Consider the following 71,178-nt stretch of genomic DNA (forward strand, 5'->3'; position numbering starts at 1 on the left):
TCGTGAAAATGTTCAAGATGGAGACATAGATATTTGTAAAGTACACACGGACCTGAATGTAGCAGATCCGTTGACTAAACCTCTCCCTAGGGCAAAACATGATCAACACCAGAACTCTATGGGTGTTCGATTCATCACAATGTAACTAGATCATTGACTCTAGTGCAAGTGGGAGACTGTTGGAAATATGCCCTAGAGGCAATAATAAAATGGTTATTATTATATTTCTTTATTCGTGATAATAGTCTATTATTCATGCTATAGTTGTGTTATCCGAAAATCGTAATACACGTGTGAATACATAGACCACAACGTGTCCCTAGTGAGCCTCTAGTTGACTAGCTCGTTGATCAACAAATAGTCATGGTTTCCTGACTATGGGCATTGGATGTCATTGATAACGGGATCACATCATTGGGAGAATGATGTGATGGACAAGACCCAATCCTAAGCATAGCTCAAAGATCGTGTAGTTCGTTTAGCTAGAGCTTTTCCAAATGTCAAGTATCATTTCCTTAGACCATGAGGTTGTGCAACTCCTAGATACCGTAAGAGTGCTTTGGGTGTGCCAAACGTCACAACGTAACTGGGTTACTATAAAGGTGCACTACGGACATCTCCAAAAGTGTCTGTTGGGTTGGCACGAATCGAGACTGGGATTTGTCACTCCGTATGACGGAGAGGTATCTCTGGGCCCACTCGGTAATGCATCATCATAATGAGCTCAATGTGACCAAGTCTGGTCACGGGATCATGCATTACGGTACGAGTAAAGTGACTTGCCGGTAACGAGATTAAACGAGGTATTGGGATACCGACGATCGAATCTCGGGCAAGTAACGTACCGATTGACAAAGGGAATTGTATACGGGGTTGCTTGAATCCTCGACATCGTGGTTCATTCGATGAGATCATCGAGGAGCATGTGGGAGCCAACATGGGTATCCAGATCCCGCTGTTGGTTATTGACCAGAGAGGCGTCTCAGTCATGTCTGCATGTCTCCCGAACCCGTAGGGTCTACACACTTAAGGTTCGGTGACGCTAGGGTTGTAGAGATATGAGTATGCAGTAACCCGAAAGTTGTTCGGAGTCCCAGATGATATCCTGGATGTCACGAGGAGTTCCGGAATGGTCCGGAGGTAAAGAATTATATATAGGAAGTCAAGTTTCAGCCATCGGGAAAGTTTCGGGGGTCACCGGTATTGTACCGGGACCATCGGAAGGGTCCTGGGGGTCCACCGGGTGGGGACACCTATCCCGAAGGGCCCCATGGGCTGAAGTGGGAGGGGAACCAGCCCCTGGTGGGCTGGTGCGCCCCCCCTTGGGGCCCCTGCGCCTAGGGTTGGAAACCCTAGGGGTGGGGGCGCCCCCACTTGGCTTGGGGGGTAAGCCACCCCCTTGGCCGCCGCCCCCCTTGGAGATTGCATCTCCTAGGGCCGGCGCCCCCCTAGGGGGCCTATATAAAGAGGGGGAGGGAGGGCAGCCACACCCATGCTCTTGGCGCCTCCCTCTCCCCCTGCTACACCTCTCCCTCTCGCGGAAGCTTGGCGAAGCCGTGTCGAGATCGCGGCTGCATCCATCACCACGCCGTCATGCTGCTGGATCTTCATCAACCTCACCTTCCCCCTTGCTGGATCAAGAAGGAGGAGACGTCTTCCTCAACCGTACGTGTGTTGAACGCGGAGGTGCTGTCCGTTCAACACTAGGATCATCGGTGATTTGAATCACGACGAGTACGACTCCCTCAACCCCGTTCTTTTGAATGCTTCCGCTCGTGATCTACAAGGGTACGTAGATGCACTCCTCTCTCTCGTTGCTAGATGAACTCATAGATTGATCTTGGTGAAGCGTAGAATTTTTTTATTTTCTGCAACGTTCCCCAACAGGTTGTGCTTTCGTTCTTCTGTTCGAGGGGTCGTTCAATGGTGGTTCGCGGGATCGTCATCAATGCTTCGTGGGACTCCAAGTATAATCTACACCGACTCGTCTTCTTCCACTGCACTTCGGAGTCGGTAACGACCGTTGATCCAAACCCTATATGCATCTTCATATTGTTCCTGGGTGTTCATAGGATGATTTTTTCTATTTTCTACTACGTTTCCCAACAAATTCATGACCCTGACCATCGGGAGTGAGTAATTCCTTTGTATGCTTGTTGGACGGTGGTGGAGATGGATGAGATTTGTCATGTAATCGAGTCAATTTATTAGGGCTTGATCCCTAGTATCCACTATATTTTGAGATTGATGATGCTTTAACTTTGCTATGATTAATGCTTGTCACTAGGGTCCGAATGACATGATTTTAGATCTCAAGCATTTATTTTTCATTAATATATTTTAGTTATTGATCCTATCTGCTAGTTATATGCATTTGTTATTATTCTGAATCGTAGAACCCAAGGTGATAATAATTGGGATACTCTCCGGGGATGACTGTAATTCGAGGAGATTCATGTATTCACCATGTATTAATGCTTTGATCCGATTCTCTATTAAAAGGAGATCTTAAGTACCCTTAGATTTTCTTATGGACTCCGCTGCCACGGGAGGGTAGGACAAAAGATATCATACAAGTTCTTTTTATAAGCATGTATGATTATATACAAACGCATGCCTACATTGGATCGATGAATTGGAGCTATTGTGTATCGCTCTAGGTTGTGACTGTTACATGATGAATTCCATAAACACAAATATCAATCGCTAATCGAATGCCTACGCTTTGCTCATATTGTCTTTGCTAAGTTACTACTCTTGCTGCTACTGTCACAATTATCACAAAATTGCTATTGCTACTATTATCGTCACTATTGCTATTGTTACCGCTACTATCAAACTATCAAATTACTGTGGTACGAAACACTTTGCTGCAGAGAAATAAATTTTTAGGTGTGGTTGAATTGACAACTCAGCTGCTAAGGCTCATAAATATTCTTTGGCTCCCCTTATGTCAAATCAATAAACTTGGGTGAAATGCTACTCTCAGAGACTGTTGTGATTCCCTATACTTGTGGGTCATCAATGCCTGGCGAGAGCTTGCCATCAATAAGCTAGAGGCAAGTGTCGCAGTTGAAGGCGGGACGAAAGATGAATGTTCGGGTGCCCGTGCAGGGTGGGCCGCCTATGGCAGAGAAGAAGAATGTATATGCAGATGGTCTCGGAAACACGGCAGGAGAAGGCACCCTGCACAGGCGGACGGCGAGACAACAACATTGAGCACGGGTGGCGAAGGCCGATGATTAGGCCTATGTTGGAGGACAACACATAAGACATCATCGTTGGGCTAGCCGAGAAGGGAAAAGGTGGGGAAAGGAGGAAGGAGGTGTTGCGGCCGTTCCGACGAGATCCAATGGTTGTAGAAACCAAATGAGACCCCCCCCCCCTCTTAAACAGCTGATTATAAGGTACCCCTCTTTGCAGCGAACTCGAAGAAATATGGGAAAGCACCATGTTGGGGACAGAATCACTGTTTTAACCTTTTTGTCAAAGTTTAACATGATTTGAGCCTCTTTTAAAAATTATCATCTGACTTTTTTGATGACTGTCACAAACATGGTGTTTTGGTTGCATGAAAAATGCCATGGTCCATGGCATTTACCTTCACCCCCTCTCCAACGCCATTGTTCTAGGCGTCTCGTCCTCTTGCCAAAGAGGTCAAGTCCCATGAGAGAAATGTCAGGAAGGAAACACCATACACCATGGCGTTTTTCATGCAACCCAAACACCATAAACGTTGGCATCACAAAAAAAAGTTGGATGAGAAATTCTTTCTAAAGGAAGGTTAAATCGTGCCAAACTTTGTTAAAAGATCAAGAGAGTGATTTTAAGCCCCAACTGCACCATCTGGAAGCCGCCCCGCCCCACAGAATGTATCCGCACAAAGGTGCACCGGACCTCCTAGCACATTTTGAAATGTTGAAAAGAAACGAGCACATTCGCACAACATCAATGTTTGTTCTCACTAAATATTGAATCAAAATTTAAAATATTGCTCGAGATGCAAAAATGACAAATTTGACATCAGCGTGATAATGTATCAAATCTAAAGCCAAACTTATATCACTACATACTATTCGATGTTAAATTTGCTATTTTTATCTCGAGCAATATTTCAAATATTAATTTAAAATTTTGCAACAAAAAACATTAATAACATGTGGATGTGCTCATTTTTTGTTTCACATTTTTTTGATTTTTTTAATAAAATATGCTACAGAGGTCTGGTGCACAAGCACCGGTGTATGAGATATTTCCCACGCCGCGCCCACCAAATCTCCAAGCCTTCCTCCCCCGCCTCGAGGCCGTACACCACCCCGGGTCCCCGGCCGTCATCCGCGACGCCACACGTAGCGACGGCCACGCGGCGACCTGCCGTCCGTCCCTCTCCGTCTTCCAATCCCGAACACGTCCGCACATTCCGCACCGTCCCCTCGCCACGCGCCGCCTCCTCCGCGCCCCCACCTCCCTTCCTTCGAGCCGAAGCACGGAAATTCTGTTTTGAATTTCCACGAGCCCCGTCTCCCCGGAATAGACTAATCGCGGGGACACCAACAGCGACATGGCTGATGCCGTTGCGTTTGTGCTCCTGCGGCGCGGGACCGTCGTGCCGGTGCAACAGCGACGGCCGCCTGCCTCGTCACTCCCCGAGCCTCGCTGTCGCGCGCGCACGCGTCGCTGCGAGTTCCCAGGTGTGACTGCGACTGGGACCAGTTACAGCTACAGCTGCTCTGGGCGGCAGAATTTCGTGTTTTGACCCTTTTTGATAGTATTTCAGGATCTGATCCCTGTTTGAATTTTTTTCGAGATTTGACCCTTTTACCTACCGCCAGGGCCTCTGGTGGTAGGTTTAGATAGCCTACCGCCACGGCCCATGGCGGTAGGAAACTTATCCACGTCAGCGCGTGGAGACGGCGTCGTCCCCCTCCGTTGCACCCTACCACCAAGGGCCCTGGCGGTAGGCTGTCTAACCATACCGTCAGGGGCCCTGGCGGTAGGGTCCGGACAGTTATTTGCCCCGAACCCCCCGCGCCCCTGCCCATCTCCCCACCCCTTCCCTCCCCCCCCCCCCCCCCCCCCCGTCGGCAGTTCATCCTTTTCTCCCCCAAGTCGCCCCTCTCTCCCCCTCTCATCTCCTCCACTCCCCCCCTTGGATCTTCACCGTTTTGGCGGATCGAGATGGCCCCGAGGAAAGAACCGTAAGCTCCTCTGATCCCTCCAATTAGTTTTTGCAAACTTGCTACCGATTCGACGCATTATTTGCTTGAAATCCCTCATGTTTTTGAACTTAGATTGATTTTTTTTCACCTAAGATTGATTGTAGTTGTAGTTCTTAGTTCTTTAGTAAGTAGTGGTATTGGATATGTACTCTAATCAATAGTTCATATGTTAGTGTGAAGATGAACCCTAGTTCATAAGTTTTTTTGTTAAAAAAATTATGATGTAATGTTGATAAAGGGATGAACCCTAGTTTGATGATGCATGTGATATGATGATATGATCTAGTGTGAAGATGAACCCTAGTTTGATGATGCATGTTGATATGATGATATGAAGATGTTGTTTGGAAAATTTTGTTTAAAAATATGAAGCTATGATGTATGTTGGAGATTTTTTTTGATATGATGCATGTTGATATGATTTGATCCATCATGTGTAGTAGATGTTGTTGGAGGAATATGCTTAAAATTTTATCTTGATATGATTTGAGTTCATTGTTTGTTTATGTATGCTTATGCTTATGATGCTTTTGTTTATGAAACTCTATTAAGGCGGCCACCTCTTGCGGACAACATCGGCCCACGGTACTGCATGCTGGACTGGGCATTCGACAAGGATCATCGTGCCCGTTTCATAGAGAACGGAGAGGTAAGTGATATGAAAGAAATTTTGATCAAAGTTCTCGGATTGATGAAAATGATTTCCTAACTTTTTGGTGTTCACTTTTTGACAGACGCTCCAGCCACTGCGCATGAGGGGTCACGGGGTTCATGGGCATATGGACTACGACGAGCGCTACGCGCCGTTCTTCAAGAGAGCCCGTCTGTTGGGTTTCATGCTGCAGTTCAAGCGTCAGCCGCCGACGCTTGTCCACGTGGCTCTCATAGCTCTGATTGACCGTTGGAGACCGGAGACCCATTCTTTCCATCTGCCATGCGGGGAGATGACGGTGACCCTAGAGGACTGGGGGATGATTACTACAATGCCGGTCGAGGGTCATGCACTCACCGGTCGAGTGGAGAGGGCCAACTGGCAGGAGAGGGTCACCACCCTCATCGGCGACTGCCCCGGTGCCAAGAGTAACCGTACATCCGGTGTCCCGTTGATCTGGCTCTCGGAGCACCGGAAGACATGCCCCCAAGGCGCAGATGAGGCGACTGTGGTGTTGTACGCGAGGGCCTATCTGTGGTATATTCTCTCGGAGGTCGTGTTTCCAGACAGCTCCGGGAACTCTGCCAACTGGGCGTATCTGTTCTTCCTAGCGGACTGGGATGCAGGGTACAGTTCGGGGACGACATCTCTCGCCTACCTATACCGTTTGGTAAGAGAGTGTCTAATTGCGTACCTACCTATGAAAGTGTGTCCATGACATTTTCTTATATCTGATCCTCATTTGATGTTTGCAGCTTGACGACGCAACGCAGAGGACGAGAGACAACTCCAATATGGGTGGCTTTGTCTGGGCCTTCTCCATTTGGATGTGGGAGCGGCTGCCGGTGGGGCGTCCGGAGAAGTTGCAAAGACGCCCATGGGAAGTCTATGGCGAAGAAGGCGACGAGACTCGAAACCCCACCGTAGCTTACGAGTGGAACGTTGTCAAACTCTACACGGGCCTAAACAAGACTTCGTACAAGACCTACACCAACGAGTTGGACGCTTTGACGCATACGCAGGTATATGAACTCGCCCAACACCTTTCTCTTTGATTCCACTATTGACCGAGAGTGCGAACTTACCAAGGTATATGTAATAGGTAATCTGGTGCCCGTATCGACAAGAACGAGAGTGGGACTTTGATCTAAACGTGATGTGCGATGCGGACCGTGGTCTCTGGCGGTGCATCGTGCCCATGATCTGTGTGTACACCGTCGAGTGGCATTTGCCACAACGCGTGGCCACGCAGTTTGGGATTTATTAGCATACCCCACCGGGCCAGCCCACCGATACCGGCGACCACGCGCTCCACCTGTGAGCTCTTTGTTCTCCGTGAGATTATCATGTTTCTTGTTGCTTATGATGATCTCATTGCGCTTATGATGATTCTTGTTGCGTATGCCTTGCAGGATGAGCCGGCAGAAGAATCAGTCGATCACAGACTGGGGAGAGGAGCATAAGACTCATGTGACGGAGTGGAACTGACGGAGGTACCGTAAAGACGTGGAGAGGAGAGTGACTAACTGGGATGATTACCTGGGCCGACACATGAGGTGGTACAATGATGGCCAGAAGCACCGTCTTCGTCTCAGGCCTCGATGGACGGCGGAAGACATCGCGGAGCTGGAGTGGGCTGACCCCGATGAACAGGCATACCAGACCGGCATCAAAGACATGCACAGTGGATTTAGGGAGTTTGCACCCCTCATCAACAGAGTGGTAAGTTCGAACCGACGGTTGATTTTAAAATATTTTATTCGTCATCGTGACTGACTTATGCTGTTGCAGTCCGGTGAGCTGAACAGATGCATCTTCGATGCCTCAGATGCACTAAGTGATCTTCCCGGGAGCATAGCATCGGAGACCAGAGTCAGGGGGACGATGAAGGTACATTTTCAGCCTCCTCGGAACAGATGCATCTTTTTCACTTGCAATCAGTCGATCTGATACTTATTATGACCTTGCTTCATTGTGTGTGCAGAAGTTCGTGCAGCGTTATCGCAAGCTGGTAGGGCTGCTTGGGTGTGCTGGAGCTGGGTCAGTTGAAGCTTATCAACCTGTAGCCACACAGGGTATCATCGACTCATCGAGCCATGCTCCCTCGTCGTCTAGGTTGGTTGGGGAGGAGGAGGATGAGGAGGAGGAGGAGGAGGAGGAGGAGGAGGCCACATATGAAGAAGGGGAGGAGGAGGATGAGAGCAATGGGGAGGAGGAGTATGATGAAGATTATGGACCTCCAGCAACTCAAACGTCTCAAGCATCTCAGCTGCCGAAGAAGAGGAATCCGAAGACGAAGGATTTGCTGAGTCCGGAACCTTTCCAGAGATCGGTTCCTCGACGGCCCAAGAAGAAGACCGAAGAGACTCGTTCAGAGAGTAACGAGGACCGTACCTCCAAGAGGGGAAGGAGCAACTGATTATGCTCTTCGATAGTTGGCTCTTTTAGTTTGGTTGAACTTCGTTTGGTTGAACTTTTCTAGTGGTTATGAAGCTACGTGGAACTATGTGTTTGCTATTTGTGAATCTATGTGTTTGTTATTTGTGAAACTATGTGGAACTCCGTTTACTAATTAGTTGAAGTTCGTTTGAAATGTTCTATGCACTTCAAATTTGTTAATGTGTATGTGATGCCCAAGTTTAATTGTTTGAGATATGTGATATTGTTGTCATATTTGTGAAACTTGCTATAATATTACTGTCATATTGAATTTGAAAAGAAGCAAGCAATTGAACTTAAATTCATAAAAAACAGGACCCTGCCGCCATGGGCTCTGGCGGTAGGGTAGCACAGCCTACCGCCAGGGCCCTTCAATTCTTCGTTACAGAAACATTACACTGAAACAGGACCCTACCGCCATGGCCTCTGGCGGTAGGGTCGCACAGCCTACCGCCAGGGCTCCTGGCGGTAGGTGCTTAACCACGTTCAGCGCAGTCAAACGGCCGACATCCCCCTCCGTCGCACCCCTACCGCCATGCGCCGTGGCGGTAGGCTATCTAACCCTACCGCCAGAGGCCCTGGCGGTAGCAAAAGGGTCAAATCTCGAAAAAATTTCAAATAGAAGTCAGATCCTGAAATACTATCCAAAAAGGGTCAAAACACGAAATTCGGCCCCTCTGGGCCGCATGTTTGACCAGGGTAAAATTTGTTTGCGGGAAGAAGCTGCGGTTGGCTTTTTTTTTTTTTTTTTGAACCGGGCATAGCTGCGGTTGGCTGGTGCGGGGCTCAGGCTTTGTTTAAGTTTAAAGAGGCGCTGGATCTGCTCTACCATTTGTCTAATCTACTCGTTTCTGACGACGGTGACCAGGACGGGATTAGTTAGTCATTTTCTTTAGAGAAGAGAAAGTTAGTTATAGCTTCTCGAGTAGCAGACAGAGGAAACTGCGCTCGGCCGAGGTGCAACTACAACGGGGAACCCATTTCGTCTGTCCACGTCCGTTTGCATCGTCGTGGAACTGGCCGACTCATTTCATCTGCACACGTCTGTTTGGATTGTCGTGGATAAAAATGCTGGCCCAACGCGCTCACCCATTCTCAAAACCCGTCTGCTTCGCGTATGCTCGTACCAAATTTTGGCCCAAATTTACGCCTGAAATGAATCGGCCCAGACACGAAGCGCGTTGTCTCGGTGTCCGCGGTGGTCCCACATGGCGAGAGTGGGTCGGCGCACCCCCTTGTTTGGCTCGGCGCGACACCGACGCATGAGGCCATGTTTCTAGAGCATTGCCGACAACGCAGGCTGGCGGAGGAGCACGCTGATGGCGAGCTGCAAATGAAGAGGGAGCGGCAGGAAGAGGAGGAGGAACGCACCCGCGTCGCCACATTGCCGCCGCTGCAGCAGACGCCGGAGGAGGTAGCCCTGGCGGTCTATGAAGTCGCCTTCGGCTGGGCTGGGTTGCCGCCCATCTTCATCGACCTCACCGACGGCGATGACGACGACATGGGCAAGGGCAAAGCGAACGTCTAGGGCTGCGTGCGGGCACGAACTTATTTTAGTTTTAATTAATGCTTAATTATGTTTTAAGTAGACTTTGGCCGGCGGTTGACCAACCCTATGGGTAATCAAGTTTCTATTATGGTTATATGTGCCACGTGTTTATCATTTTCTATTTTTTATACGTGTGTAAATTTGGGTCGGCCGTCTGTCCGCCTGGCCGACACAAACGGATAAAAAGCGGACAAACCGCGCGTCCGTTTGGGTTGCCCGGTTGGAGTTGCTCTTAGACCATCCACGGCCTCATGTTGCAAATTCGGGTCCTCAAACGTCCGCAGACACGTCCACGACGATGACTGAGCGCGACCTCAGATTTTATCATTTACAACCACATACCATATTTTCAAAACATCTATTATATGCAGGGTCATGCACAAAGATCATCCGTCCGTCTTTACCCGACTGGGGTGTCATAGCACATCAAAAATTGCTCATAGTTAAGTTGTTCACACCCGTATTAGTCCCATCTCGCCATGTGACGAGCTAGTCAACCGGTTTAAAAAGTTGGGTTGTCCAGAAGCGATAAGCTTCTGACATCATTGCATTTTTTGTTAAGAATATAGACTATCACTATGAATCTTCTATGTTAGTCAGGGTCTATCTCCTTGACAAGGAAACCATTCATGTAAGTATTTCTTTGTATGAATCACAATGTGTCGACGAGAAAAATAAAAATCTACTGTCATTGTAGTAGGGGTACATGAATGAGACGAACTTGACACTAGATGAACAATTATCAGTTAATGAAATGCAGTCTAGTGTCAAGTTATCTTACTCACGCGGCGAGAATTGATAGACCTACACAATAACATGGGATATGGGACTATTTTAGCCGGTCGGCGTCCACCTCACGCGAGGATATGGGACTAAAATTTGGGTGCACCGCTGAGAGAGGACGGAGTTTCTGTCGCTGCAGGTGGGCCCGCTACGACCTACAGCGGTGTCGGCGGACCCGCACGGGCGCCCCATATCCGCCTTATAGTTGGGTTGGGTATGAGGGATACTGGTCAGCCTGAGCGTTTGAGTCATCCGTTTGGGTCGATATTTGGTGACGAGGCCGTCTGCTCGGGCATTTAAGCCGGGTTTGGAGCGTTGAGCATCTACAACCACATATGGCAAATTCGGCCCCTCAAACACCCGCGGGGGCGCGTCTGCGGGCAGTGGCCGGGCACACCTCAAATTTCACTTGTTGCATTCGGACTTTTCATATTAGACTCTCAAATCCATGCAAAAACATGCAAACTAAAATAATCCTGCGTACTACGTCGATCAACTAGCTACTCGTCGTCGGAGATGTCGACGATCTCCGTCGGCTTCGACAGCATGGGCGACAGCTGTAGCTCCGGCTCCTCCAGCTGCTCCGCTCTGGCCTCCTCCGCCTCTATTTCCGTGTCGAGCTCGGCGAAGAGCTCGTCGGACTGCCCAGCTAGCCTTCACATAGGCCTCATCCTGGACGGACTCTAGGATGGCCTGCTGCTTGGCCATCTTGTCGGACTGGGCGACGGCGAACTCCGCCTTCGCCTGCTCCATGTTGAAGGCCGGCACCTGCTGGTCCAGCTCCTCCGCCTCCTCCACCTCCATCGGAGCCATCTCCTCCGGCTCCAGCGAGTCTGGAGGCAGCCCGGCAGCGATGCGGACGGCGCGCGCGGTTTTCCTTGTCCGGATCTGCCACTGGATCTCGTAGTGGCGCTCCATCATCATTGCATAGTAGGTGATCTTGCTCTGGACCATGGCTAATTGCCGGAGAGTGGACAGAGCGCCGGAGCAGGAGAGGGGGGGGTGGTGGATGGGCTCGGACTAGCGGTGCGGAGAGGGGGGAGGGATGGGTTAGGGTTGCGGGATGTCGGTCGGCTTAAATAGCCGGTTTTCGTCTTGCGCGGCGAGTCGGATCGGCGCCACGCGGCGTTCACACCACATCGATGGACTGGAGTCTGTCGGATCGCCGGTTTCCGGTCGTTTTTGTGTGGGGCCATGCCGTCATGCCGACGTGGCAGGCGTGTCCGGACGCCTCATATTCGCCCCATGTTTGGGCTGGATTTGGAGGGTGCCGGTCAACTCGGACGTTTGAGGGGCCGTCTGAATCAAAAAATCATGACCGGACGGTCTGTCCGAGCGTATGAGGTGGGTTTGAGAAGTCCGGTTGTAGATGCTCTTAGAGTTCAGCTTTGTGTTAAGTGGCGCTGGCCATTCTCAGATCTGCTCTCGCACAGGGCTTGTTCTGGCCTGCTCGTTTCCTGACGACGACGAGCTGCTCGGGATGCCGCTTGACGCGTGGCTACCTGCGCGCTTAGTTTATGGCCACCCTCTGGTGTTTGTGGTCTGCGTGCCTCTCTTTCCCGGACAGCACCACAGGAGCATGAGCCCGCTGGACACGCGGCAACAAGGGGAGGCACCAGACCGAACCTATGGCTCCAGCGGACGAGAAAAGCTCATCGGTGGCACACCAGCGATATACGAAGCCAATGTCGGCACCGGTGTGCAGCATCAGCAAAACCGCCTCGCCTGCATGGCCATGACAAACACGTCGGCCCATATGCATCATCATCTCATGCGCCATGCCTTCACCCAGTACACACAGTGGCGTACTATACTCCCAGATCAAGAGAGGTCAACAGGAGCACGCACTGGGCAAGCTGCAACGTGTCTGTCCATCAAACGAAAGCGGCCAACATAGTCACACCCACGAGCACACGAGCGGACCCCCGCGGCTCGTGCAGCAAACCGACACGGAGTACTAGCAGTAGTACGTACAGTACAGTATATCGTAAGTACAAAAAGAATACAACCCTAGGAAAAAGGAGTACATAAAAATTACCGTATTTTATTATCGTGCCAGCGCTAGATATGCACACGGCACACAACGGGACACATGGCGCATCCCCTTTCTCCCACGATTTTTAATTAATCCCAGCCTCCCACCCCAAAAAAGTGATCTACCAATCCGGTCCACGCCGAGTTTAACCCATCCCCATCCACCGTCGCTCGCAGTTGCTCTCACCGCATCGCGCACTGCTGTACTACTGATTCAGCCACTCCGCGCTCCGGTCCGATATAACCAGCGGCCGCGCCGTGCTCTTTTCCGTTCTGTTCTGTTAGCGCAGCCCGCCGAGAAAGCCCGCGCCCGCGCCCGCGCGGATACACAGGAGGACAAGTTGGAATTTATCCCCACCTCCGGCCGTTCCGCGCCGCGCCCCACGTGATTCCGCGGCGGCCCGAAACCTAGGACGGCGGCGGCGACGATGGCGAGCAGGGGGACGGCGGACACGGGGAGCCCGAGCGCGCGTTTGGCGGCGGCGGGGGCGGGGGAGGAGGAGGCCGGGGCGGGGAAGGTGAAGCTGCTGTGCAGCTACGGCGGCCGGATCGCGCCGAGGTCCGGGGACGGGGCGCTGCGCTACGTGGGCGGCCAGATGCGCCTCATCTCCGTGCCCCGCGCCGCCTCCTTCGGGGACCTCATGCGCAAGGTCGAGGCCGTCGACGAGTCCGCCGGAGCCGCCGGCGGGGTGCTCGTCAAGTACCAGCTCCCCGGGGAGGACCTGGACTCGCTCGTCTCGGTCTCCTGCGCCGAGGACTACGACAACATGCTGGAGGAGTACGAGAAGCTGGCCGCCGCCGCGCCCGACGGCTCCGCCAAGCTCCGGGTCTTCCTCTTCCCGGCCTCCGGGGGCGAGCCGTCCGGCTCCGGCTCGCACCTCGCCGTCGACGAGACCGGGCAGCGCTACATCGACGCCATCAACTGCGTCTCCGCGGACGCCGTCGCGGCCATCCGCCGCAGGGAGAGCGTCGCCAGCGGCGGCTCGTCCGCGCACAACTCCGAGGCCTCCGAGCCCGCCGGCCTCGCTGAAGGTATGTCGCCGCGGGCCGTGCCGCCCCCTTCCGTCCCGCCTGAATATTTGTATTCAGCTGGGAGCCACACCAACCATGCTAGTCCCTTTCCGCAGTCGCTAGGATTTAGTGCTGTCGCAGCGTCAGCTCCGGCAATGGGCATTCCGGCGCACAACCCCTTGTTGCTTAGGTCGGAGCCACAACCGCTGCAGCCTCATCAGGTTGCCTCCTATGCGCCGCCGCATCAACCGGCTCCGGTTGCCTCTTATGCACAGCATCAGCAGCCGGCTCAACAGGCTGCCTCTTATGCGCCGCCACTTCAGCCTCAGGTTGCCTCTTATGCGCCGCCGCAGCAGCCTCAAGTTGCTTCTTATGCGCCGCCGCCGCAGCTGCCTCAGGTTACTGCTTATACTTCGCAAATGCCACAATCATACCTAGAGCCTCAACAAATCCAGTACGTCAATGCACAGCAATTTGGTCTGCATGGTGTATCTCAGTCCGCTAATCTGATGCCTGCGCACATGAGCCAGTATGTGCCCAGTACTCTGGGAACAAACTCCATGGCGACCACGGGTGCCCAAATTGGTGCTTTGAGGCCTGTTTCTGCAGGTACAGAACGTGTTCTGGAGAATCTGCATTTCACAAGACCAATGCAAACTGCAGTTGATCCGAATTACAGGGTACTGCAGCCACTTTCAGAGCTTCCTCCTCTGCCTCATACGACTTTGCAGGCAAGTGATGCTCAGAGATATGGCGTCCAGACGGTACTCACAAGCACAGCAAGCTCACCGGTGATGATGAGCTCGAGGGCATTCCCAGTGGTGGTAAGCTCAGCTACTGTGCCAGCAGTGAGGTACGATGATTGCACGATGTGCCAGAAAATACTGCCGCATGCCCATTCGGATAACATGATACAGGAGCAGGGAAATCCTCGCGCACTGAATTATCCTGATGTTAGTCCAGTGTTTTACAGCCTCCATCAAGAGGATGCAACCAAACAACAGGTTCCAGCTGCAGTTCCAGTAACATCTGCTAATTACATATCAGAACCCAGAGCTGAGAGCACAGCAGGGATGATGGCCCAGTTTGATCCAAAACTTTCTGCCAGAAATCCAGCAGTTCAAGCAGAACCATCTCAAGATGCAGGAGCGTTGGTTCAACCCACCATGGTTACTGTACCTCTTTCCAGTATACCTACTTCAAATGGAGTTTTTGTAGGGCAGCCTCCGCACACGCTTGCTGAAGATTTTCTCATGTACCAACGTCAGCAGCAACACCCTTACAGTATGCAGCCATCACAAGTCCTGGCAAATGGAGTCAGTAGCAATCCACAAGGGATTGATGCTAGTGCATTTAAGAATTCAAATCATCCAGTAGCAGAACCAATTGGAGAATATGCCCATGATGTTCCTCATGATTATGTCAGAGCTATCGATGCTCGGATGCAAGGAATTCAGTTAGGTCCTATTGCGCCTCCAGAATCTATTGTGCAAGGGAAGTCAGCTATTCCCCATGGTGCTGCTGGCGATGGGATAGTCGAGAAGCCACCTGTTATTATTGATGGCAGTCCCATATACAAATCTCAGGCTGGAGGTTATCACATGGGCACTAGCAATGCTTTTCCTGTTCCTTCTTTTATCCTAGATGACAATGTTGTGAGACATACTGAACAGCCACCTCCCTCTCGAAATGTTGGTGCCAACAACGTATATCCTGAGATTGTCCAGCAGCCAAGTATGTTACTCAAGAACAACCTTGGTGTGCCCATTGAACATCCTGTTCCGAGCGAAAGATTTCTTGTGAGGCCTGCTTACTCTGGTGTTCAGTCTCCTGCTGGACCTCCTGCACATCATCCTGGGGAAATGCTGAATGGCATGGTTTCCGCTCCCTATAATGTTAGTAGTCAAGTTGTATTGCAGGCTGCAGCTAGTACTGATTGTGTCGAAGCTACACGTGAACCAGCTTACACAGAATCTCTTTTCTCAAACCAGGATCCTTGGAAAGCAATTGGAAATGCTTCGGCAGTACCTCCAACATCAAACATGTTGGCTAAGGAACATGTTCTTTCTGGAGATCCATATGTGGATGGCCATGTTCCTGCAATTACAAGTTCAAATGCCGCCATGTTATTAGAAGAAGGCAATCTTCCACTCATTCATGACCCTACTTTCAAGGATATATATCCAGAACCTGCACAAATAAGCAAAGGTTGGTACAGTATACTATCTCATCGTATATAATTTGGTTTGCACTACAGACTAAACTGTTACATCCTTTTAAGAATTGATATGAACTAACATCAATATTTTTCTCGTCATTTGATTTTGTCTCTGAAAGGATATGGAGAAGAAATTGTCAAGCGTCAGTTACAAGCTGTCGCTGAAGGTGTGGCAGCATCTGTTCTGCAGTCACCATTTCCTGAAAAACCAACTGAATTTTCTGGGGATCACAAAGATTTGCCTGGAGATGTATTTGATCCAAAAAATGAGGTTGGTGGCAATTCTTTCTTTTCTTTGTAGTTCTTTGTACTTTGATCAATTTTAATACTTATTTATTTATTTTGTTCAGGATGCGCCGAGCAAACAGTCAGACAAAACAAGCCAAGGAGTTCCAGTTCTAGATGACATCGATAACCTTCAGGTTGTTGACAATTTACAAGTTGATTATATGTGCGCTTTCCATACACTTTTAAATACACACATCACCCTTAACTACGCGTTTACAATTGCAGATAATAAAGAACAGTGATCTTGAAGAATTGCGTGAACTAGGTTCTGGAACCTTTGGTACTGTTTACCATGGAAAATGGAGAGGTTCTGATGTCGCTATAAAAAGGATAAGCGATCGGTGTTTTGTTGGAAAACCTTCTGAGGAACAGCGCATGGTCCGTGTTAAACTTATGGCCGCTTCTTTTCAATCTTCAGTTTATCTCGCTCTAACTTTGTTTCGTACCTGCAGAAAACTGATTTCTGGAATGAAGCTTGCAAGCTTTCATCGTTGCACCATCCAAATGTCGTTGCTTTTTACGGTGTTGTTCTGGATGGACCAGGTGGATCTGTTGCAACAGTCACTGAGTACATGGCTAATGGTTCGCTTCGACAAGCATTACAAAGACATGAAAAGTATGTTCTATCTGTTTTGTGCAAATAGATGATGTTTTTCATATGGTGACACTTTTAATATCAGTTTCTTCTGTCAGCAGGATATTCGATAGGCGTAGGCGTCTACTAATTGTGATGGATGTTGCATTTGGCATGGAATATTTGCATGGGAAGAACATTGTGCACTTCGACTTGAAGAGTGATAATCTGCTCGTCAACCTAAGAGATCCCCAACGCCCTATATGCAAGGTGAGAGTCTTCATACTCTCCATCTCACACCCCTGTTTTCTGCATATTTTGTCAAGTAGGAAAATTAGTTCGGACAATCCTTATAACAGCAACACATAACTTCTGTGCCCTAGCACCTTGTTTGTGCGCAGAAAGCGAGCATGGAGATTTTTTGATTTGGCAGTAACCAACCGTGCTATGTTTGTAGGTCGGTGATTTGGGCTTATCAAAGGTTAAATGCCAGACACTAATCTCTGGTGGGGTGCGAGGGACACTTCCCTGGATGGCTCCTGAGCTGTTAAATGGCAGCAGTAACCTTGTTTCTGAAAAGGTTTGTTAGGCTGCATCCTTCATCTAGTGCGCATGGCCCCATCCCCTGACTGACCACTTCTGGACTCGCACACCCTATTTACCTTCACATGATTTGCTTGCAGGTCGATGTCTTCTCATTCGGAATAGTGATGTGGGAACTTCTTACTGGTGAAGAGCCTTATGCTGACTTGCATTACGGCGCCATCATAGGTACGCCTGCAAACCTCTGCTGTAATGCACACCGCAGTAAACGCACTCACTTATTTCAAGTCCAGTGCCTCCTTTTATTTCTCTGAACATTTCGCCAACTGCAAACAGGTGGGATCGTGAACAACACCCTGCGGCCTCTGGTGCCCGAGTCATGCGACCCCCAGTGGAGATCGCTGATGGAGCAGTGCTGGTCGGCCGAGCCGACGGAGCGGCCGAGCTTCACGGAGGTCGTCAAGAGGCTACGGGCCATGGCGACCTCCCCCACCAAGGCGCCGCCGCAGAAGTAGGCTGCCCTTAGGCTCTGTACATGAGTAAGGTGATGAAATATGGAGAAGAACGCGGGGACGCTGCTTACATAGGACAGTGGAGCTGGTGGGGTTTGCCTGACGCTTCATGTGGTGCTGTTAGAAACTGATGATGATGATGAAATGTAAGAGCATGTACAGGAAGGTGCCGTGGCAAGGGTTGCTGAATGTGTTACGTACCGGCTCCTGGGTGTTCCGGAACTTGTTTCCTGCGCGTGATCGCTGTGCAGAAGCCTTGCTGGAACAAAATGCAGAATGCAGTCTGTGGCCTGCGTCCTCTTGCTAGCTTGGATGCGTGAGCTTGCCTGTGATCTCAAAGCGTCTCGTTTTACTTTTCAGCTGTAATGTTTCCTAAGCTCTGTTTTGCGCTTGGTGATATTCTCCCGTGTTTGTGAAGCTGAGGCATGGCAGCAATTTCAAGACGTGATGTAGATGGGCTAGCCCTGTGCATTCGGTTTATTTGGTTTACATGATTCGGTTTATACGGTTTTTCGGTATGTACGTTATTAATACTTCGGTAAATACGGTATGAAATTAAAATATGGTTCGGTTTCGATATATACCAAATTATTTCGGTATGGTTTCGGTATATACCATAAAAACCAAAGTTGACGCGAATTTAAAAATGACGTAATAATAATTTGCAAATTTATGACTCAAAACACATTCTATTTTACACAAATAGTATATGACTATATATATAAGTATATATGCATGCATTGATTCATCTGTTGATGGTTATGGACGTGCTTAGCATTTTAAAAAGAGAAAAATGACAATGTTACAAGAAAAATGTAGGTGCTTAGTAGTGAATTTGACTCATGTACAAGAAAAATGACAACTTGTACGGTTGTTCATCTCAAGAAATATAAATTTATCTTTTATTTCGATTTATTCGGTTAACCATTCGGTTTTTCGGTATATACCATAAAAACCAAAGTTCAAATCGGTATGAAAAGTTCATACGAAACCAGAAACCATAAAAACAAAAAAATCAGTCCGGTTCGGTTTATTTTCGGTATGGTTTTTCGGTTCGGTTTTAAAATGCACAGAGTGAAGCTGGGCTGATATTAGCTTTGAGATCACATGCAAGCTCATGTGGGGTTAAATCACCTCTTAGACATCTCCTAAAGTTAATGCTGTCCCGAGCTTCTTAGGTTATACTTCCTTCGTCCCATAATATAAGAGCGTTTTTACATTGGTGCGGTGTCAAAAACGCTGATATATTATGGGACGGAGGGAGTACTAGCAAAAAGGCCTGTGCATTGCAACGGGAAAAAAGAATACCACATGCTCTTAATTTATAAAAATAGTCTATAATCTGAGTATTTGTAGCTACGGCCCAAACAAAGATGGTCTTTGCCTATAAAACAACAAGTTCAAGATTTCACATGTCTTCAATTTAAACACGGCTCGGGCAAGTGATCTTCAATTTCGTCTTCAATCCTAATTTTCCTGAGAAGTTCGTCATAATCCGGATAAGTACCGATATGAAATAAAGATGGATAATGCATTGTTGATTAAGATTGCATCCTAAATAGTTTTTTTTAATGGTAACAGGTAAAATAACATCATATTCAAATTTCATATATTTTTCTAATCAAATTTCATGTATAACATGTTAAATTTAAAGTTACGGTTTAGAAGATATGAATATTTAAAAAATGTTTGATATGTACTACATGTTTAATGTCAGAAACATCAGTGGATTTTCTATTAAATAGCATGACGGACTAAGAATACCTATTTTCTTTATTAATAGGTATAGATTAGATGGGGTTAATATTTTAGGAGATGCTCAAGAGGTGATTTAGCTGAGGCATGGGAACAATTGCATGACCTATGTGATAGTGGTTTAATGATAGCTCACCTGTACCACCACAAGGCACCTAAGACAGCCGCGGCGGGCACAAGCCTTCAGTTCCGGATCTGGGCGTCGCCACTGTCAATGAGATAGCTCGACCCTCCCACCGCTACACCCCTCGTCACCCAGATGACCAGAAGGCATAGTAGCCACCGCCTCCATGATGCCCGTCAGAGAGCCAAACATGCAGACTGTTGTCCGAGTCCACCACCCTGATATCCATGTCCTAAGGCACCGCCAACCCTTACCCTAGCTAGAGAGGAGCATCACCTCACTGTCCCTGGCCTAGTACTTGTTGAAGTCGAACAAGAACACCACAATGTGGGCATCAAGCGAACATACGGCTAGGGTTTCTGCCTCCCATCGGTGGCGGTGGCGATTTTCCTCTTTTTTTGTGACCTTAGGGCCATGGGCCACGGTGGATCTTGTCCCTTACTGGTGGAACCACTCTATTTTTTATATGTTTCTTCGAGTTCTGCTAGGGTTTGTGCCCTGTTTAGGAAGACGAGACGGCTGGGGCTTGCTCGAGATGGAATAAAGTTCTCCCTGTCAAGCCCACGCCCCGATGGTGCGTCTAGCATTGTCGGAGGGCGTGTGTAGGTGTGTCTCCTGCGGATCTTGCATGATTTGGTCGGTGGTTGTCTTTGATGGATCCGCTCGGATCCAGTTTTCTTTTGTCTACATCAGTGTGTGTTCACGTTGGATCTTTCCGATCTACGCCCGGCGAGCGAGGGATGATGGTGACGCGCCTTCGATTCGCTTCAGTGCTTATAGTCGTCACTGGTGATCTATGAATTTGGATGCAATTTTTTTTTCGGTGTTCGTTGTACTACCATAATTGATAATGAATAGACGGAAAGTTTTCCGGTAAAAAAATGGGCATCAACGATGGACGCAGCTACTACCGACCTTGAGGTCGGAGGCGGTGATGACTTGGAACACCATTACCACCTCCTCGGTGTCACCGACAAGGACTGAGAAGTCGGGCGGCAAGAGGGACAATGTACTATCATCATGTACGTTTATTTGACGCTAAAACATAATCATATAAAAAATCATATCATGATCAGAGAGATCTAACAAAGCATGGGGAACGTTTCTTATCGAATTAATAATTAATATTCGTCGTAGCAGCAATAATGCTAGTCATTTCATGATCACGCTGCGTTTTGGCTTGGATGGGCCGGATGAGGTGATGAGTGTTGTCGGACGAGAATGTAATCTCTAGGAGCATTTCCAAAAGATGATGAAGACGCAAAACAACTAACTTTTGTATTTTGAGGTCAAAAACCTACCTCCAACAGATGATGTACACGCATTTTTTTTACATCGGCCAGAAAATGTAAACTACAATACCTGAAGATGCAAGCAAATTTGCATCGAGATGTAAAACAGGCGGTCGCGCACCAACCGTCAACTGCCCTTCCTTTCCTTTCCCCTCTCCACCCGCCACACAGCCGCCGCAGCCGCGATTCGCCCTCAGCACTGCCTCCGTCGCCCGCCCGCGCCAGATCCAGCCGTCAACCACCCCCGATGCCCCTCGCCGCTGATCCGCTGCTCCTCCGATGCCGCTCCGCCTCGAATCGTCGCCCCGACTCCCCACTGCCATCGCTGCGGTTCACCGCCCCCATTGCCTCGACGCTTCTCGGTGACCGCCCCACGCATAGCCGCCGCCGCCCCCGTCGCTTCCCCGACGCCATTGCCCCGAATCATGACGAGCCGCTGCTCCGATTCGCCCGCCGCCCAGTCGCCACAACCCTCGTCGTCACCATGCCACCGAAGAAGCTTCCGAAGAGCAAGACGACGTTCTTCGGTGTGCCAGCGTAGCCGTCCGGCAACTTCGGCGTCGAGTTCACTGACGCTGGCCGCCGCTTCTGGCTCAGTACCTACACCACCGCCGACAGTGTGGCGTGTCAGGAGGCCGAAGATGGACCTCAACTTCCCGGAGATTGAGACCCAGGCGGATGTGGAGTTCCTCATGCCAGAGGGTATTCAGATGGAGGAGATAACGAAGAAGACGAAGAAGAGGCCTGCCATTGTCGTTGCTCCCGGCGATAGTGACGAGGCGATGATGACGAGGTTCGCATGGAAGCATCCAAAGTATGTTCAGGCCGAGCAGGAGTACTTCTGAATGCGCGAGGCCGAGCAGAAGAAGAAGAAGAAGAAGAAGAAGAAGAAGAAGAAGAAGAAGAAGAAGAAGAAGAAGAGGAAGAAAAGAAGAAGAAGAAGAAGAAGAAGAAGAAGAAGAAGAAGAAGAAGAAGAAGAAGGATGTGAAGAAGGAGGACGAGGCCAACCCTTCAACGGTGATCCCCGTCAAGTCCTCGAAGAAGGACGACGAGGAGTTCTGTCCGCCTTCAGATGAGGACGAGGAGGAGTACTGGATGCCATCAGAGGAGGACGACTAGTTTGATGGATGCAGTTGTTTCAGTTAGTTGTAGTAATCGTTTAATTTATGTTTTTAATAAGAATTGTGTTTGAATTATTTTTCAGATGAAGCAGTAGTTGAAGTTTCTAGTTTTTACATCTCCAATTTGCATTACTTATTGGAGTTGCACTTTTACATGATCAGAATACATCATCTGTTGGAGTTGCCTTTTTTTTGAATATGTAAAATGCAATGAAGATGTAAATTGTACATCACCTAGTTTTACATTTTCAAATTTGCATCATCTATTGGAGATGCTCTAAGAGCATCTACAGTCGGGCGCCCCAAATCGGCCTCAAACGCCCGGCGAACCACCGGGTCACTCACCGGTCATGATTTTTCGACCCAGACGGGCCCCTCAAATGGGCCTCAAACGTCCGGGCTGACCGACACCCCTCATATCCAGCTCAAATATGGGGCGGGGATATGGGGGCGTCTGAGCACGCCCGCCATGTCGGTTTGACGGCGGGGTCTCACGCGGAAACGTCCAAAAACCCGTCGTCGCGTGACACCGCTCCAGCTTGCCGAGACCAAATCCGACTATTTAAGCCGGCTGGCGTCCCGCAACCTTAACCCATCCACCTCCTCCCTCTTCATGTCGCCAGTCCGAGCCCATCCACCTCCTCCTTCTCCTGCTCCGGCGCTCCGGTCCGGAGTAAGATCACCTACTACGCAATGCTGACGCCGAAGCGCTACGAGATCCAGAAGGAGATCCGAGCGAAACAAGCTGCGCTCGTCGCCCGCATCGCTGCCGGACTGCCAACGGGTTCGCCGGAGACGAGGAGGAGGAGCATCCGGGGGAAGAGGAGGAGCAACCGAGGGAAGAGGAGGAGAAGATGGCTCTGATGGAGGTGGAGAAGCCAGAGCAGCAGCTGTTGGCCTTCAACATGGAGCATGCGGAGACGGAGTTTAGCGTCGCCCCGTCAGAGGAGATGGCTGAGCAGCAGGCCATCCAGGATGAGGCCTATGTGGAGGAAAACCGGGCGTTCCTCTGTCAGGAGCAGGCGGCGTCCGACGCGCTCTTCGCCGAACTCGACGCGGAGATAGAGGCGGAAGAGGCCGGAGCAGAGCAGCCGGAGCCGTCGGAGGAGCCGGAGCTGCAGCTGCCGCCCATGCTGCCAGAGCTGGGCACAGAGATCGTCGACATCTCTGATGACGAGTAGCTAGGTGACCGACGTAGTGTAGGTTTATTTTAGTTTTCGAGAATCTAATATGAGATGTCCGGATGCACCTGTTAAAATTTGAGACGTGTCCGGTCACTGCACACGGACGTGCCCACGATCGTTTGAGGGGCCGGATTTGCAAGTCTAGTTGTTGATGCTCTAAGTTTTGAAGAGATCCTGCTTTGCCCGGGCGGATGGCCCGGCCGCGGTGCTGGACCGGTCGAATGACTCGAGTTCTCTTCCTTTCGGAAGGGACATTTTTCGCGGTACTCAAAGCCAAAGATGGCGACGGCTGTTGCAGGTGTGTTGGATTGATGTCCATGCCCTCTCAGCGCTGGTGTCAAGAAAGGAGGAAGCAGCGTGGCGGCAATTGTACTGTGGTCGAAGATGATGACCTGTTTGCGACTGGTTGCAGATCCTTCTGCTGCAGCAGGGGTCTTCTCTCAAGATTCATGGATGATGACACTGGGCTCCGGAGATCTTCTTGTGTTATGGTTGTTTTAGGGTACTCTAGGTGTTCATGATCTTTTGTGTTTGCATTTCAGTGTGCTTGTAAGGGTCAACTACTTTGTACTGATTCCTGATATGACTGGAAATTTCTCTCTCAAAAAAAGTTTTGAAGCCAGCCATCACCGCGCCTCGCCGTCCCGCTCCCCTCTCGCCCCCAAATCCTACCGGCGGCAAGAAAAGATGCCGCGGCTGACGCCGGCGGACGCGTCCCTTATCCTAGACCACGTCGTAGGGGACGCCTCCATCCCCACCGCCGCCGCCAACGTGCTCCTCGCGGGCCTCCCCTTCCCCGACCGTCCCACGCCGCGCCTCCTCCGCTCGCTGCTCCTCCGCCGCCTCGACACCGACCCTGTCTCCGCCGCCGCGCTCGACTCCCTCCAGCTCCTCGCCTCCCTCCCCGACTCGGGTCCCGCGTCCCCCGTCTCTGCCGCGCACCTCGCCGTCGCCGCCTTCCTCGCCTGCTCGGCGCCCGACTTCGACGCCGCCGCGCGGGCCCTCTTCGGGCGCCCCGGCGGCCGCGCGCGCCGCGCGGTCGACGAGGAGGAGGGCGGGGACCCTGCACTCGCCTCCTCCGAGGCCCTCGCTGCTGCGGACCAGTTCGAGGCCGCCGTCGGGAACGCCTTTTCGCAGGACGTGCTGAAGGGGTTGTTTGGCGACCGGGCCAAGGCGGAGCGGCGGGTGAGGGACCACCTGGCGGCCGAATGGGCCGCAATCGGTCCGTCTCGCCTGGAGCTAGCGGCCGAGCAGATCGTTGGTGACGGCGCCGTCGAGACGTGGCGCGCCGCTGACGAGACCGTCCGCGCCAAATACCGCATTCTAGGTGAGTATTCTTCTGTTCTGGCCAACAAAGCGCAGCATTTTATTTGGCGGGGTTCTGAGACGCAATGATGTGATGAAGTTGCCTATACTATATGTTATACTTTTAGCCTTTGACTCAAGATGCGACAATAGAAAAATAATCTCTATCTCACAGGAGTAACCTGAAATGCAACTCTGGTGAACTTGGTCAGCTAGAGCGTTCATGATTGTGAACCATTGACATGCTTATGAAACCTTTATCATTCGTTCCTGTTGTGAAATCGACCACATGCTCAACAACACACTGCAAATGATAATTTCAGACAGTTCAATTAGTATTTAAGAAAATCAAACCAAACAAAACATAGAGGTGATCACATATTTAGCCTGTGAACAGATGGACCTCCTACCCATGCACTGTAATTTTACTTCAGGCAAGACACGGGCAAGAGTAACTGGCAAGTTGAGCTAGCTACCCATGCACTGTAATTTTGAATAGAAGATTGGATGCTGAAACTAAATCAATTCAAGTGTTCAGCTAGCTACCCATGCACTGTAATTTTCAATGGCACGTCTGAAACATGTTTTCCTACTTTCATCGCCAGTCATGCATGATCAGCTCAAGTGTTTGCTGTTTTCAGCTGGCCGTACATTATTATATTTATGTGCAGTTATTAGACTTGTACTCCTTCCGTAAAGTAATATAAGAGCGTTTAGACCACTAAAGAGTGATCTAAATGCTCTTATATTTCTTTACAGAGGGAGTATGTAGCTTCTTATATGACTTGTACTTGTACATGTAATCCCTTTATAAATATAAACACCAACGCCACCCTTAGCGGTTGTGTAGTTGACTCAATCTTTGTCTAAACCTAGTCTTTACAGTAGTTATGTAACCTTTTGATAAAATTCAGTCTTAGATTTGCTTTGAGGTATAAAATGAGAGTAAATACATACCCCACTTGTCAGTTTATGCATTGTTCTTGATTGGGTGTCCACTTGTCAGTTTCAAATTCTTTTACCAAAAGGTAGCTTATTCCGAAATAAAACAAGATGTTTGATATAAGTTCTGTACATCTGTCAAGTGGATGCAGATATGCCTCAGTGACACTAAATTACAAAATAGATAAACAGATAATCCTCGTGCTACTGACCTTTCTCGTTACTTTGGCTTGTAAGAATGACAGCATTAACTTCACTTGCCATCTTTAAGGGTTGAGAAACGTCCAACAGTTCACCGTATGGACAGTTTTTTACATCTTCAAAAAACAGAAGGGCTACTGTTTTCTCTATTTCCTCCAGAAAGGCTTACTGCAAAATTGCCAACATTTCACATAGAGAAGTAATGTCACTGCATGGTCTTAAAAATCAGTGGTATTACCAAGAGATATAATGGGAGTTTTGATTAATAAAGATTTGAACCCATAGTCCTAACTGAAGTTCAAGAGATAATTTCAGTAGAACTCGCATTTTCTTCACCTCCTGGTGCAAGTTCTTGAGCAAATTCCAAAGCTTCATTTATTTTTCCCACACGAATCAACTCTATTAGTTTCTGCTGCTGCAGATGGAAGTATATGTCAGTTACAGTATAATTGGGGATTTGTATCCAGAATCTGCATGTTATGATTCGAGCCGGTGTGATAAGTCAAATTTTAATGAAGGATTTGTAGGAAAATGGCTTTCAGAATATACACCTGGATGTGGCTACACCCTATTGTAAAAAGAGTGCAATTTACAAGCACATTTGCTTCAATTTCGATGTAACCAATGTCTACAGTTTCCATTTCACACAAGATTGGAGTTGAAACTACAACACTCCTTGGGGAGGCAATCACAGACACTGGATCACAGATGATGGAGTAAATCGCAAGACACAGTAGGCAATCATAGCAAGGATCATAGACAGATAAAAGGGGCCGCAGCTTGGGGAGGCAGAGGTGGTCGAGGAGCGTGACGGCCGCGGAGGGCGAGGGTGCAACGGCTGCGTACCGCGAGTGTGGACATCTGGTGGCTCCATGAGAGCCACATCTCCGAGAAGCCGTGGAGGAGGAGGACCACCAGGCCGGCGCCGGAGCCCTGCTCCGCGACGTGGAGCGAGACGTCGTTGACCTCCGTGCTTCAGTGCTGCACCTCATTGCCCGCGTTGACGTACTCGGGTTGGGTTTGACTCGCGGACATCACCATCTTCTCCTTCGGCGTCGCACACTTGAACAGCCTGCCTCTCTTGAGCAGATCCAACACCTATCGTGCTGGTTTAAAAAAAAAGGGCAACCTGGTGCATGTAGCTCCCGCTTGCGCAGGGTCCAGGGAAGGGTCCGACCACTTTGGGTCTATAGTACACAGCCTTTCCCTACATTTCTGTAAGAGGCTGTTTCCAGGACTTGAACCCATGACCTCATGGTCACAAGGCAGCAGCTTTACCACTGCGCCAAGGCTAGCACCGCTGGTTTCTTTGCCATAAAAATGACCTTGAACTGAAGAAGTCCACGCTGCGCTTGTAGCGGCGGGTGTAACCAGCTGAGGCGGTGCCGCCGAAAGTACAACAGAGGAAGGAAGGCACCGGGAATGGAGGCGTGAGGGGAGCAAGGCAGCGGCGGCGTGGGCGGGGGGAGCAAGGCAGCGGCGATTTGTGGGGAGAGGAGGAGGCGGCGGCGGGAGAGCGAGCGAGTGAGGAAGAAAGACCCGAGACCGAGCGAGGGAGATCCGGGGACATTTTCAGAAACGAAAAAAAAAATTGTACAGTGACCGAGTGATTCAGGAAAGGTAGTGCAAATTCCAAAAGTCTTATATTTGGGTATGGAGGGAGTATATGTTTTACATGCTAGTATAATTTGTTGTGGTTCCATAAATAATTGTTTTGAGCATATTTTGTTTGAGCCACATTTTTGTTTCTAGTTGATTTTGTGTGTTTGTACATACTTGGTAGATTAGACCAAGTATAGGCCGCGGATGTTTAATGTTTGGAGTTGTTGTTTGTGCACCTGTCCTCAATAGGAAAATGAGTGACCCCTTCAGCCCTTCTCCTGCGTTTCATGGCCTTACTGCTAAGTCTTTGATGACCAGTGCAACTTCCATTTGGGATTCCTGTTTTCTGGGCCTGTTCTATTTCGTGCATCACTCATGTGCTTAGAATTGTAGTTTGGAATTATTTTACATTGTTGCATTTAGATCCAACTGCGCCAGAAGGTTATTTTATGCCTATCATTGATGGTGCAATTTTGGAACTTACAGCTGGGGAAGAAAAAGCACGTGAAATTTTGAGCAGAATTGAAGACCGAATTTCAACCCCTCAAGTTCATAAGGTCATACATGACCTCAAATCAAGGTGTGCTGACCTTCATAATGTGGTGGATGATCCATTACCAGCCGCAAAAGCAGCTGCAGATAAGGTGTTGGCTGCAAGGATGGATAAGGCAGTTCATATTAATGATGAAGAATTGAACAATCAGGCTGCGAATTGTAGCGTTGCTGGTCCAAGTGCTGTTAATGACCAAGGCGAGACATTGAGAAAAGGCACGCCATCAAGTCTTATGGATTGGAACCCTACAGCACAATCTCTTCTGGTGAGTTTCCTTGTGTATTATTCCCTCTGATCCATATTACTTGTCTTACATATTTCAACCACTTTGATCAAGGAGTTATATCAAATGGAGACAACTGGGTTATCTTAATTATAATTTATCTAGGAAACTAATGCTATCACAACGCTTTATGATATAAATAAATGCCTTAAAACACTATCTATTTGTTTGTATAAGTTACTTTGATAAGATCACAATTATTATGTTGCTACTTTTCACTGCCGCCTTCAGTTCTGTTGCTTTCTAGAGAAACTAGATAATACTCTCTCTGTTCACAAATACAAGATTCTTTGGATATTTCAATATAGACTACATACGGACAGAAATGAGTGAACAAACTCACTAAAACATGTCCATATACATCCAATTCACAAAAAGTTAGAACATCTTATATTTGTGAACGGAGGGAGTATAAGTTAAAAGTTATGCGGACATATGTTTTTTGGACAAGCTGGTTTCTTATACATGGCAAAAGATGATCAAATCAGCATTTCAACATACAGCAAATATGTGTTGGTACTTGTGCGATTGATATATTACTGAACTTTTGTAAGTTAATACTACTTTCTTTGTACAGTATGTAAGTTAATACTTAAATTTATATGATGACTAATCCTTAGTAAAATGTGATCTTCAGTATTCTCCATGCACATTGGCTAGCTATGTACATCTCCAGAAGTAAACTATGATGTACTCCCTCCGTCCCAAAATTCTTGTCTTAGATTTGTTCAAATACGGATGTATCTAGTTACGTTTTAGTGTTAGATACATCCGTATCTAGAAAAATCTAAGACAAGAATTTTGGGACGGAGGGAGTAGTTTAATTAAAATAAGAAGTGGAATTTTAGTGCTTTGGGGATTAAAAGTCTTTTCTTATCATGTAGGACACCCTTCTAGACAGAAGTCCTAAAACATTAGATTTTGGTAACTATGCTCACAGGGATCTTATTTGCAGTGGGAGGACTCGCTTGATCCTGATGGCTCAAGATCACAATCACATAGACCGCACTTGCCTAGCCCAAGGAGAATATTGGTTTCTCCGTTGCAAGTGGCAGAAAACAAAGCTAGGCGTAGAAGGGCAAGGAGGTGGAGCTCGGTAGAAGAAGAAACACTAAGAAATGGCGTTGAACAGTATGTCTTTTTCCTTGTTGGAATTCATTATTCGATAATATCTCTTGATTGCTGTTTAAATTTTGTCTCGAAACCGTAGTTTGTGCCATTTTCTTTTATTATTCTTACCGCTTCTCCCTTCTTGCTGTTGTGAAGATTTGGTAGCGGCAATTGGAAGGATATTTTGAGCCACAATCCCGACGTTTTTATTGGTAGAACACAGGTGGGTATTTGAATTTTTACACTAAAGTTTTCTTTTGTGACTGATCTTTCATCTAGTAACCGCCTAGCGGGTCCTATTGCAGGTTGACTTGAAGGATAAGTGGAGAAACATGATGAGATAGTGGAGAGACATACTTTAGGATAGTTCTATATGGTGAAACTGCATGCCTCTTTACCGATGGAGTAGCTGGATGCAGCTTGTTAATATTTTGTTACATCGCTTAGACGCTTACTAACGGGCAAACTGCACCAGATGCTATTATAGATCTAAAGTCTCTCTTCGGTAATTTAAGAATTGCTTGTTTTTCTGATTGTTGTTGAAGTGTTGTGGGGCATTTTCTGTCGTGATGGAATGTTGTCTTTGTCGAGCATATTACACCTTGCTGTATTGCCATGGTGGATGTTCTTAGATAACCTCATCCCAACCATACGTGGATGCCCCCATTTATATTCTAGTAATAACTAGGATGTTTATTGCTCACAAAATGATCATGTTTTTTTCCATAGTTTATGCATGTGTACACATTATATCTTGTTCTCAATGGTGTTCCGAATGATTGTGCTCATGAGGCTCTATACAGTTCTTCTGCGCCTGCATTTGCGTGCATCAATGAACAGGCAATCTACTTGTGTTTTTCTCCCTCTTCTTCTTCTTCAGCTAGATTGCCAAGGTTAGGTACATGTACTTGAGACCTGATTAAAATGAAGTTGTCGGTGCTTTGTGCGCCTTCCCTTTAAAAAAAAACATTATATCTTGTTCTACAACTGTTTTTTTTAAAACAACTCAAAATGATCAAATTATTAATTTTCAGAATGAAGTTGGCATAATGAGTTGTCTTTCGTGGCCGCCCTTTTTGTAGGCGTAGTCCACTTTTTTTTAAGGAACAGACAGAAATAGTGGCTATTTTTTTATGATAAAAAGTGGCTACTTTTCTTTCTTTTTTTTATGAGAAAAAGTGGCTACTTTTTTTTTGAGGGGGTGAGCGGATACTTTTTCTGTGTCTTGGATTCCAGCTTCCAGGCACCTCTGGGCGGCCCAATTCCTCCAAGCCCGGAACGGCGAATGTCTCTTTCCGGTGGGCCCTACCCCTCTATTCCTGCTGAGAATAGCGCCGCTGCTCCACCGCCCGCCGTCCTTCTATCCGGAACAGTAGCCGCCGCATCCTCATCCACGACCGTAGCCGCCGCCCGTGAAGCCATGCCGCCGCCTCACAGCACACATCCCTCATCTCCCCTTCCTCCCCGGTCCCGCCTCCTCCAGAGCCTCGGCTCGTGCTCCAGAGGAGCCGTCACGTCCGCCGCCTCCTCCCCCTCGCCCTCGCCGCCGGGATGGCCCCGCCCTCTCCGCTACGCCGTCCTCGGCGCCGGCTTCGCGGGGCTCTCCGTCGCGTGGCACCTCCTCAAGGTCCCCTCCTCTCCTCTTCTACTCCCCCCCTGGCCTTATTTACTTGCACACACAGCTGGGACTGGGAGCATCGCCTGAACCAGCCGACGCTGTCTGGCATGTCTGCAGCAAAGCCCGAAGTATTCGCGCGTGTCGGTGGACGTCTACGACGAGAACGGCGTCGGGGGAGGCGCCTCGGGGGTCTCTGGAGGGCTTCTCCATCCGTACTCACCAAAAGGTCCCCTCCATCACTACAAGCATTCGACTCTGTCTTCCACTCACTATATTGTGAGTACAGTTTTGAGTCCAGCTCTAGCATAAGTTTGACAGACACATGGATTTGCTTGCTTAACTGCAGCCAAGCTTCTCTGGAGAGGAGGCGAATTCTGGAAAGAGAGCATGGATCTCCTGCGCAGCGCAGAGAAAGCGAATGGAATCGCTGGATCAGATGGCGATGGTCGGGATGATGAAGCCCTTATCTGGAGAAGGCAATCAGTTTTTCCTTGTCACGCTACATCCGTTTGAGCGTCAATTAATATGGGATGGAGGGTGTATATTTTAACCGTTTGTTTTTGTTTATGTTTGGCCTATTGATAAGTATACCTTCCACTGAGTAGGGGAATTTTGCGGCCACCTACGACAGAGAAGGCTGCTGATATATTGCTAGAGGTACTGCTGGACTGAGATTACGAAGCTATGCTCAGGTGCTTCCTTTTTGTGTTTTTTGGTGCATGGTTTTAATTGCTTCGACTTCGACCTATTCAAGTTAGAATGCTCAGAGTTGCCTCCAGAGTTGCAGCCTTCAAGTTCTTGATTCGGATGCTGCACAAAGACTGATCCCTGGGTTACGTGTTCCGCTCAACCTTGCGATTTATATGCCACTAGCACTGAACATCAACCCTAAGAAATATTTGCAGGTGCTGCACGAGTTGCTGCTTTTGTTTCATCGTCAGTTGTTTGTTATCTTATTGTTGGTATGTTCATATGTTGAGGCACTTCATTCTTGTGCTTCTGTAGGCATTGTTCCTTGCGTGCCAAAATATGGCCAAGGAAACATCTGTATCACCCAGTGAACTGAAAGAGTTCAGTTTGTACAACAAACATATCGATAATCTACAACAACTTTCAGGTAAACTCACGTGCAATTTTCGAAAAAGTTCTTGACTCTACAATATTGTACTCTACATTTTGGCTTTGCATGCACTTTAAACTGAAATTATAGTTGATGAACCACCTCATGCTAAAGAGAAGCGTCAATTTTTTGTTAATTTACAATTTATCAGTTGAACAGCTCCTGTTACAAAAAATGCTAATACTGAAGAAATTGTGTTAAGAGTACCAACATTTGTTTATCCAACATGGCAGGAGATTATGATGCAGTGATCATCTGCCTTGGGGGCAAAGCTAGCTCACTTCCAGAACTTACAAATAAGTTGCCTCTTAGAACCTGTAGAGGAGTTATTGCTGAATTCAAACTGCCATCAGATACAGCGTAAGGTGTTTACGTATAAGTTGAGCTTACAGTCATTACAGTATCATATGGAACTATCTGATGGCTGTATTTCCTTGCAGAGAAAAATATGGCAGTCAAAGTCCTTCAATCTTGTCTGATGCATGGCTGGCATTCCAAGGACCCTGCACCGTTTCTGTCGGGTCAACTTGGCAATGGAAGTCTGACAATCATGATCCAAGTGTATCTGATGAAGAAGCACGTACTGCAATGGAAGAGCTGCTCCCCAAAGCTTCTGCTGTTTATCCAGGAATAAGTAAATGGGATTATGTACGAGCAAGGGCTGGGATAAGAGCCATGCCTCCATTGACAGCCAATGGATCCCTGCCACTGTTGGGTTGTCTAAATGATGTTATAGGCGAGAGAAGCAATTGTGCCTTTTGGCTAGTCGGTGGCCTTGGAGCCAGGGGCCTCCTGTATCATGGATTGGCTGGAAAACTAACTGCCAAAGCTGTGATTTCCAGTGATGAGAACATGATACCTTCTGAATTCACCTGCTGGAAGGCGATCAAGGCTTCGCGGTGAATACCGTATCGTGATTCATTCAACCATGCTATCATAGGATTGTATCAGGGAGTTGGAGAGATCAAGAGAATGATGCGATGCCTTCAGTGCAGTTGCTTATATGAAGGGCTACTGCATCATATCGAAACCTGAAACCATACTCGTGGTCAATCCACAAGGCATGCACGGCAAATAGTCACATGTATATCGCTATGGATGTCGTGTTGCGATGACCATTTTGATGCCCTCTCAAGGAAGCTTGGTTAAGACGCATAAACCATGTTTACATCTACTAAACCCTGAACTGCCGAGGTAGGATTTTTTTTGGGGGGGAGTTGATTAGAATTTTTTGCCCATTTCTGTACCATCGTGTTTCTGTAAACCTGAGGATAGATGAGGTTTATGAGTTTTTGTGTAGGTAGATGTGAATCACTAGGATATTCTCTTATGCATAGAATTATCCATTTCTTTGTGTTTATGAGATGTTCATTCATTTGAAAAGGTAGAAGAGATTTTGGATGTAGGAGGTGCATTAGCCAGGATACACACACACGCACGCAGTTTTCATAGTACCCCCTCCGTAAAGAATATAAGGGCGTTTATAGATCACTAAAGTAGTGATCGAAATGCTCTTATATTTGTTTAGGGAGGGAGTAGCAGGGAGAGAAGCAAGAGGTTTGTGACAAGAGAGACAAAATGTTGATGCAGACGCACCGTTCCCACACACTTGTATTACAGATAGTGTCAGATAGAGAGCACAAGAAAACCTATGCAGCAGTAGTAAGAGAGATGTATACACACAGAGAGGTATACCGGCATAGTTGTAGTACAAGCATTGCTCTTCTCGCTCAAAACCACGCAATACAAGCGACCCTCTCCGGCCGCCCCACCGGAGCAGCAATCGGTCAGATCAGACGGTGTAGTTCTGCGGAATGGCGTCGATGTCGATGCCCTTCTGCTTGACGACCGACTCGACGTGGCCCTTGAGCGTGTGCAGCTCCCTGAGCCTGGCGATCTCGGCGCGCTTGGCGGCCTCCGCGGCGATGTCGGAGAGCTCCTCCTTGTTGCTGAGGAGGTCGGAGCCGGCCGGCTGGCTGAGGCCGTTGAGCGTCCTCTGCTCCCTGGCCCACAGCGCCTCCCGCTCGCCCCTGCCGTAGTCCTTCTTGTTGGTAAACGCCGTCTGCGCCAAGATCACAAACGTGTCTCACTTCACTGGGACGAAATGGAGAAAGACGAATCAACAACAATGGCGACGGCGGAGGAGCGGGCGCGGCATTGCCATTGGCAAAACAATGCATGGGCTTGGGCTTAGCTTGCCTTGTTCTGTACGTTGTTCCACCCCTTGCCGCTGATCGAGTAGCGGATGATGAACTTGAGCACGTCCAGCGGGATGTAGGTGACGAGGGTGAAGACCCAGATGGCGCCGCCCCACGCCCACCCGATCCCCTCCATGTCGCAGAAGTCCCAGTTGGCGTACACGGCGATCGCCGTCGCCATCAGCTGCGCCGCGAAGAAGGCGAACAGCAGCAGGAACCCCGGCCGCTCCACGAAGGACCAGCTCCGCGACCGCGTCACGAAGATGAGCGCCTGGCTGATGATGCTCACCTGCAGGTACAGCGCCGCCATGAGCTGCCGGTCGTTGTCCCTGATCGGGTGCACCCCGAACGTCTCCGTGAAGAAGTCCGTGTCGTGCGCCAGGTAGAAGAAGACCACGGTGGCCAGCGCCATGTACGTGCCCAGCACCACCCCCGTCGCGAAGATCTCGTCGAGTTTCCATGAGTCCGGCTTCGGCGACGGCTTCACCCGGTCCTTGGAGATGGTCATGATGGTGCCGTCGTTGAGGATGGCGATGATGAGCACCATGAAGGGCGCGAAGTCGAACTTCCAGATCAGCGCCACCAGCATGAACCCGAGCACGATCCGGATCGTGATGGACACCGCGTAGATGGTGTAGTTCTTCATCCGCTGGAAGATGGCGCGGCTCGTCAGCACCGCGCTCACGATCACGCTCAGCCCGGGCTCCGTCAGCACGATGTCCGACGCCGACCGGGCCGCGTCCGTCGCGTCGTCCACGGCGATGCCGATGTCGGCCTTCTTCAGCGCCGGCGCGTCGTTCACGCCGTCGCCCGTCATCCCCACGATGTGCTTCTTGTCCTGCAGCCGCTTCACGATCTCGTACTTGTGCTCCGGGAACACCCCGGCGAACCCGTCGGCCTTCTCGATGAGCTCGTCGATGGGGAGGCCGTCCACGGCCGTGTTCTTGTCGCCCAGGAGGGCCGTGGACGGGTACATGTTGGTGCCCATGCCGAGCCGCCGCCCGGTCTCCTTCCCGATGGCCAGCTGGTCGCCGGTGATCATCTTGACGTTGACGCCGAGGTGGAGCGCGCGGCGGATGGTCTCCGCGCTGTCGTGCCTCGGAGGGTCGAACAGGGGGAGCAGCCCGATGAACTGCCACGGGTCGCCCGCGCTCTCCTTGTTCTTCTCCGGGACCTGCTGGTACGACACGCCGAGGGACCGAAGGCCGCGGTCGGCGTATGAGTCGATGAGCGTGTGCACCTTCTTCTCGGCGTCCGGTGCCATCTTGCAGAGCTCGATGATCTGCTCGGGCGCGCCCTTGCTGACCCTGTGCCAGTCGCCGTTGCCGTCGATGTAGGTGATGGCCGTGCGCTTGTCCACCGGGTTGAAGGGTAGGAAGTGGACTTCCTTAATGCCGGCGCGGGCCTCCTTGGGGTCGGCGAGCATGTTGACGATGCACGTGTCAATGGCGTCCTGGTTCTCGACACGGGACGCCCTGGCGGCGTAGAGGAGCACCATGTCCTTGTCGACGCCCTTGGAGCACACCTCGATGAGGGTCTTGTCGACGGTGAGCTTGTTGAGTGTGAGCGTGCCGGTCTTGTCGCTGCAGAGCACGTCCATGCCGGCCATCTCCTCGATGGCCGTCATGCGCTTGGTGATGGCGCCCTGCTGCGACAGCCGGTGGGAGCCGATGGCCATGGTGACGGAGAGCACGGTGGGCATGGCGATGGGGATGCCGCCGATGAGGAGCACGAGGAGGTTGTCGATGCCGTCGCGGTACGCGCGGTGCTGGATCGGGTACATGACGATGATCTCCACGAGCATGCCCGCGGCGATGGAGATGATGCAGAAGTTGCCGATGGCCGTGAGCACCTGCTGGAAGTGTCCGACGTTGTTGGTGCTGTCGACGAGGTGCGCGGCCTTGCCGAAGAAAGTGTGCACGCCGGTGGCGATGACGACGGCCTCGAGCTCGCCCTGCTTCACCGTGGAGCCTGAGAACACCTCCTGCCCGGAGTACCTGTTCACCGGCAGCGACTCGCCCGTGAGCGCCGACTGGTCGATCTTGAGCGCGTCGCCCTCGAGCAGCCTGGCGTCGGCGGGGATGATGTCGCCGAGCTTGATGCTGATGATGTCTCCGGGCACGAGGATGGCGGCGTCCCGCTCCTCCCAGCTGCCGTCCCTGAGCAGCTTGGTCTTGGGCGCGAGCCCGGCCATGAGCGCGGCGGCGGCGTCCCCGGCGTTGGCCTCCTCGATGTAGCTGATGGTGGAGTTGATGAAGAGGAGGGTGACGATGCCGACGAAGTCCTGCCAGTCCGGCGGCCTGCCGCCGCCGTTGGCGAGCGCGATGGCCATGATGGCGGCGATCTCCATGACCCATGACAGCGGGTTCCACATGAAGCCCAGGAACTTGAGCAGCTTGCTCTCCTTCTTCTCCTCCAGCTTGTTGGGGCCGAAGAGCTTGAGCCGGTTCTCGCCCTCCGCCTCGCTCAGCCCCTTCCTGTCGCACTTGAGCGTCTTGAACACCTCATCCACCGTCACCGTCGACTGCAAAATTGCAAATCAAATCAGTCCAATGCACACGAGACGTGAAGGCGGATCAATGGAGGAATGAAACGAACCGATCGACGGCGAGGAAGGAAGGAAGGAGAAGGGCTTACCAGGTCGACGGTCTCGTTGCGGACGTCCTCGAGGGAGAGGGACGCCATGGCTGGCTAGGTACTTAGATAGATAATTTATTTTATTCCGGGCTAGCTACGTGGCCGGCCGGGTGGTGGTGGTGGGTGGTGGCGCCGGCGCTCGCCCGAGAGGGGGGAGGCCCTGTCGGCGTGGGCACGGAGGGAGGGCGGGGGCAAGCGCTGCCTGCCTGGCTGCCTGCCTCCTCTCTCCGTGGGAATGCGGGGAGGTGATGCGCCCGCGCCGCCGTCTTATAGCTCGCTGCGCCGTGCGGTGGAGGACGGGAGGCTTTCGCGGGCATGAGGGTTGCGTGCGTGCTCCGAGCTTGGCGGAGCGCCACTCGTCCGGCCGGTCCCGCGCGGGTGGTGGTGGCGTGCCGGCCTGGGCGCCGCGTCCTTCCTGCATGCGCTGGTGTCGCTGGCTGGGCGTTTGGCGTGGCCGGATGAGCGAATGTCGTGCAGCTTCCTGCTGCGCGCGTCTCGGCTGAAAACATTGGCCTGCGACATCTCGCGACCGAATTTCGCGCGTGTAGGGGAACGAAGGGGGACGGTGTTCAATCACTTCCATTGGACGAGAAAGTGACCTCCCGTCCCCATGGACCAGTCAACTGGAAAGATAACAAATTAGGGAGTACCTAGAACTCATCTAGATAAGATTTAATTTGGTCTCATTCACATGGAAAACAAAAACAGATAAAACCCACGTTAGCACACACGCATCTTATAGCATCACATCCAATGGCTATAAAATGTGAATGAGACTAATTTATATCTCATCTAGATGAGTTCTAGCAAAACTGAACAAATTAACAAGTTTCAGTTGACTGTGCCTGAATTACTCGATTGAAATCCAACGGTCCGCTTCTCTCTCTCTCTCCCTCTCTCTCTCTCTCATCATCGTGCAATCTCAGTTAATTCACCCTCCAGTTCTCCCCCTGTCAGTGGCACTGACATGCATACCCCACGAGAAGGCAAGTCGGTGGCCTCGCTGACAGCTCGGCCTACTCGTGCATGCCGGCCCAACTGAAGAGTTTAGGGCACGGAGTGGGTGTGAATCACAACTCACCCACTTACCCTTGGCCGTTTGCGTGAAGGGCCATCCGGTGGATCACGAACCCCGACGACGGAGGCTAACTGTTCTTCCTCTACCCCGAACCCCCTTTCCTCAATTCATGTAACAAAGTTTGTAATCCACTATTCCTACTCAAATTCGCATGTGAGAATAATAGATCGAGAAGAATATTGTTAGGTTGCTAACATATGGTATTGAGAGCCTTTCCGATCCCCGCCCTGGCGCACGTGGAGAGGCGCTCGCTGAAACCGGCCAAGGATCGAATCACCGCCATGGATCCTTCATTCAAGGACTACTTCGACAAACTCTCCAACTCCCTTGACGAAATTCATGCCGACATCAGTTCAAACACCACCACGATCCAGGCCATGACCGCCAGGCTAGATGACCTGGTCCAATGGTGCCCGGATCTGGAATGACGCGTCGACCAGCTCGCCACGGCGGTCGCCGAACTCCGACAAGGGTGACCCACGACAGCATGCGAGGACACAACGGTTGTGGCCACCGTTACGGTGCCACCCGCGCCACTAACCTTTCTACATGACCACATCAGCACCAGGAAGGACGCGGAGGATGGTGCCCTCGAGCCTCAGGGCCAGGGCGACGATGCACTTTTACGGGGGCTATCACCGGCGTTCGCGTCAGTGTCTACCCCGACCAACTGTCAGTTCATACTTCGCTCCCCTATGTCCCTTCCGCCCCCATCCACCCATGCAAGCCAGATCCTTACCGGGATCGGGCAAACCCACCCCTCCATCAGGTTTCCGCAGTTCACGGGAATGAATCCCTGTTTGTGGAAGACCTTGTGTGAGCAGTACTTTAACATGTTTGGAATTCAGGAGAAATTTTGGGTGCCCATGGCTACCCTGAATTTTTCTGGTACTGCTTCGGTTTGGCTTCAGTCGATTCAGAAGAAGCTTCCTGAATTCGATTGGGAGGCTTTTGCTACCTTGATGTGCACCTGATTTGGGCAAGATCGCCACCAACTTCTAATTCGTCAATTCTATACCATTTCCCAAAGATATTCTACAGCGGAGTACATTGAGCAGTTTGAATTAATAATTAGTCATTATCTGCATACTCTGAAACAATTCATCCTTATTACTACTTCACTCGTTTTGTGGGCGCTCTACTTTATCCTTCACCAAAAATTATATATATAATTCCGATCACAGTGAACCAAATGCATAGGGTAAAATTTCCGATGAAATTCTAATTTCAATCGATTCCAATCCCATACTCCAATATCATCCAATAGTCTATACCATGTCAATGCCTTTCCTCCAAAGATAAAGGAAAAACGTTATTCTTAACTCCATCCTTGGATAAACCTGCAAGCTTAAATAATCCACAAATTTCATCCACATAGATTAAGTGCATATTAGGATGTACCGTTCCATCTCCCGCATAAGGATTAGCTAGCAGTTTCTCTAACACACGTGAAGAAATCTCATAATAAATATTTTCAGTAGGTTGAGAGGCAACTGTTGGTGAGAACGACACCTATGGGATCTTCTGGTCCTTATCTGACCTTGTGTCTTAATGATCTTCACAAAGATCTGCATGTCACCATGGGGGTGCCTCCCGAGCCTTGGTTCTAATGTCGTTGATGATGTTCGAAACCTCGGGCTCAAGGGTGGCACGCTCCGCTGGTGTTGGGCAAGTTGCCCCGGCAAGGCCCTTGCCGGGGCCGTGGAGGCCGCCTCGGCAAGGGTCTTGCTGGGGAGTCCACCTCGCCCTCTTGCTCTTTGTGTCTCTGTCTTGGCGTTGCTTTGATCGTCTCGTGGCTTCGGCTTCCCTCCTTTGCCCTGCTAAGTGTGGCCGCAGGTGCGGATCTGACTGCCCGTGCACAGATAAAGGGGTGCAAAGTAGAGCCTCTACTTCTGTACACCGACAGGAGCCCCCGGCCCTGGGCCACACATAAGCGGGACGCGTTGTTGGGCTAGGCCCAGAACGGTGCGCGGGCAGGCGAGGCTGACTTTTATCGCAGTAACTCCTTCATACGCTGCGCTTCCCCACGACTTCCGTTGAATGCGTGACGTGGGGATCATGCCTGGGGTGACCGAAGCATGCTTGCGTCATCTTGCGGTGAACAGTAAAGAGGCGGCTTGCGTGTCCCTTTAAGACTGCAGGGCCGCTGCTCATTTACTATCTTCGCCTTGGAACCGCCGTCCACATTTCCCATTACGCCCGCCCCTTGCGCCACGTACGCCGCATGCATGGCACATGGCGGGTGACAGGTGCGTGGAATATGGGAAGACGCGCGCGTGGGTCGATACCCATGCACCTTCAATTGGGCGAGGAGGGTGGTCGACGGCCTCGCCTGCTGCCATCTTAATGAGCTGGATTGGTTAAGAGAGGCGACCGAGCCCCGATCCCGCGTCAGTGAGAACGACACCTATGGGATCAACAGAATCCCTACTGTGGTCGGCGGGCGCGGGGTTGTGAGAAGAGCGGGTCTAAGAGCAAGCACAAAGGTCGTTTACCCAGGTTCGGGCCGCGGAGATCGCGTAATACCCTAGTCCTGCTTTGGTGTGTATATGAATGTTCTTGAGCTATCTACAGTGCGTCACTTGCTCAAAAAGCCGAATCCCCCTCTAGTACGCCTCGGGCCTCCTTTTATAGTCGAAGGAGGCGCCACAGTGGCACACAAGAGGTGGAAAGGGTACAATAGCTATGCTTATCGCCTGTCATTACGGGACAAGACGCATTAAATGTGCTCCTGAGGTGTCCCCTCGCTTTGTTGCCGCCTCGCCCTGCTTCGACACGCGCCCAGGCCAGCAAGGCGGGCAACGCCATGTAGGCTGGAAGGCTATTAAGCTGGCGCGGTGGCGGCGTCTTCACGAAGATCTGCATGTCACCACGCAGGTACTTGCTGAGTTGGCCTCGGGACCGCATGTCGCCACGCAGGTGCTCGCCTGGTTGGCTGGGCTGGCAGCTGCATGGGAACGACGGTCGGGTCTTGGTGCGTGCGGGCCGGGCCGCGGCCCCGCTGATGTCCTCGGCAAGGGTCTTGCCGGGGGCCCCGGCAAGGGTCTTGCCGTGGCACCGTGGTCGTCCCCGGCAAGGATATTGCCGGAGGTCTCGTCTTCTGGTCCTTATCTGATCTTGTGTGTTAATGGTCTTCACAAAGATCTGCATGCCACCATGGGGGTGCCTCCCGAGCCTTGGTTCCAATGTCGTTGATGATGTTCGAAACCTCGGGCTCAAGGGTGGCACGCTCCGCTGGTGTTGGGCAAGTTGCCCCGGCAAGGCCCTTGCGAGGGCCGTGGAGTCTGCCCTGGCAAGGGTCTTGCCGAGGGAGTCCACCTCGCCCTCTTGCTCTTTGCGTCCCTGTCTTGGCGTTGCTTTGATCATCTTGTGGCTTAGGCTTCCCTCCTTTGCCCTGCTAAGTGTGTCCGCAGGTGCGGCTCTGACTGCCCGTGCACAGGTAAAGGGGTGCAAAGTAAAGCCCCTACTTCTGTACACCGACAACAACTCTTATTGCTTCTGGTCAAGGTGAAGATACACCGAACAAACCCCTGAAAGGATTTCTTTTCATAGTAACAAGTGACAGTAAATTTTAGCACATAATATAAATGTTTCCTTACCAAATTCCACTTACCAAAGGCGCTTCACTTCCCGGCAATGAAGTCAGGAAAGAGTCTTCATGACCCGGAAGTATAGGGGATCTATTGTAGTCCTTTCGGTAAGTAAGAGTGTCGAACCCAACGAGAAGCAGAAGAAAATGACAAGCGGTTTTCAGCAAGGTATTCTCTGCAAGCACTGAAATTATCAGTAACAGATAATTTGATAGCAAGGTAATTTATAATGAGCAACAAGTAGCAATTGTAACAAAGGTCCAACAAGATGGCTCAATCCTTTTTATAGAAAAGGGCAAGCTGGAACGGTCTCTTATAATAAGCAAAGTGTTCTTGATGACACATGGGAATTATCATCAAGTTACTTTCATCACGTTTGTTTGATTCACGTTCGATACTTTGATAATTTGATATCTCGGTGGACTGGTGCTTGGGTGCTATTCTTACTTGAACAAGCCTCCCACTTATGATTACCCCCTCTCGCAATGAATTAAGATAAATCTAACCATAGCATGAAACATATGGATCCAAATCAGCCATTTATGGAGTAACACATAAACTAGGGTTTAAGCTTCTGTCACTCTAGCAACCCATCATCTACTGATTAATCCACAATGCCTTCCCTGCCCAAGTATGGTGAAGTGTCATGTAGTCGATGTTGACATGACACCACTAAAGGAAGCAACAACATACATGATAACCCACAAGTATAGGGGATCGTTTGTAGCCTTTTTCGATAAATAAGAGTGACGAACCCAACAAGGAGCTAAAGGTAGAACAAATATCCCCTCAAGTTCTATCGACCACCTATACAACTCTACGCATATTTGATGTTTGCCTTACCTAGAGAAAGTATAAAACTATTTGGTAGGTGAAAGGAAAAGTTTGCAAGAATAAAACTAGAAGTACTTCGCAAGAATACTACGAGCAAAATGCAAGACAATAAAAGTAGTTATCTTTTGTCAACAAGAAAGTCATTTTTCCCTAGGTGATCAATAACTAAACCGGTGATCATTGTTGCAATTTTATACGAGGGAGAGGCATGAGCTAACATACTGCTACATCTTGAGTTTGCGTTGATTTTTCCGTTGAAGAGGAAAGGGTGATGCAGCAAAGTAGAGATAAGTATGTACCTCACTTGAGAACCAAGGTATCAATCCAGTAGGAGGCACAAGCAAGGCTCCAATCTATGCACCTGCACAAACTAACAAACACTTGCAGTCAACGTGAAAAAGGGGTTGTGAATCCCTTTACATTCTCGAACAAGAGTGAGATCTAATAAAGATAGGTATAAAAGATACATAAAATAGCAAACTAAAGTAAATCTAAATAAATTGCAGCAAGGTATTTTTGGTTTTTTTGGTTTATAGATCTGAAAATATATGATGGAAAATAGGCCCGGGGTCCATAGGTTTCACTAGAGGATTCTCTCTTGAAAGAAAACATACGATGGGTAAACAAATTACTGTCGAGCAATTGATAGAAAAGCGCAAAGTTATGACGATATCCAAGGCAATGATTATGAATATAGGCATCACGTCTGTGTCAAGTAGACCAACTCCTGCCTACATCTACTACTATTACTGCACACATAGACCGCTATCCAACATGCATCTAGAGTATTAAGTTCATAAGAACAGAGTAACGCCTTAAGTAAGATGACATGATGTCAAGGGCTAAACTCAAGAAATATGATGAAAACCCTATATTTTTACCCTTGATGACAACAATACAATACGTGCCTCGCTACCCCTACTATGTCACTGAGTGAGGATGCCGCAAGATTGAACCCAAAACTAAGCACCTCTCCCATTGCAAGAAATACCAATCTAGTTGGCCAAACCAAACCGGTAATTCGAAGAGAAATACAAAGATATTTAATCATGCATAAAAGAGTTCAGAAAATACTCAAATAATATTCATAGATAATCTGATCATAAATCCACAATTCATCGGATCTCGTTAAAACACATCACAAAAGAATATTACATCAGATAGAACTCCAAGAATGTCGAGGAGAACATTGTATTGAAGATCAAAGAGAGAGAGAAGAAGCCATCTAGCTACTAGCTATGGACCCATAGGTATGTGGTAAACTACTCATGCTTCATCGGAAGGGCAATAGAGTTGATGTAGATGCCCTCCGTGATCGAATCCCCCTTCGGCAGGATGTCAGAAAAGGCCCCAAGATGGGATCTCATGGGAACAGAGGCTTGTGGCGGCGAAAAAGTATTTTGGTGGACGCTTCTGTTGGTTTGAAAATATTTGGGAATTTATAGTGCAAGAATTAGGGTTGGAGGAGTCCCGAGGGGCCCACAAGCCCTCAGGGTGTGCCCCCCCTGGGCGCGCCTAGCAGGCTTGTGGCCTCCTCGGAGATCTTCTGGCCCCTCTTAAGCTCCGTGGATGTCTTCTGGTCCAAGAAAAATCATCGTATTATTTTTAATATTCCTTTTCTATAAAACTCAAAAACAAGGAAAAAACAGAAACTGGCTCTGGGCTCTAGGGTTAATAGGTTAGTCCCAAAAATAATATAAAATAGCATATTAATGCATATAAAACATCCAAAACAGATAATATAATAGCATGGAACAATAAAAAATTGTAGATACACTGGAGACGTATCAAGCATCCCCAAGCTTAATTCCTGCTCGTCCTCAGTAGGTAAATGATAAAAACATGTAATCTTCTTTATTGTGGCATGACTATTCAGATCCATAAGATTCAAAACAAAAGTTTAATATTGACATAAAACAATAATACTTCAAGCATACTAATAAAGCAATCATGTCTTCTCAAAATAACATGGACAAAGAAGGTTATCCCTGTTGGGGAACGTTGCAGAAAATAAAATTTTCCTACGGTTTCACCAAGATCCATCTATGAGTTCATCTAGCAACGAGTGATATTAATGCATCTACATACCTTTGTAGATCGTGAGCAGAAGCGCTCAAGTGAACGGGGTTGAGGTAGTCGTTCTCGTCGTGATCCTATCACCGGAGATCCTAGCGCCGAACGGACGGCACCTCCACGTTGAACACACGTACGGTCAGCGTGACGTCTCCACCGTCTTGATCCAGCAAGGGGAAGGAGAGGTTGATGAAGATCCAGCAGCACGACGGCGTGGTGGTGGATGCAGCAGGACTCCGGCAGGGCTTCGCCAAGCAACTGTGGGAGGAGAAAAAGGTGTAGCAGGGGGAGGGAGGCGCCAAGACACAAGGTGCGGCTGCCCTCCCTCCCTCCTCCTTTATATAGGCCCCCAGGGGGGGGGGGGCGGCCCTGGAGATCCAATCTCCCAAGGGGGCGGCGGCCAGGGGGGTGGAGTGCCCCCCAAGGCAAGTGGTGCGCCCCCCCACCTAGGGTTTCCAACCCTAGGCGCAGAGGGGGCCCAACGGGGAGGCGCACCAGCCCACCAGGGGCTGGTTCCCTCCCCACTTCAGCCCACGGGGCCCTCCGGGATAGGTGACCCCACCCGATGTACCCCCGGGACCCTTCCGGTGGTCCCGGTACAATACCGGTGACCCCCGAAACACTCCCGATGGCCGAAACAACACTTCCTATATATAATTCTTTACCTCCGGACCATTCCAGAACTCCTTGTGACGTCCGGGATCTCATCCGGGACTCCAAACAACATTCGGTTTGCTGCATACTCATATTCATACAACCCTAGCGTCACCGAACCTTAAGTGTGTAGACCCTACGGGTTCGGGAGACATGCATACATGACCAAGACGGCTCTCCGGTCAATAACCAACAGCGGGATCTGGATACCCATGTTGGCTCCCACATACTCCTCGATGATCTCATCGGATGAACCACGATGTCGAGGATTCAAGCAACCCCGTATACTATTCCCTTTGTCAGACGGTATGTTACTTGCCCGAGATTCGATCGTCGGTATCCCAATACCTCGTTCAATCTCGTTACCGGCAAGTCACTTTACTCGTACCATAATGCATGATCGCGTGACCAGACACTTGGTCACTTTGAGCTCATTATGATGATGCACTACCGAGTGGGCCCAGTGATACCTCTCCGTAATACGGAGTGACAAATCCCAGTCTTGATCCGTGTCAACCCAACAAACACTTTTGGAGATACCTGTAGTGCACCTTTATAGTCACCCAATTACATTGTAACGTTTGGTACACCCAAAGCACTCCTACGGTATCCGGGAGTTACACGATCTCATGGTCTAAGGAAAAGATACTTGACATTGGAAAAGCTCTAGCAAAACGAACTACACGATCTTGTGCTATGCTTAGGATTGGGTCTTGTCCATCACATCATTCTCCTAATGATATGATCCCGTCATCAACGACATCCAGTGTCCATAGTCAGGAAACCATGACTATCTATTGATCAACGAGCTAGTCAACTAGAGGCTCACTAGGGACATGTTGTGGTCTTAGTATTCACACGTGTATTACGATTGCCGGATAATACAATTATAGCATGAATAAAAGACAATTATCATGAACAAGGAAATATAATAATAATCATTTTATTATTGCCTCTAGGGCATATTTCCAACAGTCTCCCACTTGCACTAGAGTCAATAATCTAGTTACATTGTGATGAATCGAACACCCATAGAGTTCTGGTGCTGATCATGTTTTGCTCGCGGAAGAGGTTTAGGCAATGGATCTGCGACATTCAGATCCGTATGCACTTTGCAAATTTCTATGTCTCCATCTTGAACATTTTCATGAATGGAGTTGAAGCGACGCTTGATGTGCCTGGTCTTCTTGTGAAACCTGGGCTCCTTGGCAAGTGCAATAGCTCGAGTGTTGTCACAGAAGAGTTTGATTGGCCCTGACACATTGGGTATGACTCCTAGGTCGGTGATGAACTCCTTCACCCAAATTGCTTCATGCGCTGCCTCCGAGGCTGCCATGTACTCCGCTTCACATGTAGATCCCGCCACGACGCTCTGCTTGCAGCTGCACCAGCTTACTGCTCCACCATTCAATATATACACGTATCCGGTTTGTGACTTCGAGTCATCCAGATCTGTGTCGAAGCTAGCGTCGACGTAACCCTTTACACGAGCTCTTCGTCACCTCCATAAACGAGAAACATGTCCTTTGTCCTTTTCAGGTACTTCAGGATATTATTGACCGCTGTCCAGCGTTCCTTGCCGGGATTACTTTGGTACCTTCCTACCAAACTTACGGCAAGGTTTACATCAGGTCTGGTACACAGCATGATACATAATAGATCCTATGGCTGAGGCATAGGGGATGACACTCATCTCTTCTTTATCTTTTGCCGTGGTCGGACATTGAGCCGAGATCAATTTCACACCTTGCAATACAGGCAAGAACCCTTTCTTGGACTGATCCATTTTGAACTTCTTCAAAATCTTTTCAAGGTATGTGCTTTGTGAAAGACCTATGAGGCGTCTCGATCTATCCCTATAGATCTTGATGCCTAATATGTAAGCAGTTTCTCCAAGGTCCTTCATTGAAAAACACTTATTCAAGTAGGCCTTAATGCTGTCCAAAAGTTCTATATCATTTCCCATCAGAAGGATGTCATCTACATATAATATGAGAAATGCTACAGAGCTCCCACTCACTTTCTTGTAAACGCAGGCTTCTCCATAAGTCTGCATAAACCCAAACGCTTTGATCATCTCATCAAAGCGAATGTTCCAACTCCGAGACGCTTGCACCAGCCCATAAATGGATCGCTAGAGCTTGCATTCTTTGTTAGCATTCTTAGAATCGACAAAACCTTTCGGTTGCATCATATACAGCTCTTCCTTAAGATAGCTGTTAAGGAATACCGTTTTGACGTCCATCTGCCATATCTCATAATCATAGTATGCGGCAATTGCTAACATGATTCAGACGGACTTCAGTTTCGCTACGGGAGAGAAAGTCTCATCGTAGTCAATCCCTTGAACTTGCCGATAACCCTTAGCGACAAGTCGAGCTTTATAGATGGTAACATTACCATCCGCGTCCGTCTTCTTCTTAAAGATCCATTTGTTTTCTATCGCTCGCCGATCATCGGGCAAGTCTGTCAAAGTCCATACTTTGTTTTCATACATGGATTCTATCTCGGATTGCATGGCTTCAAGCCATTTGTTGGAATCTGGGCCCGCTATCGCTTCTTCATAGTTCGAAGGTTCACCGTTGTCTAACAACATGATTTCCTGGACAGGGTTGCCATACCACTCTGGTGTGGAACGTGTCCTCGTGGACCTACGAAGTTCAGTAGTAACTTGATCCGAAGTACCTTGATCATCATCATTAATTTCCTCTCCAGTTGGTGTAGGCACCATAGGAACATTTTCCTGAGCTGCACTACTTTCCGGTTCAAGAGGTAGTACTTCATCGAGTTCTACTTTCCTCCCACCTACTCCTTTCGAGAGAAACTCTTTTTCCAGAAAGGATCCGTTCTTGGCAACAAAGATCTTGCCTTCGGATCTAAGGTAGGAGGTATACCCAATGGTTTCCTTAGGGTATCCTATGAAGACGCATTTTTCCGACTTGGGTTCGAGCTTTTCAGGTTGAAGTTTCTTGACATAAGCATCGCATCCCCAAACTTTTAGAAACGACAGCTTAGGTTTCTTCCCAAACCATAATTCATACGGTGTCGTCTCAATGGATTTAGGCGGTGCCCTATTTAAAGTGAATGTAGCTGTCTCTAGAGCGTATCCCCAAAATGATAGCGGTAACTCGGTAAGAGACATCATAGATCGCACCATATCCAATAGAGTGCGATTACGACGTTCGGACACACCGTTACGCTGAGGTGTTCTAGGCGGCGTGAGTTGTGAAACGATTCCACATTTTCTTAAGTGTGTACCAAATTCGTGACTTAAATATTCTCCTCCATGATCTGATCATAAGAATTTTATCTTTCGTTCACGTTGATTCTCTACCTCATTCTGAAATTCCTTGAACTTTTCAAAGGTCACAGACTTGTGTTTCATCAAGTAGACATACCCATATCTACTCAAGTCATCAGTGAGAGTGAGAACATAACGATATCCTCCGCGAGCCTCAACGCTCATTGGACCGCACACATCAGTATGTATGATTTCCAATAAGTTGGTTGCTCGCTCCATTGTTCCGGAGAACGGAGTCTTGGTCATTTTGCCCATGAGGCATGGTTCGCATGTGTCAAATGATTCATAATCGAGAGACTCTAAAAGTCCATCAACATGGTGCTTCTTCATGCGCTTGACACCAATGTGACCAAGGCGGCAGTGCCACAAGTATGTGGGACTATCGTTATCAACTTTACATCTTTTTGTATTCACACTATGAATATGTGTAATATTACGCTCGAGATTCATTAAGAATAAACCATTGACCATCGGGGCATGACCATAAAACATATCTCTCATATAAATAGAACAACCATTATTCTCGGATTTAAATGAGTAACCATCTCATATTAAACGAGATCCAGAAACAATGTTCATGCTCAAACTTGGCACTAAATAACAATTATTAAGGTTCATAACTAATCCCGTGGGTAAATGTAGAGGTAGCGTGCCGACGGCGATCACATCGACCTTGGAACCATTCCCGACGCGCATCGTCACCTCGTCCTTCGCCAGTCTCCGCTTATTCCGCAGCTCCTGCTATGAGTTACAAATGTGAGCAACGACACCGGTATCAAATACCCAGGAGTTACTACGAGTACTGGTAAGGTACACATCAATTACATGTATATCACATATACCTTTAGTGTTGCCGGCCTTCTTGTCCGCTAAGTATTTGGGGCAGTTCCGCTTCCAGTGACCCTTCCCTTTGCAATAAAAGCACTCAATCTCAGGCTTGGGTCCATTCTTTGACTTCTTCCCAGCAACTGGCTTACCGGGCGCAGCAACATCTTTGCCGTCCTTCTTGAAGTTCTTCTTACCCCTGCCCTTCTTGAACTTAGTGGTCTTATTGACCATCAACACTTCATGTTCTTTCTTGATTTCAACCTCTGCTGACTTCAGCATTGAAAATACTTCAGGAATGGTCTTTACCATCCCCTGCATATTGTAGTTCATCACAAAGCTCTTGTAGCTCGGTGGGAGCGACTGAAGGATTCTGTCAATGACCGCCTTGTCCGGGAGGTTAATGTCCAGCTGGGACAGGCGGTTGTGCAACCCAGACATTTTGAGTATGTGCTCACTGACAGAACTGTTTTCCTCCATCTTACAACTATAGAACTTGTCGGAGACTTCATATCTCTCGACCCAGGCATGAGCTTGGAAAACCATTTTCAGCTCCTCGAACATCTCATATGCTCCGTGTTGCTCAAAACGCTTTTGGAGCCCCGGTTCTAAGCTGTAAAGCATGCCGCACTGAACGAGGGAGTAATCATCAGCACATGACTGCCAAGCATTCATAACGTCTTGGTTCTCTGGGATGGGTGCTTCACCTAGCGGTCCTTCTAGGACATATGCTTTCTTGGCTGCTATGAGGATGATCCTCAGGTTCCGGACCCAGTCCGAATAGTTGCTGCCATCATCTTTCAGCTTGGTTTTCTCTAGGAACGCGTTGAAGTTCATGTTGACATGAGCATTGGCCATTTGATCTACAAGACATATTTTGCAAAGATTTTAGACTAAGTTCATGATAATTAAGTTCATCTAATCAAATTATTGAATGAACTCCCACTCAGATTAACATCCCTCGAGTCATCTAAGTGTCACACGATCCGAGTCGACTAGGCCATGTCCGATCATCATGTGAGACGGACTAGTCATCATCGGTGAACATCTCCATGTTGATCGTATCTTCCATACGACTCATGTTCGAGCTTTCGGTCTCTTGTGTTCCGAGGCCATGTCTGTACATGCTAGGCTCGCCAAGTTAACCCTAAGTGTTTTGCACGTGTAAAACTGTCTTACACCCGTTGTATGTGAACGTAAGGATCTATCACACCCGATCATCACGTGGTGCTTCGAAACGACGAACTTTAGCAACGGTGCACAGTTAGGGGGAACACTTTCTTGAAATTATTATAAGGGATCATCTTATTTACTACCGCCACTCTAAGTAAACAAGATGCATAAAACATAATAAACATCACATGCAATTATATAAAGTAGTGACATGATATGGCCAATATCATATAGCTCCTTCGATCTCCATCTTCGGGGCTCCATGATCATCTTCGTCACCGGCATGACACCATGATCTCCATCATCATGATCTCCATCATCGTGCCTCCATGAAGTTGCTCGCCAACTATTACTTCTACTACTATTACTAACGGATTAGCAATAAAGTAAAGTAATTACATGGCGTTAAATCATTGACACGTAGGTCATACAATAATTAAGACAACTCCTATGGCTCCTGCCGGTTGTCATACTCATCGACATGCTAGTCATGATTCCTATTACAGGAACATGATCTCATACATCACAATATATCATTCATCATTCATCACAACTTCTGGCCATATCACATCACATGACAATCGCTGCAAAAACAAGTTAGACGTCCTCTAATTGTTGTTGCATCTTTTACGTGGCTGCAATTGGGTTCTAGCAAGAACGTTTTCTTACCTACGATTAATCACAACGTGATTTTGTCAACTTCTATTTACCCTTCATAAGGACCCTTTTCATCGAATCCGCTCCAACTAAAGTAGGAGAGATAGACACCCGCTAGCCACCTTATGCAACTAGTGCATGTCAGTCGGTGGAACCTGTCTCACGTAAGCGTACGTGTAAGGTCGGTCCGGGCCGCTTCATCCCACAATACCGCTGAAGCAAGAAAAGACTAGTAGTGGCAAGCAAGTTGACAAGATCTACGCCCACAACTGATTTGTGTTCTACTCGTGCAATAGAGAACTACGCATAGACCTAGCTCTGATGCCACTGTTGGGGAACGTTGTAGAAAATAAAATTTTCCTACGGTTTCACCAAGATCCATCTATGAGTTCATCTAGCTATGAGTGATATTAATGCATCTACATACCTTTGTAGATCGCGAGCGGAAGCGTTCAAGTGAACGGGGTTGAGGTAGTCGTTCTCGTCGTGATCCTATCACCGGAGATCCTAGCGCCGAACGGACGGCACCTCCGCGTTCAACACACGTACGGTCAGCGTGACATCTCCTCCGTCTTGATCCAGCAAGGGGAAGGAGAGGTTGATGAAGATCCAGCAGCACGACGGCGTGGTGGTGGATGCAACAGGACTCCGGCAGGGCTTCGCCAAGCAACTGTGGGAGGAGAAAGAGGTGTAGCAGGGGGAGGGAGGCCCCAAGACACAGGGTGCGGCTGCCCTCCCTCCCCCCTCCTTTATATAGGCCCCCCGGGGGGGGGGGTGGCGCCGGCCCTGGAGATCCAATCTCCCAAGGGGGCGGCGGCCAGGGGGGTGGAGTGCCCCCCAAGGCAAGTGGTGCCCCCCCCACCGAGGGTTTCCAACCCTAGGCGCAGGGGGGCCCAAGGGGGAGGCGCACCAGCCCACTAGGGGCTGGTTCCCTCCCCACTTCATCCCACGGGGCCCTCCGGGATAGTTGGCCCCACCCGATGGACCCCCGGGACCCTTCCGGTGGTCCCGGTACAATACCCGTGACCCCCGAAACACTCCCGATGGCCGAAACAACACTTCCTATATATAATTCTTTACCTCCGGACCATTCCGGAACTCCTCGTGACGTCCGGGATCTCATCCGGGACTCCGAAAAACATTCGGTTTGCTGCATACTCATATTCATACAACCCTAGCGTCACCGAACCTTAAGTGTGTAGACCCTACGGGTTCGGGAGACATGCAGACATGACCAAGAAGGCTCTCCGGTCGATAACCAACAGCGGGATCTGGATACCCATGTTGGCTCCCACATACTCCTCGATGATCTCATCGGATGAACCACGATGTCGAGGATTCAAGCAACCCCGTATACTATTCCCTTTGTCAGACGGTATGTTACTTGCCCGAGATTCGATCGTCGGTATCCCAATACCTCGTTCAATCTCGTTACCGGCAAGTCACTTTACTCGTACCGTAATGCATGATCGCGTGACCAGACACTTGGTCACTTTGAGCTCATTATGATGATGCACTACCGAGTGGGCCCAGTGATACCTCTCTGTAATACGGAGTGACAAATCCCAGTCTCGATCCGTGTCAACCCAACAGACACTTTTGGAGATACCTGTAGTGCACCTTTATAGTCACCCAGTTACGTTGTGACGTTTGGTATGCCCAAAGCACTCCTACGGTATCCGGGAGTTACACGATCTCATGTTCTAAGGAAAAGATACTTGACATTGGAAAAGCTCTAGCAAAACGAACTACACAATCTTGTGCTATCCTTAGGATTGGGTCTTGTCCATCACATCATTCTCCTAATGATGTGATCCCGTCATCAACGACATCCAATGTCCATAGTCAAGAAACCATGACTTTCTGTTGATCATAGAGCTAGTAAACTAGAGGCTCACTAGGGACATGTTGTGGTCTTAGTATTCACACGTGTATTACGATTTCCGGATAATACAATTATAGCATGAATAAAAGACAATTATCATGAACAAGGAAATATAATAATAATCATTTTATTATTGCCTCTAGGGCATATTTCCAACAATCCCTACAAAATCGTATAGTCTGGCTATGCTCCATCTTCATCACACAAAGTATTTTATCATGCACAACCCCAAGGACAAGCCAAGCAATTGTTTCATACTTTTGGTGTTTTCAAACTTTTTCCACTTTCACGCAATACATGAGCGTGAGTGATAACCCACAAGTATAGGGGATCGCAACAGTTTTCGAGGGTAGAGTATTCAACCCAAATTTATTGATTCGGCACAAGGGGAGCCAAAGAATATTCTCAAGTATTAGCAGTTGAGTTGTCAATTCAACCACACCTGGATAACTTACTATCTGCAGCAAAGTATTTAGTAGCAAAGTAGTATGAAAATAACGGCAACAGTAGCAAAAGTGACGGTAGCAGTTTTGTAGTAATTGTAACAGCAACAACGGTAAAGTAAATAAGCAAAGCACAATATGTGAAAAGCTCGTAGGCATTGGATCAGTGATGGATAATTATGTCGGATGCGATTCCTCATGTAATAGTTATAACATAGGGTGACACAGAACTAGCTCCAATTCATCAATGTAATGTAGGCATGTATTCTGAATATAGTCATACATGCTTATGGAAAAGAACTTGCATGCCATATTTTGTCCTACCCTCCTATGGCAGCGGGGTCCTAATGGAAACTAAGGGATATTAAGGCCTCCTTTTAATAGAGTACCAGACCAAAGCATTAAACACATAGTGAATACATGAACTCCTCAAACTACGGTCATCATCGAGAAGTATCCCGATTATTGTCACTTCGGGGTTGTCGGATCATAACACATAATAGGTGACTATAGACTTGCAAGATAGGATCAAGAACTCATATATATTCATGAAAACATAATAGGTTCAGATCTGAAATCATGGAACTCGGGCCCTAGTGACAAGCATTAAGCATAGCAAAGTCATAGCAACATCAATCTCAGAACATAGTGGATACTAGGGATCAAACCCTAACAAAACTAACTTGATTACATGGTAAATCTCATCCAACCCATCATCGTCCAGCAAGCCTACGATGGAATTACTCACGCATGGTGGTGAGCATCATGAAATTGGTGATGGAGGATGGTTGATGATGACGACGGAGACGAATCCCCCTCTTTGGAGCCCTGAACGGACTCCAGATCAGCCCTCCTGAGAGAGATTAGGGCTTGGCGGCGGCTCCGTATCGTAAAACGCGACAAAACTTTCTCTCTGATTTTTTCTCCACAAAAGCAAATATATGGAGTTGGGGTTGAGGTCGGTGGACGTCTAGGGGGCCCACGAGGCGGGGGGGGGGGGGGGGGGGGCACGCCCTAGGGGAGGGGGCGTGCCCCCACCCTCGTGGACATGGTGTGGGCCCCTGACGTTGATTCTTTCGCCAATATTTTTTATTAATTCTGAAAAGTTGCTCCATGGATTTTCAAGTCATTTTGAGAACTTTTATTTCTGCACAAAAATAACACCATGGCAGTTCTGCTGAAAGTAGCATCAGTATGGGTTAGTTCCATTCAAATCATACAAGTTAGAGTCCAAAACAAGGGCAAAAGTGTTTGGAAAAGTAGATACGACAGAGACGTATCAACTCCCCCAAGCTTAAACATTTGCTTGTCCTCAAGCAATTCAGTTGACAAACTAAAAGTGATAAAGAAAGACTTTTACAAACTCTGTTTGCTCTTGTTGTTGCAAATATGTAAAGCCATCATTCAAGTTTTCAGCAAATATTATGAACTAACCATATTCACAATAACACTTAGGTCTCTTGTTTACTCATATCAATGGCATAATCAACTAGCGAGCAATAATAATAAATCTCGGATGACAACACTTTCTCAAAACAATCATAATATGATATAACAAGATGGTATCTCGCTAGCCCTTTTTGAAACCGCAAAACATAAATGCAAAGCACCTTTAAAGATCAAGAACTAACTAAACATTGTAATTCATGGTAAAAGATATCCAGTCATAGTCACACCTAATATAAACTAATAGTAATGCATGCAAATGACAGCGGTGCTCTCTAGCGGGTGCTTTTTAGTAAGAGGGTGATGACTCAAGATAAAAGTAAATAGATAGGCCCTTCGCAGAGGGAAGCAGGGATTTGTAGAGGTGCCAGAGCTCGATTTTGAAATAAAGATGAATAACATTTTGAGTGGTATACTTTCACTGTCAACATAACAACTAAGAGATCTCGATATCTTCCATGCTACACACATTATAGGCGGTTCCCAAACAGAATGTTAAAGTTTATACTCCCCCACCACCAACAAGCATCAATCCATGGCTTGCCTGAAACAACGGGTGCCTCCAACTAGCAACAATCCTGGGGGAGTTTTGTTTAATTATTTTGATTTGATTTGAGCATGGGACTGGGCATCCCAGTAACCAGCCATTTTCTCGTGAATGAGGAGCGGAGTCCACTCCTCTTGAGAATAACCCGCATAACATGGAAGATACACACAACCCTAGTTGATACATGAGCTATTGGAGCATACAAAACATAATTTCATTTGAAGGTTTGGAGTTTGGCACAAACAAATTTACTTGGAATGGCCGGTAGATACCACATAAAGGAAGGTATGGTGGACTCATATGGCATAACTTTGGGGTTTATGGAGTTTGGATGCACAAGCAGTATTCCCCCTTAGTACAGGTGAAGGCTAGCAAGAGACTAGGAAGCGACCAACGAGAGAGCGAGAACAGTCATGAACATGCATTAAGATTAATGAACACCGAGTGCAAGCATGAGTAGGATATAATCCACCATGAACATAAATATTGTGAAGGCTATGTTGGTTTTGTTTCAACTACATGCGTGAACATGTGCCAAGTCAAGTCACTCGAGTCATTCAAAGGAGGATACCACCCTATCATACCACATTACAACCATTTTAATAGCATGTTGGTATGCAAGGTAAACCATTATAAGCTCCTAGCTAATTAAGCATGGCATAAGCAACTATAATCTCTAATTGTCATTGCAAACATGTTTATTCATAATAGGCTGAATCAGGAACGATGAACTAATCATATTCACAAAAACAAGAGAGGTTGAGTTCATACCAGCTTCTCTCATCTCAGCCAGTCCATCATATATCGTCATTATTGCCTTTCACTTGCACGACCGAACAGTGTGTATAATAATAATAGTGCACGTGCATTGGACTAAGCTGGAATCTGCAAGCATTCAATTCAAGGGAGAAGACAAGGTAATATGGGCTCTTGGTTAAATCAAAAATCATGCATATTTGAGCCACTAAACATTTTCATTATGGTCTTCTCCTCTCGACCCCCAAAGAAAAGAAAAGAAATAAAACTATTTACACGGGAAAGCTCCCAACAAGCAAAAGAAGAACGAGAAATCTTTTTGGGTTTTCTTTTAATTACTACTACAATCATGGAAATTAAACTAACTATTTTTTGGTTTTTCTTAAGGTTTATCAAACACACAAGAAGAAAGCTAGAAAAAGAAATTAAACTAGCATGGATAGTACAATGAAAAAGTATGAGCATCGACAACTAGAGTGAGTGTGTGAACATGAATGTAATGTCGGTGAAAAATACGCACTCCCCCAAGCTTAGGCTTTTGGCCTAAGTTGGTATATGGCCATGGGTAGCCTGGCTGATGTCCGAAGTTGTAACTGGGGTCGTACTGAGATGCAGCAGCCATTGCTTCCTGAGCTGCAGCATGGCGGCAAGCTGCCTCCGTCCTCCTCTCGTACTCGTTTGCCTCCTCCCTGGTGATAACATATCTTCTTTTTGCCTGATAATCAAAAAGGGCAGGATCAGGGAGAGTAATATGGACATCACGACGTCTGCCAAAGATTAGTCGATACTGGAGGAATTGTTCATTCCTCTCAAAAAAATGATGATTAACCATGGCATTATAATCTAAATAAGCGGGAGGCAATTCCCTATCATTTTCATGTGGAGGTATACCAAGATAATTAGCCACACGGGTCACATAAATCCCTTCAAACAAGTCTCCAACTAAACCGTTATTATGCAACCTACGTGCAACAATTGCCCCCAAGTTTTATTGTTTATCACCTAATACAGCACTCTTGAGAACACAAAGATCAGGAACACACATGTGACATGGTTCATCTTTATCATTAATGCGTCTACCAATGAAGAGAGCAAAATAATGTATAGCAGGAAAATGAATGCTCCCTATGGTAGCTTGTGCTATTTCTCTAGATTCTCCCACAGTGATACTAGCAAGGAAATCTTTAAATTCAGATTTACGAGGTTCATCAACACTGCCCCACTGCGGGAGTTTACAAGCAGTAGTAAAATCTTCTAAGTCCATGGTATATGATTTATCATAAATATCAAACAGGACATTTTGAGAATTGCGCGAAGATGTAAATTTAAACCTTCTCACAAAGGAGTCAGTCAAATAGTAGTATTGCAGGCACTTATATTGCATGAAGTCCTCAAGGTCGGCATTACACACATATGCATCAAATTCATCCTTGATGCCTACTTTGACCATAAACTCCTCTGACGACCATTCACAAGGCCGCATGTCAGCTTCCCTTGGTGGTTCGTCGTCCTGCTCACGTATTGCGAGCTTGGGTCCTTTCTTCCTTGAAGAACCACCTTGGTACATTTTCCTGGACATATTTGTTCCTTAGAAAAAATTCTGAAATTTTTAGTAACTCAAAATAAAAGTGAATCAAACTCAATATAATTGATAGCAACTACTCCCACAAGTGCATAGAGCCTATATCATGCATTATAATTACTTGGGACCATAAAAATTTGACATGCAAGCTCAAGAACAGGGTCACCTAGGCAGCAAAAATTTGTAATGAATAAAGCACTGGAACAAAAACTAATTGGACCATTGGAGGAGTCACATACCAAGGAACAATCTCCCAAAGTAGTTTTGTGAATGGAGCTTTGAGCAAGGAGATCGAAAATCGCAGCAAAATGAGCTAGAACTCGTGCTTGAGCTGGATGGTAATTTTTTTGGGGGGAAGATGAAGTGTGTGGGTGCAGGAATAAGTGGAGGGGGGCCACCATGGGCCCATGAGGCAGGGGGGCGCACCCTGGACCCTCGTGGCTAGGTGCCAGCTCCCCCTTCTGTGTTCTCAGTGCCAGATATTCTCAAATATTCTAGAAAAAAGCATACTAAATTTGCAGGGCATTTGGAGAACTTTTATTTTCAGGGTATTTTTTATTGCATGGATAATTCAGAAAACAGACAGAAAATACTATTTTTACTTTATTTAATCTAAATAACAAAAAGTAAAAATAGGGTACAGAAGGTTGTGCCTTCTAACTTCATCCATCTCATGATCATCAAAAGGAATCCGCTAACAAGGTTGATCAACTCTTGTTAACAAACTCATTCCGAATAACATGAAACCGAAGAAATTTCGAATAACACTAGGTTACCTCAACGGGGATATGCACATCCCCAATAATAAGAATATCATATTTCTTCTTGATAGTAGGAAGAGGAAATTCAAAACCTCCAATAATAATAGTTGGAATTTTCCAATAGAATTGATACTGTGAACCTGAGGTTGTTTCCTCAGAAAGTGTACCGTATGCTCATTACCATTAACATGAAAAGTGACATTGCCTTTGTTGCAATCAATAACAGCCCCTGCAGTATTCAAAAAGGGTCTATCAAGGATAATTGACATACTATCGTCCTCGGGAATATCAAGAATAACAAAGTTCGTTAAGATAGTGACGTTTGCGACCACAACAGGCACATCCTCAGAAATACCGATAGTGTAGTAGTTGATTTATCAGCCATTTGCAAAGATATTTCAATAGGTGTCAACTTATTCAATTCAAGTCTACGATATAAAGAGAGAGGCATAACACTAACACCGGCTCCAAGATCACATAAAGCAGTTTTAACATAGTTTCTTTTAATGGAGCATGGTATAGTTGGTACTCCTGGGTCTCCAAGTTTCTTAGGTATTCCACCTTTAAAAGTGTAATTAGCAAGCATGGTGGAAATTTCAGCTTCCGGTATCTTTCTTTTATTTGTAATAATATACTTCATGTATTTAGCATAAGGATTCACTTTAAGCATATTAGTTAAGCGCATACGTAAGAAGATAGGTCTAATCATTTCAGCAAAGCGCTCAAAATCCTCATCATCCTTTTTCTTGGATGGCTTAGGAGGAAAAGGCATGGGTTTATGAACCCATGGTTCTCTTTCTTTACCGTGCTTCCTAGCAACAAAATCTCTCTTATCATAACGTTGATTCTTTGATTGTGGGTTATCAAGATCAACAGCAGGTTCAACCTCTACATCATTATTATTGCTAGGTTGAGCATCAACATGAACATTATCACTAGGTTCATGTTCGTTACCAGATTGTGTTTCAGCATCAGAAATAGAAATATCATTGGGATTCTTAGGTGTGTCTACAACAGGTTCACTTGAAGCATGCAAAGTCCTATCATTTTTCTTTTTCTTCCTTTTAGAGGGACTAGGTGCATCTAAATTATTTCTCTGAGAATCTTTCCCAATTCTCTTAGGGTGGCCTTCAGGATACAAAGGTTCCTGAGTCATTTTACCAGTTCTAGTAGCCACTCTAACAGCAAAATCATGTTTATTATTTAATTCATTGAGCAAATCACTTTGAGCTTTAAGTACTTGTTCTTCTTGAGTGGTAACGATAGAAGCATATTTACTAATGAGTTTAAGTTCACCTTTAACTCTAGCCATATAATCACTCAAACATCCAATCATGTAAGCATTGGTCTTTAATTCTCTACCAACATAAGCATTGAAATTTTCTTGTCTAGCCGTAAAGTCATCAAATTCATCCAAACATTGGCTAGCAAACTTAGTAGATGGGATTCCAACTTTATCATATCTATAGAGAGAATTTACCTTTACTACCTGTGTCGGGTTATCAAGATCGTGTGTTTCTTCAATAGGTGGTATATTAAAACCATGCATTTCTTCATCAAGAGGTAAATTCTTAACATCTTCAGCTTTAATACCTTTTTCTTTCATAGATTTATTTGCCTCTTGCATATCTTCAGGACTGAGAAATAGAACACCTCTCTTCTTCGGAGTAGGTTTAGGAGTTGGATCAGGAGTTGGCTCAGGAGTTGGCTGCTACCTCTTGAGCACTGCGTTGGATTTCCTCGAAGAGGAGAGGATGGTGCAGTAAAGTAGCGTAAGTATTTCTCTCAGTTTTTGAGAACCAAGGTATCAATCCAGTAGGGGATCATGCACGAGTCCCTCGTACCTACACAAAACGATAGCTACTCGCAACCAACGCGATTAGGGGTTGTCAATCCCTTCACGGTCACTTACGAGGGTGAGATATGATAGAGATGATAAATAATATTTTTTGGTATTTTTGATATAGAGATGCAAAGTAAAAAGTAAAAAGCAAAGTAAAAACAAAGCAAGTAAAAAAGTAATGGAGATTGATATGATGAGAATAGACCCGAGGGCCATAGGTTTCACTAGTGGCGTCTTTCAAGAGCATAAGTATTCTACTGTGGGTGAACAAATTACTGTTGGGCAATTGATAGAAAAGCGAATAATTATGAGATTATCTAGGTATGATCATGTATATAGGCATCACGTCCAAAACAAGTAGATCAAAACAATTCTGCATCTACTACTATTATTCCACTCATCGACCGCTATCCAGCATGCATCTAGAGTATTAAGATAAAAACAGAGTAACACCTTAAGCAAGATGACATGATGTAGAGGGATAAATTCATGCAATATGATAAAAACCCCATCTTGTTATCCTCGATGGCAGCAATACAATACGTGCCTTGCAACCCTTTCTGTCACTGGGTAAGGACACCGCAAGATTGAACCCAAAGCTAAACACTTCTCCTATTGCAAGAACTACCAATTCGAAGAGACTTGCAAAGATAACTCAATCATACATAAAAGAATTCAGAGAAGAATCAAATATTATTCATAGATAAGCTGGATCATAAACCCATAATTCATCGGTCTCAACAAACAGACCGCAAAAAGAAGATTACATCGAATAGATCTCCACAGAGAGGGGGAGAACATTGTATTGAGATCCAAAAAGAGAGAAGAAGCCATCTAGCTACTAGCTATGGACCCGAAGGTCTGAAGTAAACTACTCACACTTCATTGGAGAGGCTATGGTGTTGATGTAGAAGCCCTCCGTGGTAGATGCCCTCTCCGGCGGAGCTCCCGAACAGGCCCCAAGACGGGTCTCGCGGATACAGAAAGTTGCGGCGGTGGAATTAGGTTTTTGTCTCCGTCTGATATTCCTTTTCCTCGAAACACTGAAATAGGCATAAAACAGCAAATCTGGGCTGGGCCTCCGGTTAATAGGTTAGTCCCAAAAATAATATAAAAGTGGATAATAAAGCCCAATATTGCCTAAAATAGTAGATAAAGTAGCATGGAACAATCAAAAATTATAGATACGTTGGAGACGTATCATTGGCTCAGGAATTGGCTCAGGAAGAGTCCAATTATTTTCATTAGTTAACATATTATTCAATAGCAATTCAGCTTGATCGACTGTTCTTTCCATGAAAACACAACCAGCACAACTATCCAAGTGGTCCTTGGAAGCATCGGTTAGTCCATTATAAAAGATATCAACTATTTCATTTTTCTTAAGAGGATGATCAGGCAAAGCATTAAGTAACCGGAGAAGCCTCCCCCAAGCTTGTGGGAGACTCTCTTCTTCAATTTGCACAAAATATATATTTCCCTCAAGGCAGCTTGTTTCTTATGAGTAGGGAAATATTTAGCAGAGAAGTAATAAATCATATCCTGGGGACTACGCACACAACTAGGATCAAGAGAATTAAACCAAGTTTTAACATCACCTTTTAATGAGAATGGAAATATCTTAAGGATATAGTAGTAGAGAGATTTCTCATCATTAGTGAACAGGGTGGCTATATCATTTAACTTAGTAAGATGTGCCACAACAGTTTCAGATTCATAGCCATAAAAAGGATCAGATTCAACAAAAGTAATTATCTCAAGATCAACAGAGAAATCATAATCCTTATCAGTAACAAAGATAGGTGGAGTAGCAAAAGCAGGGTCATATTTCATTCTAGCATTCAAAGTTTTCTGTTTTAGTTTAGCTAATAACTTCTTAAGATCAGATCTATCATTGCAAGCAAGAAAATCTCTAGCAGTTTCTTCATCCATAACATAACCCTCAGGAACAACAGGCAATTCATATTTAGGAGGAGAACCTTCATCATCACTATCTTCAATAATTTCATTTTCAATAATTTCATTCTCTCTAACCCTAGCAAGTTGTTCATCAAGATATTCACCTAATGTCACAGTAGTATCAAGCATAGAAGTAGTTTCATCATAAGTATCATGCATAGTAGAAGTGACATCATCAATAACATGCGACATATCAGAATTAATAGCATAGGCAGGTTTAGGTGTCGCAAGCTTACTCATAACAGAAGGAGAATCAAGTGCAGAGCTAGATGGCAGTTCCTTACCTCCTCTCGTAGTTGAGGGATAAATCTTAGTTCTTTCATCTTTCAAGTTCCTCATAGTGACCAGCAGATATAAATCCCAAGTGTCTCAAAGAATAGAGCTATGGTCCCCGGCAACAGCGCCAGAAAATAGTCTTGATAACCCACAAGTATAGGGGATCGCAACAGTTTTTGAGGGTAGAGTATTCAACCCAAATTTATTGATTCGACACAAGGGGAGCCAAAGAATATTCTCAAGTATTAGCAGTTGAGTTGTCAATTCAACCACACCTGGATAACTTAGTATCTGCAGCAAAGTATTTAGTAGCAAAGTAGTATGGAAATAACAGTAACAGTAGCAAAAGTAACGGTAGCGGTTTTGTAGTAATTGTAACAGCAGCAATGATAAAGTAAATAAGCAAAGCACAATATGTGAAAAGCTCGTAGGCATTGGATTAGTGATGGATAATTATGTTGGATGCGATTCCTCATGTAATAGTTATAACATAGGGTGACACAGAACTAGCTCCAATTCATCAATGTAATGTAGGCATTTATTCCGAATATAGTCATACGTGCTTATGGAAAAGAACTTGCATGACATCTTTTTTCCTACCCTCCCGTGGCAGCGGGGTCCTAATGGAAACTAAGGGATATTAAGGCCTCCTTTTAATAGAGTACCGGACCAAAGCATTAACACATAGTTAATACATGAACTCCTCAAACTAATGTCATCACCGAGAAGTATCCCGATTATTGTCACTTCGGGGTTGTCGGATCATAACACATAATAGGTGACTATAGACTTGCAATATAGGATCAAGAAGTCACATATATTCATGAAAACATAATAGGTTCAGATCTGAAATCATGGCACTCGGGCCCTAGTGACAAGCATTAAGCATAGCAAAGTCATAGCAACATCAATCTCAGAACATAGTGGATACTAGGGATCAAACCCTAACAAAACTAACTTGATTACATGGTAAATCTCATCCAACCCATCACCGTCCAGCAAGCCTATGATGGAATTACTCACGCACAGCGGTGAGCATCATGAAATTGGTGATGGAGGATGGTTGATGATGACGACAATGACAAATCCCCCTCTCCGGAGCCCCGAATGGACTCCAGATCAGCCCTCCCGAGAGAGATTAGGGCTTGGCGGCAGCTCCGTATCGTAAAACACAATGAAACTTTCTCTCTGATTTTTTTCTCCGCGAAAGCAAATATATGGAGTTGGGGTTGAGGTCGATGGACGTCCAGGGGGCCCACGAGGCAGGGGCGCGCCCCCACCCTCGTGGACAGGGTGTGGCCCCCCTGACATTGATTCTTTCGCCAGTATTTTTATTAATTCTGAAAAGTTGCTCCGTGGATTTTCAGGTCATTTCGAGAACTTTTATTTCTGCACAAAAATAACACCATGGTAGTTTTGCTAAAAACAACGTCAGTCCGGGTTAGTTCCATTGAAATCATACAAGTTAGAGTCCAAAACAAGGGCAAAAGTGTTTGGAAAAGTATATACGACAGCGACGTATCAGTGAGCCATGGATATAGCACTATAGGTGGAATAGAATATGGTGGTTGTGGAGAAGACAAAAAGAAGGATAAAGTCTCACATCAACTAGGCGTATTAACGGTCTATGGAGATGCCCGTCAATAGATATCAATGTGAGTGAGTAGGGATTGCCATGCAATGGATGCACTAGAGCTATAAGTGTATGAAGGCTCAAAAAGAAACTAAGTGGGTGTGCATCCAACTTGCTTGCTCATGAAGACCTAGGGCAATTTGAGGAAGCCCCATCATTGGAATATACAAGCCAAGTTCTTATAATGAATAATTCCCACTAGTATGTGAAAGTGACAACATAGGAGATTCTCTATCATGAAGATCATGGTGCTACTTTGAAGCACAAGTGTGGAAAAAGGATAGTAACATTGTCCCTTCTCTCTTTTTCTCTCATTTTTTCTTTTATCTTTTTTTCCTCTTTTCTTGTTTGAGCTTCTTTGGCCTCTTTTATTTTTTTATAAAGTCCAGAGACTCATCCCAACTTGCGAGGGAATCATAGCTTCCATCATCATTTCCTCACATGGGACAATGCTCTAATAATGATGATCATCACACTTTTATTTACTTACAACTCAAGAATTAGAACTCGATGCTAGAACAAAATATGACTCTACGTGAATGCCTCCGGCGGTGTACCGGGATGTGCAATGATCTAGCGTAGCAATGACATCAAAACAGACAAGCCACAAAAACATCATGCTAGCTATCTTACGATCATGCAAAGCAATATGACAATGATGGTGCATGTCATAATAAAACGGAAAGGTGGAAGTTGCATGTCAATATATCTCGGAATGGCTATGGAAATGCCATAATAGGTAGGTATGGTGGCTGTTTGAGGAAGGGTATATTGTGGGTATAATGCACCGGTGAGAGTTGTGCGGTAGTAGAGAGGCTAGCAATGGTGGAAGGGTGAGAGTGCGTATAATCCATGGACTCAACATTAGTCATAAAGAACTCACATACTTATTGCAAAAATTTATTATCTATCAAAACAAAGTACTATAGCATGCTCCTAGGCGTATATATTGGTAGGAAAAGACCATCGCTCGTCCCCGACCGCCACTCATAAGGAAGACAATCAAATAATAAATCATGCTCCGACTTCATCACATACGGTTCAACATACATGCATGCAACGAGAATCCCAAACTTTAACACAAGTATTTCTATCAATCTACAATTACTCACTAGCTTGACTCTAATATCACCATCTTTATATCTCAAAACAATCATAAGGAATCAAACTTCTCATAGTATTCAATGCTCTTTATATGAAAGTTTTTATTATATCCCTCTCGGATGCCCATCATATTAGGACTAAATTAAGAACCTAAGAAAATTACCATGCTGTTTAGAGACTCTCAAAATAATATAAGTGAAGCACGAGAGTTCAACAATTTCTATAAAATAATGCCACCGCCGTGCTCAAAAAAGATATAAGTGAAGCACTCGAGCAAATTGCCTAGCTCAAAAAATATAAGTGAAGCACATAGAGCATTCTAATAAATTCACGATTCATGCATGTCCCTCTAAAAAGGTATGTATAGAAAAGATGATTGTGGCAAACTAAAAAGTAAAGATTCATATCATACAAGATGCTCCAAGCAAAACACATATCATGTGGTGAATAAAAATATAGCCTCAAGTAAATTTACCGATGAAATTAAAGAAGACGGAAGAGGGGATGGCATCCGGGGCATCCGCAAGCTTAGATGCTTGGTTGTCCTTGAATATTACCTTGGGGTTCCTTGGGCATCCCCAAGCTTAGGCTCTTGCCACTCCTTATTCCATAGTCCATCAAATCTTTACCGAAGACTTCAAAACTTCACAACACAAAACTCAACAGAAAACTCATGAGATCCGTTAGTATAATAAAATAAATCACCACTTTAGGTACTGTTGTGAACTCATTCTAAATTTATATTGGTGTAATATATATGGTTCATAACCCCCGATACTACCCATAGATTCATCAAAATAAGAAAACAACACATAGAAAATAGAATCTGTCAAAAACAGAATAGTCTGTAGCAATCTGAAAACTACACATACTTGTGTAACTCCAAAAATTCTGAAAACTTAGGATAATCAGGGAAATTTGTATATAAATCTTGTGTAAAAACTTCAGATTAAAAGCATGCTTCTGTGTGTTTTTAAAATTCTGTCAATGAGCGCAAAAGTTTCAGTTTTTCAGCAAGATCAAATCAACTGTCACCATAGACCATCCCAAAGGTCTTGCTTGGCTCAAACACTAATTAAAACACCAAACACAATTACTACAAAGGTAATAACGTGTATTTATTCAAGAACAAAACCAAAAAACAGAAAACATAAAAATAAAAGTGGGTTGCCTCCCAAGAAGCGCTGTTGTGTAACGCCCCTAGCTAGGCATAAAACATAGATGTATCTATTCATCTTTGGTATTAAACCCATAGGTAGCCCTCATAATAGATTCATATGACAAATTAATTTTCTTTCTTGGAAAGTATTCCATGCCCTTCCTTAACAGAAATTGAAATCTAACATTTCCTTCTTTCATATCAATAATTGCACCAGTCGTTCTAAGGAAAGGTCTACCAAGAATAATAGGAAATGTAGGATTGCAATCTATATCAAGCACAATGAAATCTACGGGCACTTAATTCCTATTTGCAACAATAAGAATATCTTTAATCCTTCCCATAGGTTTCTTAATAGTGTAATCCGCTAGATGCAAATTCAAAGAACAATCATCAAGTTTATGGAAATCTAGCACATCATATAAAGTTTTCGGAATAGTGGAAACACTAGCACCCAAATCACACAAAGCATTGCACTCATAATCTTTAATTTTAATCTTAATAGTAGGTTACCACTCATCATAAAGCTTTCTAGGGATAGAAACTTCCAATTCAAGTTTTTCTTCAAAATATTTCATCATAGCATTAACAATATGTTTAGTGAAAGCTTTATTTTTATTATAAGCATGCGGTGAATTCAACATGGATTGCAAAAAGGAAATACAATCTATCAAAGAACAATTATCATAATTAAAATCCTTAAAATCCAAAATAGTGGGTTCATCGCTACTTAAAGTTTTTACCTCTCTAAACCCACTTTTATCATTTTTTCATTAATATCTATAAACTCCGAACCATTGGGACGCCTTCTAGCTAAAGTTGACTCATCTCCAGTCCCATATTTATCAAGATTATATTATAAAACAAAGATTCAATAGGAGTCACACCAATCACTTTAAGATCTTGATCACTATTTTTGCAAAAACTAGAAGAACACGCTTTCACAAACCAATCTCGCTTAGCACGCATCCTAGCGGTTCTTTCTTTACACTCATAAATAGAATTTTTAATAGCTTTCAGAGATTCATTAATATCATGCTTGGGTGGCATAGATCTAATTTTCAAAGAATCAATCTCAAGAGAAATTCTACCAACGTTCTTAGCCAAATCATCAATCTTAAGCAATTTTTCTTCAACCATAGCATTGAAATCTTTTTGGGAATTAATGAAATATTTAATATTGTTCTCAAGATCAGAGGGTATTTTATTATAATTTCCATAGGAATTGTTGTAGGAAATACCATAATTATTAGAGGAATTGCTAGGAAACGACCTAGGGTTGAAATTACCTCTATACGCGTTATTACCAGAATTGTTCCTACCATCAAAATTCACATCCATAGATTCATTATTCTTCTCAATCAAGATGGACAAGGGAATATCATTAGGATCAATAGGATAACTCTGACTAGCAATCAATTTCATAAGTTCAGCCATCTTTCTAGTCAAAGTATTAATTTCTTCAATCACATGCACTTTTTTACTAATGGAAGATCTTTCAGTATGCCATTGAGAGTAATTCACCATAATATTATCTAGGAGTTTAGTAGCTCCTCCTAAAGTAATTTCCATAAAAGTACCTCCCGCGGTGGAATCTAAAAGATTTCTATATGCAAAATTCAATTCGGCATAATTTTTTTGTATGATCATCCATAAACTTAAACCATGAGTGGGGCAATTTCTTATCATCAATTTCCTCCTATCCCAAGATTGTGCAACATGTTCATGATCAAGTTGCTTAAAATTCATTATATCGTTCCTAAGGGAGATGATCTTAGCGGGAGGAAATTACTTGGAAATAGAAGCATCTTTACACTTATTCCATGAATCAATACTATATTTAGGCAAAGATGAGAACCAAGTTTTAGCACAAGCTCGTAATGAGAACGGGAAGAGCTTCAATTTAACAATATCAGTATCCACAACTTTTTTATTTTGCATAGCAGGCAACTCAATGAAAGTATTCAGATGGGATACGTCATCTTCACTAGGAAGGCCAAAAAATTGCTCTTTCATAACAAGATTCAACAAAGCGGCATTAATTTCATAAGATTCCGCACTAGTGGCGGGAGCAATCGGAGTACTAATAAAATCATTATTGTTAGTATTGGAAAAGTCACACAATTTGGTGTTTCTTGAGACATCATGACAAAGCAAGCAATCTAACACACAACCAACCAAAAAGCAAACTAAAAGACGAACGAAAGAAGGGCGGATAAAAAGGCAAATGTTTTTGTGTTTTCTGAAAACATTTTAGAAGTGGGGGAGAGGAAAACGAGAGGAAAATGGAAAATAAAGTAATGCAAGAGATGAGAGTTTATGGTGGGTACTTGGTAGGCTTGATGTAGAACGTCCCCGACAATGACGCTAGAAATTCTTCCTGCCACTTCTTGAGCTTGCGTTGATTTTTCCCTTGAAGAAGAAAGGGTGATGCATCAAAGTAGAGATAAGTATTTCCCTCAGTTAAGAACCAAGGTATCAATCTAGTAGGAGGCAGAAGCATGTCTCCAATCTATGCACCTGCACAAACCAACAAAGACTTGCACTCGGCAGGAAAAAGGGGTTGTCAATCCCTTCACAGTCTCAAACAAGAGTGAGATCTAATAGAGATAGGTATAAAGGATAAATAAAAGAGCAAACTAAAGTAAATCTAAATAAATTGCAGCAAGGTATTTTTGGGTTTTTTGGTTTATAGATTTGAAAATATATGATGGAAAATAGACCCGAGGGCCATAGGTTTCACTAGAGGCTTCTCTCTTGAAAGAAAACATACGGTGGGTAAACAAATTACTGTCGAGCAATTGATAGAAAAGCGGAAAGTTATGACGATATCCAAGGCAATGATTATGAATATAGGCATCACATCCGTGTCAAGTAGATCGATTCCTGCCTGCATCTACTACTATTACTCCACACATCGACCTCTATGCAGCATGCATCTAGAGTATTAAGTTCATAAGAATGGAGTAACGCCTTAAGTAAGATGACATGATGTCAAGGGATAAACTCAAGCAATATGATGAAAACCCTATATTTTTACCCTTGATGGCAACAATACAATACGTGCCTCGCTACCCCTACTATGTCACTGAGTTAGGACACCGCAAGATTGAACCCAAAACTAAGCACCTCTCCCATTGGAAGAAATACCAATCTAGTTGGCCAAACCAAACCGATAATTCAAAGAGAAATACAAAGATATTTAATCATGCATAAAAGAGTTTAGAAAAGACTCAAATAATATTCGTAGATAATCTGATCATAAATCCACAATTCATTGGATCTCGACAAACACACCGCAAAAGAATATTACATCGGATAGTACTCCAAGAACATTGAGGAGAACATTTTGTTGAAGATCAAAGAGAGAGAAGAAGCCATCTAGCTACTAGCTATGGACCCGTAGGTCTGTGGTAAACTACTCATGCTTCATCGGAAGGGCAGTAGAGTTGATGTAGATGCCCTCCGTGTCAAATCCCCCTCCGGTAGGCTGCTGGAAAAGGCCCCAAGATGGGATCTCACGGGAACAGAGGCTTGCAGCGGAAAAGTATTTTGGTGGACGCTTCTGTTGGTTTAGGAATATATGGAAATTTATAGTGCAAGAATTAGGGTTGGAGGAGTCCCGAGAGGCCCACAAGCCCTCAGGGCCCCCCAGGGCGCGCCTAGCAGGATTGTGGCCTCCTTGGAGATCTTCTGGCCCCCTCTCCAAGCTCTGTGGACGAATTCTTGTCCAAGAAAAATCATCATAAAGTTTTATTCCGTTTGGACTCCTTTTGATATTCCTTTTCTATAAAACTCAAAAACAAGGAAAAAACAAAAACTGGCACTAGGCTCTAGGTTAATAGGTTAGTCCCCCAAAAAATATAAAAGGGCATATTAATGCATATAAAACATCCAAAACAGATAATATAATAGCATGGAACAATCAAAATTATGGATACGTTGGAGAGTATCACATACTTTCTCTACTTGGATCATATGCACTTATGATTGGAATTCTAGCAAGCATCCGCAACTACTAAAGATCATTAAGGTCGTAAAACCCAACCATAGCATTAAGTATCAAGTCCTCTTTATCCTATACGCAATGACCCCCAAACTCGGGTCGGTGATTCTGCCACTCACGCCACCCACCATATATGAACCATGAATGTATCGCAACACCATACAATGGGGATCCCTCATGTTTGTGCGACACGGAGGACACTGTAGGACAACACCAAAATAAAATATACAGCTGAAACCAATCATAATCATCTATCAACCCATATGACAAAACAGATCTACTCAAACATCATAAGATAGCCATAGATCATTGGGAATATATAGCGTTGAGCACCATGTTTAAGTAGAGATTACAGCGGGGAGAAGAGGTGTTACACCACTGCATAGAGGGGGAGAAATTTGGTGTTGACGGTAACAAGATTGTTGATGTAGATCGCCGTCACGATCCTTTCCCCGGGCGGTGTTCTAGCGCCATCAGGAGAGAGGGGGAGAGAGCCCCCTCCTTCTTATTCTTCCTTGGCCTCCCCCTAGATGGGAGGAGGGTTCCCCCTCTAGTCCATGGACTCCATGGCGGTGGAGGGACAGGAGCCCCTCTAAGATTGGATCTCCCTCTCTGTTCTCTTCCGTTTCGCATTCCTATTTTCTGGCCCTTCACCGTTTCTTAATTTCCCAGAGATACGTACACTACAAAAAAATACACTTCTGTGATGATACGTGTTTGTCACA

At 46.5% G+C, this 71,178-nt stretch overlaps 4 protein-coding genes across 6 annotated transcripts; 3 read left to right on the forward strand and 1 right to left on the reverse strand.

The window, feature by feature from the left end:
- Positions 1-12,880: 12,880 nt before the first annotated feature.
- On the forward strand, positions 12,881-18,128 carry LOC123156041 (uncharacterized). Of its 2 annotated transcripts, XM_044574209.1 has the most exons (10): positions 12,881-15,582; positions 15,679-15,895; positions 16,025-16,176; positions 16,256-16,327; positions 16,419-16,571; positions 16,646-16,809; positions 16,890-17,037; positions 17,225-17,347; positions 17,451-17,538; positions 17,647-18,128. In XM_044574209.1, exons 1-10 carry the CDS (start codon positions 13,105-13,107, stop codon positions 17,823-17,825), a joined length of 3,774 nt encoding a protein of 1,257 aa, XP_044430144.1. In that variant the 5' UTR covers positions 12,881-13,104; the 3' UTR covers positions 17,826-18,128. The 2 variants fall into 2 exon arrangements, with proteins under 2 accessions (XP_044430144.1, XP_044430143.1); XM_044574208.1 differs by having other exon boundaries at positions 12,882-15,895.
- A 5,780-nt stretch (positions 18,129-23,908) lies between these two features.
- LOC123159057 (uncharacterized) lies at positions 23,909-29,825 on the forward strand. Its single transcript, XM_044576856.1, has 5 exons — positions 23,909-24,626; positions 27,836-28,167; positions 29,141-29,316; positions 29,452-29,518; positions 29,601-29,825. The coding sequence occupies exons 1-5, from the start codon at positions 23,987-23,989 to the stop codon at positions 29,637-29,639; spliced, it is 1,254 nt and encodes a 417-aa protein (XP_044432791.1). The 5' UTR covers positions 23,909-23,986; the 3' UTR covers positions 29,640-29,825.
- A 794-nt stretch (positions 29,826-30,619) lies between these two features.
- On the forward strand, positions 30,620-33,434 carry LOC123158938 (uncharacterized). The gene is made up of 8 exons (XM_044576758.1): positions 30,620-30,922; positions 31,031-31,139; positions 31,260-31,389; positions 31,519-31,570; positions 31,672-31,818; positions 31,919-32,030; positions 32,267-32,393; positions 32,474-33,434. Exons 1-8 carry the CDS (start codon positions 30,716-30,718, stop codon positions 32,934-32,936), a joined length of 1,347 nt encoding a protein of 448 aa, XP_044432693.1. The 5' UTR covers positions 30,620-30,715; the 3' UTR covers positions 32,937-33,434.
- A 166-nt stretch (positions 33,435-33,600) lies between these two features.
- On the reverse strand, positions 33,601-37,117 carry LOC123160996 (ATPase 6, plasma membrane-type). Of its 2 annotated transcripts, none has more exons than XM_044578844.1 (3): positions 36,869-37,117; positions 34,233-36,755; positions 33,601-34,095 (listed from the first exon to the last, which is right to left on the reverse strand). In XM_044578844.1, exons 1-3 carry the CDS (start codon positions 36,914-36,916, stop codon positions 33,826-33,828), a joined length of 2,841 nt encoding a protein of 946 aa, XP_044434779.1. In that variant the 5' UTR covers positions 36,917-37,117; the 3' UTR covers positions 33,601-33,825. The 2 variants fall into 2 exon arrangements, with proteins under 2 accessions (XP_044434779.1, XP_044434780.1); XM_044578845.1 differs by having other exon boundaries at positions 33,601-34,127.
- Between the last annotated feature and the right edge of the window lie 34,061 nt (positions 37,118-71,178).

Source organism: Triticum aestivum, chromosome 7B (assembly GCF_018294505.1).
Source record: "Triticum aestivum cultivar Chinese Spring chromosome 7B, IWGSC CS RefSeq v2.1, whole genome shotgun sequence".
Lineage (NCBI taxonomy): Eukaryota > Viridiplantae > Streptophyta > Magnoliopsida > Poales > Poaceae > Triticum > Triticum aestivum.

Excerpts from the sequence above, each read along its gene's own strand:
- LOC123156041 (XM_044574208.1), top strand. The coding sequence starts at position 13,105 with ATGGCGAGCAGGGGGACGGCGGACACGGGGAGCCCGAGCGCGCGTTTG. Across the intron at positions 16,810-16,889 it reads GCATTACAAAGACATGAAAA|GATATTCGATAGGCGTAGGC; the intron begins GTATGTTCTATC and ends TTCTGTCAGCAG. Across the intron at positions 17,348-17,450 it reads GTAACCTTGTTTCTGAAAAG|GTCGATGTCTTCTCATTCGG; the intron begins GTTTGTTAGGCT and ends ATTTGCTTGCAG.
- LOC123159057 (XM_044576856.1), top strand. The coding sequence starts at position 23,987 with ATGCCGCGGCTGACGCCGGCGGACGCGTCCCTTATCCTAGACCACGTC. Across the intron at positions 24,627-27,835 it reads CGCCAAATACCGCATTCTAG|CTGGGGAAGAAAAAGCACGT; the intron begins GTGAGTATTCTT and ends TGGAACTTACAG. Across the intron at positions 28,168-29,140 it reads CTACAGCACAATCTCTTCTG|TGGGAGGACTCGCTTGATCC; the intron begins GTGAGTTTCCTT and ends TCTTATTTGCAG.
- LOC123158938 (XM_044576758.1), top strand. The coding sequence starts at position 30,716 with ATGCCGCCGCCTCACAGCACACATCCCTCATCTCCCCTTCCTCCCCGG. Across the intron at positions 30,923-31,030 it reads TCGCGTGGCACCTCCTCAAG|CAAAGCCCGAAGTATTCGCG; the intron begins GTCCCCTCCTCT and ends GCATGTCTGCAG. Across the intron at positions 32,394-32,473 it reads AAACTGCCATCAGATACAGC|AGAAAAATATGGCAGTCAAA; the intron begins GTAAGGTGTTTA and ends ATTTCCTTGCAG.
- LOC123160996 (XM_044578844.1), bottom strand. The coding sequence starts at position 36,916 with ATGGCGTCCCTCTCCCTCGAGGACGTCCGCAACGAGACCGTCGACCTG. Across the intron at positions 36,756-36,868 it reads GCAACGAGACCGTCGACCTG|TCGACGGTGACGGTGGATGA; the intron begins GTAAGCCCTTCT and ends GCAATTTTGCAG. Across the intron at positions 34,096-34,232 it reads GGAACAACGTACAGAACAAG|ACGGCGTTTACCAACAAGAA; the intron begins GCAAGCTAAGCC and ends ATCTTGGCGCAG.